The sequence below is a fragment of the Thalassophryne amazonica genome, chromosome 3, assembly GCF_902500255.1.
Source record: "Thalassophryne amazonica chromosome 3, fThaAma1.1, whole genome shotgun sequence".
Lineage (NCBI taxonomy): Eukaryota > Metazoa > Chordata > Actinopteri > Batrachoidiformes > Batrachoididae > Thalassophryne > Thalassophryne amazonica.
Genome location: NC_047105.1, coordinates 32,121,006 through 32,193,094, shown reverse-complemented (window position 1 = coordinate 32,193,094; position 72,089 = coordinate 32,121,006). Strand labels below are relative to the sequence as shown.

Sequence of the window (72,089 nt, the reverse complement as noted above, 5' to 3'; positions counted from 1 at the left end):
GGAGGAATTGAGTGTAAAGGTTGCTGGGTGTGAGGACTCACACTCACCGCCTTCTGTTTCTTGTCTGCCAGCAGTACCAGGGCCAACAACGGAGGACAGAGACCACCTGGGGACTCAGGGCTTGGCGGCTTCGGTGTTCTTCAGGCCGTTGGTGGTGGAAGCGGTGTGGGCCCCGGCTCTTCGTTCATCCGAGGTCTCCTATCTTCGAGCCTGCCCACAGTCCTCCTGTGTACAATTGGCATCATTATTCCTGTTTGTATTCCGTTGTGTTTTTTCACAACATTAAATTGTTACTCCTTTTCTTATCCATTGTCCGTTCATTTGCGCCCCCTGTTGTGGGTCCGTGTTACGACACCTTCCCAACAGGATTTCTCGGCCATTCGTCATGGATCCCGAGGGGCGTCAACCACAGCTTGAACAGCCAATGGGAGAACAAGGAGCGCAGGCGTCAGCAGGAGGCGTGGTAAGTGATCTGCAGCAAATCCTTACCGCTTTCACTGCTCAGTTACAGCTGGTAACCGAGCAAAATGCAATCCTCAATCAGAGGATGGAGGCTCTCACCGCCAGAGTGGAAGCACGCGAGTCGAGCGTCGCTGCAGTGTCTCCTCCTGCTGGCCCGGGGCCTAATACAGACGTTCCACTGGCCGTTCAACTACCCCCCCCACCGTCCCCTGAAGCTTACATAAGTCCTCCCGAACCGTACGGAGGCTGTGTGGAAACGTGCGCAGACTTCCTAATGCAGTGTTCGCTCGTTTTTGCACAGCGTCCAGTTATGTACGCATCAGACGCCACCCGGGTGGCTTATGTAATTAATCTGCTTCGAGGTGAGGCACGCGCTTGGGCTACAGCGCTCTGGGAACAGCAGTCATGGCTTCTGACGTCATACGCTGGGTTTATACGGGAATTCAAACATGTGTTTGATCATCCCAACAGAGGCGAGACCGCCTCGACCGTGCTGCTGTCACTGAGACAGGGGCGTCGGAGCGCAGCTGATTACGCTGTCGACTTCCGCATCGCGGCTGCGAGGTCTGGTTGGAATGACGTTGCGCTCCGCGCTGCCTTCATAAGCGGACTGTCTCCAGTACTGAAGGAGCATTTACTGGCTAAGGACGAACCGCAGGATTTCGACGGGCTTGTCACTCTGGTTATACGCTTAGACAACCGCTTGAATGAACACCGTCGGGAGCAGGCCGGGGGGCGTGGCCGGGCACAAGCCGTCCCTCTCTCTTCCGGGTCGGAAAGGGTGACGTCGTCCCCACGCTCCATTGCCAGTGGGCTCCGTGTGGCAACAGCTCCCCCTGCTGACGAAGCCATGGACACGAGCAGGGCCAAAGTGAGATCTGATATCAGACAAAGGAGGCTGGCCCGTGGGGAGTGTTTTTACTGTGGCTCAGGTGAACACATGTTAAAAGACTGCCCCAAACGGTCAAACACCAACGCCCGTCCTTAGAAACTGGGCTAAGGGTGGGCCATAACATGTACACGGGGAAACCCCGCAAATCAGCACGAATCCCAGTGATAATCCTGAGTGGGGATTTAACGCTTCACGCCCCAGCACTGGTGGACACGGGGTCCGAAGGGAATCTGTTGGATAGCAGATGGGCAAAGGAAGTGGGGCTCCCTCTAGTGGCTCTGCCTTCGCCTTTGAAGGTACGGGCACTAGATGGCACTCTACTCCCATTAATCACACACCGGACCCAGCCCGTGACCCTGGTTGTGTCTGGGAATCACAGGGAGGAGATCGTGTTTTACGTGACACCTTCTACCTCCCGAGTGATTTTGGGTTTTCCTTGGATGGTGAAGCACAATCCCCGGATCGATTGGCCGTCTGGGGCAGTGGTGCAGTGGAGCGAAACCTGCCACCGGGAGTGTTTAGGATCCTCGGTTCCTCCCGGGATCACGGCTAAGGAGGAGGTTAAAGTCCCTCCCAATCTGACGGCGGTGCCCGTGGAGTACCATGATCTGGCTGACGTCTTCAGCAAAGATCTGGCACTCACTCTTCCACCGCACCGACCGTACGATTGTGCCATTGATTTGATTCCGGACGTTGAGTACCCGTCCAGTAGACTGTACAACCTCTCACGTCCGGAACGCGAATCAATGGAGACCTACATCCGGGACTCCTTGGCCGCCGGGTTGATCCGGAACTCCACCTCCCCGATGGGTGCTGGTTTCTTTTTTGTGGGCAAGAAAGACGGCGGACTCCGTCCATGCATCAATTACAGGGGGTTGAACGAGATCACGGTTCGCAATCGATACCCATTGCCCCTCTTGGATTCGGTGTTCACACCCCTGCATGGAGCCCAAATATTCACCAAACTTGATCTTAGGAATGCGTACCACCTAGTTCGGATCCGGAAGGGAGACGAATGGAAGACGGCATTTAACACCCCGTTAGGTCATTTTGAGTACCTGGTCATGCCGTTTGGTCTCACCAATGCGCCCGCGACGTTCCAAGCATTGGTTAACGACGTCTTGCGGGACTTCCTGCATCGGTTTGTCTTCGTATATCTGGATGATATACTCATCTTTTCCCCGGACCCTGAGACCCATGTCCGGCATGTACGTCAGGTCCTACAGCGGTTGTTAGAAAACCGGTTGTTTGTGAAGGGCGAGAAGTGTGAGTTTCACCGTGCTTCTTTGTCCTTCCTGGGGTTTATCATCTCCTCCAACTCCGTCGCCCCGGATCCGGCCAAGGTTGCGGCGGTGAGGGATTGGCCCCAACCAAAAAGCCGTAGGAAGCTGCAACAGTTCCTCGGCTTTGCAAACTTCTACAGGAGGTTCATTAAGGGTTACAGTCAGGTTGTTAGCCCCCTGACCGCCCTGACCTCCACTAAAGTCCCCTTCACCTGGTCGGACCAGTGCGAGGCCGCGTTTAGGAAGTTGAAACGCCGGTTTTCGTCTGCGCCAGTTCTGGTGCAGCCTGATCCTACTCGCCAGTTTGTAGTGGAGGTGGACGCCTCAGACTCAGGAATAGGAGCCGTGCTGTCCCAGAGCGGGGAGTCCGATAAGGTTCTCCATCCTTGTGCCTACTATTCCCGCAGGTTGACCCCCGCTGAGTGGAATTATGACGTGGGCAATCAAGAACTCCTCGCGGTGAAGGAGGCTCTGGAAGAGTGGAGACACCTGTTGGAGGGAGCTACGGAGCCTTTCACGGTTTTTACGGACCACCGGAACCTGGAGTACATCCGGACCGCCAAGCGGCTGAACCCCAGGCAAGCCCGCTGGTCCCTGTTCTTCGCACGCTTTGACTTCCGGATCACCTACCGCCCCGGGACTAGGAATCAACGATCCGATGCACTGTCCCGGGTGCACGAAGAGGAAGCCAAGGCTGAGTTGTCGGACCCCATCGACACCATCCTTCCTGAGTCCACTGTCGTGGCCACCCTCACCTGGGACGTGGAGGAAACCGTCCGGGAGGCCCAGGCAAGGAACCCGGACCCGGGAGACGGTCCGAAGAACAAACTTTACGTCCCACCAGAGGCTAGGGCTGCCGTCTTGGACTTCTGCCACGGATCCAAGCTCTCCTGTCATCCCGGAGTGCGTAGGACCGTGGCAGTAGTCCAGCAGCGCTTCTGGTGGGCGTCGCTGGAAGCCGACGTCCGGGACTATGTCCAGGCCTGTACCACCTGTGCCAGGGGCAAGGCAGACCACCACAAGACCAGGGGTCTCCTCCAACCCCTGCCTGTGCCTCATCGCCCCTGGTCCCACATCGGCCTGGACTTCGTCACGGGTCTCCCGCCGTCCCAGGGCAACACCGCCATACTGACGATAGTGGACCGGTTCTCCAAGGCGGCCCACTTCGTGGCCCTCCCGAAGCTCCCGACGGCCCAGGAGACGGCAGACCTCCTGGTCCACCACGTCGTGCGTCTGCATGGGATACCGTCGGACATCGTCTCGGATCGTGGTCCCCAGTTCTCCTCGCAGGTCTGGAGGAGTTTTTGTAAGGAGCTGGGGGCCACCGTATGTCTCTCGTCCGGGTATCACCCACAGACGAACGGCCAGGCAGAGCGGGCGAACCAGGACCTAGAACAGGCCCTTCGCTGTGTCACCTCCGCGCATCCGGCGGCCTGGAGTAACCATCTGGCCTGGATCGAGTACGTTCACAACAGCCAAGTATCATCTGCCACCGGCCTCTCCCCTTTTGAAGCGTGTCTGGGCTACCAGCCCCCATTATTCCCACTTGTGGAGGGAGAGGTCGGGGTACCCTCGGTCCAGGCCCACCTGCGGAGGTGCCGCCGGGTGTGGCGGACCGCCCGTTCTGCCCTGTTGCGGGCCCGGACGAGGGCTAAGACCCATGCAGATCGCCGGCGTTCCCCGGCCCCTGCATACCAACCGGGGCAGGAGGTGTGGTTATCCACCAAGGACATCCCGCTCCAGGTGACATCCCAGAAACTAAAGTACCGTTTCATTGGGCCATTCCCCATCGCCAAAATCCTCAGTCCGGCCGCAGTGAAGCTGACACTCCCAGCTTCACTGCGGATCCATCCGGTTTTTCATGTCTCTAAACTCAAGCCATACCACGCCTCACCACTCTGCACCCCTGGACCCGAACCACCTCCTGCCCGAATCATCGACGGGGAGCCGGCATGGACTGTTCGTCGGCTCCTGGACATCCGTCGGAAGGGCCGGGGTTTTCAGTATTTGGTGGACTGGGAGGGTTACGGACCCGAAGAACACTCCTGGGTGAAGAGGAGCTTCATCCTGGACCCGGCCCTTCTGGTCGATTTCCACCACCGACACCCGGACAAGCCTGGTCGGGCGCCAGGAGGCGCCCGTTGAGGGGGGGGTCCTGTTGTGTGGGCCGCTGAAGAGGAGGTACTGCTGGCCCACCACCACCAGATGGCGCCCTGCTTGGAGTGCGGGCTTCAAGCACAAGAGGGCGCCAGAGCCACTGGGAGTGACAGCTGTCACTCATCCTCAGCAACAGCTGTCACTCATTCATCTCATCACCATCACCATAAAGGCCGGACTGCAACTCCACCTCCTCGCCGAGAAATCTTCTACTACTAGAGGTAACGTTCTCTGCTGAATTATTGATTATCTAACATTGTTCTGTGTGCAGTCGCATTCCCGTGAAGACCCAGAAGAGGGACAAACGGGAGCTGCACGAGTGAAGACGTACCTGGAGGTGGAGGTTATCCCTCCCGGAGGAATTGAGTGTAAAGGTTGCTGGGTGTGAGGACTCACACTCACCGCCTTCTGTTTCTTGTCTGCCAGCAGTACCAGGGCCGACAACGGAGGACAGAGACCACCTGGGGACTCAGGGCTTGGCGGCTTCGGTGTTCTTCAGGCCGTTGGTGGTGGAAGCGGTGTGGGCCCCGGCTCTTCGTTCATCCGAGGTCTCCTATCTTCGAGCCTGCCCACAGTCCTCCTGTGTACAATTGGCATCATTATTCCTGTTTGTATTCCGTTGTGTTTTTTCACAACATTAAATTGTTACTCCTTTTCTTATCCATTGTCCGTTCATTTGCGCCCCCTGTTGTGGGTCCGTGTTACGACACCTTCCCAACATTTCTGGCTTTAAGAAACACTATAAGAAATCAGGAAAAAAAAATTGTGGCAGTCAGTAACGGTTGCTTTTTTAGACCAAGCAGAGGGAAAAAAATATGGAATCACTCAATTCTGAGGAAAAAATTATGGAATCATGAAAAACAAAAGAACGCTCCAACACATCACTAGTATTTTGTTGCACCACCTCTGGCTTTTATAAAAGCTTGCAGTCTCTGAGGCATGGACTTAATGAGTGACAAACAGTACTCTTCATCAATCTGGCTCCAACTTTCTCTGATTGCTGTTGCCAGATCAGCTTTGCAGGTTGGAGCCTTGTCATGGACCATTTTCTTCAACTTCCACCAAAGATTTTCAATTGGATTAAGATCTGGACTTTTGCAGGCCATGACATTGACCCTATGTGTCTTTTTGCAAGGAATGTTTTCACAGTTTTTGCTCTATGGCAAGATGCATTATCATCTTGAAAAATGATTTCATCATCCCCAAACATCCTTTCAATTGATGGGATAAGAAAAGTGTCCAAAATATCAACGTAAACTTGTACATTTATTGATGATGTAATGACAGCCATCTCCCCAGTGCCTTTACCTGACATGCAGCCCCATATCATCAATGACTGTGGAAATTTACATGTTCTCTTCAGGCAGTCATCTTTATAAATCTCATTGGAACGGCACCAAACAAAAGTTCCAGCATCATCACCTTGCCCAATGCAGATTCGAGATTCATCACTGAATATGACTTTCATCCAGTCATCCACAGTCCACGATTGCTTTTCCTTAGCCCATTGTAACCTTTTTTTTTTCTGTTTAGATGTTAACGATGGCTTTCGTTTAGCTTTTCTGTATGTAAATCCCATTTCCTTTAGGCGGTTTCTTACAGTTCGGTCACAGACGTTGACTCCAGTTTCCTCCCATTCGTTCCTCATTTGTCATCCATCAAAACCTGATGGATTTGAATCACGTGTGCTTGCATGAGCCAACCTTGAACCTTCGTGCAAATTTTTTCATGCCTGTTGGTTGCGTCATTTGCTTGTAAGCAGCCTTTGTGTGAGGATGGGTGGAGTCTCTCGTCGTTTTTTCTTTGCAAGGAAAATGGCGGAACGACTGGAGCAGCGCGACTGCATCAAATTTTCCCAGAAACTAGGCGACAGCCAGGTGGAAACCATTCGGATTAATCAGACGGCTTTTGGTGACGATCCTCTGGGCATCACACAGATTAAGGAGCGGTACAACTGGTTTAAAGATGTCCGCACAACGGTGGAGAGCAAGCCGCGCTCTGGTCGGCCATCGACACGCTGAAATGACCAGATCATTTCCAAAGTGAACACTGTGGTGATGCGGGACCGTCATGTGACTATCCGAGAAATTGCGGAAGAGGTGAACATCAGCACTTTTTCAGCACATTCCATTATGACAGAAGATTTGGCCATGAAAAGAGTTGCAGCGAAATTCATGCCGATGGCTTCGGCACAAAGCTGATGGCGCAGCAAAAGCACCTTCATGTTGAAGCCTCACAGGACATGCTGTGACATGCTCATCTCTTCCACCATTCGGAAGATTCAGACAGCTTTCGGTGGCTTTTCAGTCGTGTGACTATCCGAGAAATTGTGGACGAGGTGAGCCCAGCATGTCCTGTGAGGCTTCAACACGGAGGCACTTTTGCTGCGCCATCAGCTTCGTGCCGATGAATTTCAATAACAGGTTCACTAACATATTTCTACTCAGATAACTTACAATGTAGTTTCACTATATTTTAATCAGATTTTTGCAGTAAATTGCATGACAGCAGTCAAACATTTTTCTTTTTTGATTCACATGTTTGGATTAAAACCTGAAGTCATGTTCAAGTCGGCATGATCACTGACTCATATCCTTCCACAAATTTCCACACATTCTGTTATGTGTCGGACGCAGCCCGGAGAACCGACCAGCGTTTGAAGGACCCAGTATAAAATAAGCAGAGCACGGTACAAAGGATAACAGAGTTTAATGAACATAACAGTGCTGTGAAAAATATAAAAGTGCACGGTCTGGCGTGGTGGATTGCGGTGCGCTCCCAGCAGCACTAACGGTCTGGAGCCAGAACTGGTTCGGACCCAAGGACCCCGCCAACACCCCCCAGGTGGCCGCGACAAACCGAGTCTGTGAAAGAAGGAATCATTATGTGAGTCCACACTCAACACACAGAGAGAACGCTCAAAGGTGTACAAACAGCAAACACTTCCTGGCTTAATTACTAATCAGCTTCCCACCCTGCAGGCATGGAACACCCTGTTCACAAAACTCCACAGCAGTGGAAGCTGATTAAACGACTACATACAGCTCAATATAATAAAGGTGTGAGGGACACCACATTTACTGACTGTATAAATGTTAGTCACAAAATCTAACGTACCTCAGGAAGTGTGCTGACGAGCGTGAGACCTCACCCCCTCCTCTTTCACAGACCATGCATCAAACCTGGACGTTCTCTGCATCCACTGATGATGAGATGGCTCTCGAGACGACGATCTCACCCGTCTGGTCACAAGGTCGAGTCTCTGGCAAATACACACTGTGTACTCCAGTCTTAAATGCCACCATGTTCCAATCCATGTAGATGTACCACAGCTGTGAGTCCTGACGAGCCGCAGGTGATCAGGGTGAGGTCCTGATAAACTCAGCTACACAGCCACTCAGTCCCAAATGCAAGCCACCTGGAAGGAAAAACAAAAGACAGAAACAAAAAGGCAGCCAGGCCCCCCAGCCATACAACACATTCTTCTCCATCTTTAAGGGCCCCTTCACACATAGTACAACCAAGGTCAAATCTGGGCAAAGCACGACGGAACAGCTCATATGAGCAAACCACGAAAACATTGAGCCTATGGGCAGGCGTGAACGATGTAAATTCTTTTTTTTTTTTGCCCCCTTTATTTCTCCCTTTTGATTTATTGTCCTGTGGAAGAGATGACCATTGTTTTTCAAAATCATCAGTCATCCTACTACTGTTTTATTGGACTTATTGGACAAACCAGTAAATCACTGCTTTATTAGTTTGTACGTGACTGTATATTGTGATGTTATTGTGACAATAATACAGGTGGAGTGGCTTTTAATCGTATGTAGCTAGCTTAAAAGTTCTGGTGGCTAAGCTAACTCCAGTCCCACTAATTCCTTTAGTCCTCCTGTAGGGGAGGAGCTGGCCCAGACAGTCCTGGTGTGTGCAAACCAATCCTTCACACAACGCAACGTAGACACCACCTCCAGTTACACCCTGTTTACACAAAGTCCACGACCAAGTTGCGATTAAAAAACGGCCTCTGCTCACCATCACTCTCACTGAGAGACTCCCGCTGAGGTTTGCAGGCTGGTCGCAATGGGATCTCCATGAACGGAAAAAATATCCCCCTTGGATTATCCCCCATCACTCTCCATCACTTCCCATCGGTGTCCAACAGGTGTGCGAGTGTATTGAACTGTTGAAGCAGTCAACAGATACATGGGTCTCATAATCGGTTTTGATAAACTCTCACATCTCATCTCATTCTCAACTTGATCCTATGGGTTGTAATAGACTCTCACTTTACTCTGTATGGGGCTGCATCAATGATTGTGAATATTAACATATTTTTCACTCACACAATTCAGTCGCAATGCAAGCTTGGACCCACCGTACCAGTGGATTGTTTGCTGTTGTGACGTTCTTCCGAACTTTACATGGTTGTATACGTTTCTTTTATTTCTGTTTAGCACTCTTCTGGTTGTTAAGTGTATCTACTCTGAATCTTATTTAACTACAGTCCTGCTGTAAATCGCTAGCGGTTAGCATTTGCTAGCAGTTAGCTTTCGCTAGCTAGGTCGACTCCCCCCAGTTCCTTTTATAGCTTTTTTTGCCTGCTTAATACTTCTGTTAGTTTTTCAGTGCAACTGCTGTGAATTTTAGGTCATTGTTTTACTCCTGTGTAAATCTCAGGAGTGGCTAACATTTTTGCAACCGGTTAGCTTGCATTAGCTAGTTCGACCCCCCTGCCCCCCGTTTCCTTAATACTTCTGTTCGTTTTTTATTGTAACTGTTGTGAATTTTAGCTTAGTACTTTACTCTTGTGTTAATCTTAAGAGTGGTCTACTCGTAGGAGGGTTTTTTTGTTTGTTTATTTTCTTACAAGTCTAATACTTCTGCTACTTTTTCAGTGTAACTGCTGTGAATTCAAACTAATTTATTTACTTCTGTGTGAATCCTGTGCTTATTCATTATTGGTTAGCTTGTGCTTACTTGGCTTGACTCTTGAATTTGCCAGTGCACAAAGTGCACTACTTTACACCCTCCGTAAATCCTGCGTGATGTTGGAAGATAGGGTGGCTGTCTTAGAGAGCCATGTCTGTAAGTTAGAACAGCTAATTAGCTCAGTGGAGTTAGATGTTATGGACACTCTAGATGAGGTTAGTGTTGTGCCAGCTAACATGCTCATTAGCATCAGCCTAGAAAGGCCGGCTGTGGAGGACGGCTTTCGGACTGTGGCTAGGTGGAGGAAGCCCGTAGGGCTTGGTCAACATCGATTAATAGTCTCTGGTCCCCTCCCAGGGTAATGATGAGACTTTTAGCAGGCTAACATCATTAAATAGGTGGCTGATGCAGTTTTGTAGACAGCAAGGCTTTAGCTTTAGTGATAACTGGCCTTCGTTCTGTGGCCGCGGTGGCTTGCTGATGCCAGATGGCCTCCACCCTACCGGGGAAGGCGCTGCCATCTTGTCTGCGAACATAGATAGTGCTCTACAGGGAGGGTAACATTCGAAATTTACAGCAGGCCATGGAGTAGGTGATTAGAGACCCTGCAAGGCTTATTATGACAAATGTGAGTGTGGAATCCATTAGCTTAGTGGGGAAATTAATGCAGAAAATCCACTATGGTGATAGTGCAGTTTATCTGCCAGGGAGGGAAATTCAACAAGTTGAGAGAGCTGCAGAGTTGTAGTCTTACACACCTCTCTGCAGCTTCTCTCCCCCTGCCATCCCCTCATTACCCCATCCCCGTAGAGACGGTGTCTGCTCCCAGACCACCAATAACCAGCAAAAATCTATTTAAACATAAAAATTCAAAAAGAAAAAATAATATAGCACCTTCAACTGCACCACAGACTAAAACAGTTAAATGTGGTCTATTAAACATTAGGTCTCTCTCTTCTAAGTCCCTGTTGGTAAATGATATAATAATTGATCAACATATTGATTTATTCTGCCTTACAGAAACCTGGTTACAGCAGGATGAATATGTTAGTTTAAATGAGTCAACACCCCCGAGTCACACTAACTGTCAGAATGCTCGTAGCATGGGCCGGGGCGGAGGATTAGCATCAATCTTCCATTCCAGCTTATTAATTAATCAAAAACCCAGACAGAGCTTTAATTCATTTGAAAGCTTGACTCTTAGTCTTGTCCATCCAAATTGGAAGTCCCAAAAACCAGTTTTATTTGTTATTGTCTATCGTCCACCTGGTCATTACTGTGAGTTTCTCTGTGAATTTTCAGACCTTTTGTCTGACTTAGTGCTTAGCTCAGATAAGATAATTATAGTGGGCGATTTTAACATCCACACAGATGCTGAGAATGACAGCCTCAACACTGCATTTAATCTATTATTAGACTCTATTGGCTTTGCTCAAAAAGTAAATGAGTCCACCCACCACTTTAATCATATCTTAGATCTTGTTCTGACTTATGGTATGGAAATAGAAGACTTAACAGTATTCCCTGAAAACTCCCTTCTGTCTGATCATTTCTTAATAACATTTACATTTACTCTGATGGACTACCCAGCAGTGGGGAATAACTTTCATTACACTAGAAGTCTTTCAGAAAGCGCTGTAACTAGGTTTAAGGATATGATTCCTTCTTTATGTTCTCTAATGCCATATACCAACACAGTGCAGAGTAGCTACCTAAACTCTGTAAGTGAGATAGAGTATCTCATCAATAGTTTTACATCCTCATTGAAGACAACTTGGATGCTGTAGCTCCTCTGAAAAAAGAGAGCTTTAAATCAGAAGTACCTGACTCCGTGGTATAACTCACAAACTCGTAGCTTAAAGCAGATAACCCGTAAGTTGGAGAGGAAATGGCATCTCACTAATTTAGAAGATCTTCACTTAGCCTGGAAAAAGAGTCTGTTGCTCTATAAAAAAGCCCTCCGTAAAGCTAGGACATCTTTCTACTCATCACTAATTGAAGAAAATAAGAACAACCCCAGGTTTCTTTTCAGCACTGTAGCCAGGCTGACAAAGAGTCAGAGCTCTATTGAGCTGAGTATTCCATTAACTTTAACTAGTAATGACTTCATGACTTTCTTTGCTAACAAAATTTTAACTATTAGAGAAAAAATTACTCATAACCATCCCAAAGACGTATCGTTGTCTTTGGCTGCTTTCAGTGATGCCGGTGTTTGGTTGGACTCTTTCTCTCCGATTGTTCTGTCTGAGTTGTTTTCATTAGTTACTTCATCCAAACCATCAACATGTTTATTAGACCCCATTCCTACCAGGCTGCTCAAGGAAGCCCTACCATTATTTAATGCTTCGATCTTAAATATGATCAATCTATCTTTGTTAGTTGGCTATGTACCACAGGCTTTTAAGGTGGCAGTAATTAAACCATTACTTAAAAAGCCATCACTTGACCCAGCTATCTTAGCTAATTATAGGCCAATCTCCAACCTTCCTTTTCTCTCAAAAATTCTTGAAAGGGTAGTTGTAAAACAGCTAACTGATCATTTGCATTGGAATGGTCTATTTGAAGAGTTTCAGTCAGGTTTTAGAATTCATCATAGCACAGAAACAGCATTAGTGAAGGTTACAAATGATCTTCTTATGGCCTCGGACAGTGGACTCATCTCTGTGCTTGTTCTGTTAGACCTCAGTGCTGCTTTTGATACTGTTGACCATAAAATTTTATTACAGAGATTAGAGCATGCCATAGGTATTAAAGGCACTGCACTGCAGTGGTTTGAATCTTTTGAATTCTTCTTCTTACTTATAAGGTTTTGAATAATCAGGTCCCATCTTATCTTAGGGACCTCGTAGTACCATATCACCCCAATAGAGCGCTTCGCTCTCAGACTGCAGGCTTACTTGTAGTTCCTAGGGTTTGTAAGAGTAGAATGGGAGGCAGAGCCTTCAGCTTTCAGGCTCCTCTCCTGTGGAACCAGCTCCCAATTCAGATCAGGGAGACAGACACCCTCTCTACTTTTAAGATTAGGCTTAAAACTTTCCTTTTTGCTAAAGCTTATAGTTAGGGCTGGATCAGGTGACCCTGAAAAATCCCTTAGTTATGCTGCTATAGACGTAGACTGCTGGGGGGTTCCCATGATGCACTGTTTCTTTCTCTTTTTGCTCTGTATGCACCACTCTGCATTTAATCATTAGTGATCGATCTCTGCTCCCCTCCACAGCATGTCTTTTTCCTGGTTCTCTCCCTCAGCCCCAACCAGTCCTAGCAGAAGACTGCCCCTCCCTGAGCCTGGTTCTGCTGGAGGTTTCTTCCTGTTAAAACTGAGTTTTTCCTTCCCACTGTAGCCAAGTGCTTGCTCACAGGGGGTCGTTTTGACCGTTGGGGTTTTACATAATTATTGTATGGCCTTGCCTTACAATATAAAGCGCCTTGGGGCAACTGTTTGTTGTGATTTGGCGCTATATAAAAAATTGATTGATTGATTGATTGATTGATTGAGACTGTGGCCTGCTTCCGTAGACATGTTCATAAAAATCATACAGGGATATGCTTTGCTAACTTAATACCCATTACTACATTGGATGATGTTGAAATTGAGGATGGCCCAATGGTTGTTCCAGCAATATCAAAGATTTCGTGTCTGCTACCTACAACACGCGTGGAATGTCTCAAATCTAAACCTACTTCTAGGCATCTTATATATGCTACTCTGGAACCACCCCTAAACCCAAACAGTTCAACTATCAACCCCACTGAGGTCCTTAGTCTGGGTCTCATTAACATAAGATCACTATCCTCAAAATTACTGTTGATTAATGATCTAATTATTGATGATGACTTAGATATGATTGGGTTATGTGAAACCTGGCTTAAACCTACAGCTGTCTTTCCCTTAAATGAGGCCTGCCCACAAGCATATACATTTAGTCACGTCCCTTGTGATGCGAAGCAAGGCGGGGGTGTTGCTCTTATTTATAAATCTAAGTTTAGCTTATTAGCTCTTGGGGGTCACAAATATAACTCGTTTGAGCATCTGATTCTCCGCTCTGCTCAGGACTGCCAAGGTCAGAAGAATAAAAATCACCAATATTACTTTGTCACTGTATATAGGCCCCCTGGCCCATATTCTGAATTCTTAGATGAATTTGGTGCGTTCATCTCTAACTTGTCAACTAGTGCAGATAACATTCTGATCATTGGTAACGTTAACGTTCATATAAATAAGCCTTCTGATCCCCTCTGCAAATCATTTATGGAAATTGTGGATGCATTAGGATTTCGGCAATGCATTCAGGACTCGATGCACATTAGTGGAAATACCCTGGATTCTCACATGTGGTGTTGCTGTCACGAATATTGACATCATGCCTCTTACATCAGTGGTGTCTGATCACTCACTTATTAAGTTTACAGTTTCGCTGCCATGTTTAGTGGAACAACAACCTTATATATCACTACGGTGATGCATTAACTCCTCAACTAAGACTGAACTCGAAGCTAGACTGCCTGTTGTCTTAGCTTCACATCTGGCAAATACCCAATCAGTAGACAGTCTTGTGGATAGTTTAAACTCAGTACTCAAAACTACACCCGACATGATTACGCCACCTTTGTTAAAACCGTGCCCCCCCAAACACAGTCACCTTGGTTCAGTGATTGCCTGCGTGGCCTCAAGCATAAGGCTAGAGGTCTAGAATGGAAATGGTTTAGTTCAAAATTAGAAGTATTCCACCTTTCGTGGCGTGATGCTATCTTGGACTGTAAGTATGCACTATTGGCTATAAAGCGGACCTATTACTCTGATTTGATAAAAAAAACAAACAAGTATAACTCAAAGTTCTTGTTTGACACAGTGACAACATTTATTCATGGACAACCACCTGTAGTTCGCTCTCCTTTTACAGCACAAGATTTCCTGGATTGCTTTGAGAAGAAAATAGAAGACATTAGGTTAAACATATCCCAGCATGCCTTAACCCAGCCACTACACCCTACTATTGAGGTGGGTGCCATTACTGAGGTATTACCTGGATTTACATAATTGGATAGTATCTCACTAGGTGTGCTGATGAAACTCGTAATGTCAACAAAAAGTACAACCTGTTTATTTGATCCTATACCAACAAAACTGTTTAAGGACCTGTGGCCCACTCTTGGGCTGACTGTGCTGGAAATAATGAATGTTTCTTTAACTTCTGGATCTGTTCTTAAATGTTTCAAATCTGCAGTGATTCAACCATTAGTTAAAAACCTAATCTTGACCCTAGTGTATTGAAAAACTATTGGCCAATATCAAATCTATCACTTTGCTCAAAAGTTCTGGAAAAAGTGGTTTCACGGCAGCTCGTGGACTATCTTACTGAGAATAATCTCTTTGAGCCACTGCAGTCTGTTTTTAGAAAATATAATTCTACAGAGACAGCTCTCACTAAAGTGGTAAATGATCTTCTGCTTGCAATGGATTCGGACACCACTACAGTTCTGGTGCTGTTAGATCTCGGTGCTGCATTTGATACCGTGGATCATCATATTCTACTTGATAGGCTCGAAAATCATTTTGGGATTACTGGGAGTGCCCTTGCATGGTTGACGTCATACTTGACCAGTAGTTCTCACTGTGTTTTCTACAGTAACACTTAGTGACATGAAATTTGTGGTTCCACAGGGGTCTGTCTTCAGCCCCATGTTTTTCTCCCTTTATATAGCACCCCTTGGGCACATAGCATGGCGTTTTGGGATTACCCTTCATTGCTATGCTGATGATACTCAGTTATACATGCTGATAACTGCTGGCAATCTCATTCACATAAAATCCTTAGAAGATTGCCTTGCATCAGTGAGAAGCTGGATGTCTAGAAGCGTCCTACTTTTAAACTCTGATAATACTGAAATGATGGTTCTTGGTCAGTGAGACATCAGCATCAATTTGGCCATTTAACGCTTAGCCTAGGCTCGTGTGTCATACATCACACTGACAAAGTGAAGAACCTTGGGGTAATTTTTGATCCTTCATTGTCCTTTGACCTCCACAATAGAAATATTATGAGGACTGCTTTCTTCCACCTGCGAAATATAGCAAAGATTTGTTCCATCCTGTCTATTTTGTGAATTGTTCTGTAAATTATGTCTGTAGCATGGCCCAAGCAGAGGGTCACCCCTTTGAGTCTGGTCTGCTTTAGGTTTCTTTCTCAGAGGGAGTTTTTGCTTACCACTGTTATTAGGGGTTGGTATAAGGTTAGACCTTACTTGTGTGAAGTGCCTTGAGGCAACTCTGTTATGATTTTGCCCTATATAAATTAAAATAAATTCATTCATTCATTCATCTTCTACCGCTTAGTCCAATTAAGGGTGGCGGGGAGCGTGAGCCTATCCCAGCAGTCATACTGCGCTAGGCACGGTACACCCAGGACAGGACGCCAGTCTGTCACAGGGCTACAAATAGACAAACAAACACAGACACACCCACACACACACCTACGGACAATTTGTTAAAGATTCCAATCCACCTAACCCACATGTCTTTGGATGTGGGAGGAAACAGGAGCACCTTGAGGAAACCCACGCAAACACGGGGAGAACATGCAAACTCCACACAGAAAGGCCACGGGAATTTAACCCACGACCTTCTCGCTGTGAGGCAACAGTGCTAACCACTAAGCCATTGTGCTGCCCTGAAAATAAATTGAAAATTGAAATTGAAAAATGCAAATAACAGATCACAACGGACACCAGCCAAGACTTGTGAGAGTTGACAAAATGTCATGATCTTGTATGTCTTGTATAGGTCTCATTCGGGCGTAAACGGGGCATTAGTGTGATGTGCACAATGCAGTGTGTTGCTGATTCTTCCATTCTCATGGTGCCGCTTTGGGTTACTACTGGTGATCACAGAGGTAGACCAGCGGCCCATCCTGACCATCCCAAACTAACCATCTGTGGCAGTCATCCCGTTGGCTTTGTTCAGTCATGGGAGTCCTCAATAATGAGGCACCTGCTAATTGGTTCATGCACAGAAAAACATACCTCACCATCGTCGTGTTGCAGGTGACACTCCCTCATGATGTATGTAATCAGCTTCATCAGGGACTCCCCAAGCATCTGCTCTAGGCCATTTTTGATTACGGCTGCTCCAGCAGATCTTCTGGCCAATGCTGAGTGCTTAATTAGTACTGCCGAGGCTTTTCCTCCACACTTTTAACATGACATCATCTTTTGCCTGTTGCAGCACCATTTATACAGCTTCATGGTGAAGTGGCACAGTGAGGGATTGAAATTTTAGCTGCAATTTGTCAGAAGACACATGAGATACTCGAGCTGAAATTTGATGTTTTCTTCTATTATAATGTTTTTCTTTCAATACACCATGAAGCTGTGTGACTGGTGGTGTGACAAATGTAGCACAATGGACGGTTTTTGGAAGTCACATTGCTCCTTCAGCCTTTGTCATTGGTGGCTTCCCTCACTAGTCTTTTTGCACTCTCCAGCTGCCTACTCCATATAGATTGAACTGAATTGAATTGAACTGAATTGATTTTATTAGGCACATAAATGCTTTACAAAAATACCTTGTGCACAAACAAACAAAACTCATAGACAAAGTAGTTGACCATACATTTCTAATATCATGTGTATTTCTTAATGACTGGTGTCAATGAAGCCCAAGACATATTCAGTGACTTGGGAATGTTCACGTATCCACCTCCTGACTTGCCAAATAAACAACAAAAAACCACCAACACACACAAACAAAAAAAAGTAGCTGTAAAAGTGATTATTTGTGTGAATAATTCATTTAATTTATTTTCATGTATATAGTGCCAAATCACAACAAAGTTGCCTCAAGGATCTTCACACAAATAAGGTCTAACCTTACCAACCCCTAGAGCAAGCACACACATGACAGTGGTAAGGAAAAACTCCCTCTGATGATTTGAGGAAGAAACCTCAAGCAGACCAGACTCAAAGGGGTGACCCTCTTCTTGGGCCATGCTACCAACATAACTGACAAAACAATTTACAAACGAATGTACAGGAAACTTTGCTGGTGCACAGGACAGGACGGTTGCAGAAGTAGACACCACTCCCATCCCTGGATGGAGCCGCACCTCAAACAGAGAGAAAAACAGAATCAGGCATCAGAAAGACAACAGACACAGTATAATTAGTCAGCATTAAGCAACAAGAAAAATAGAAGAAATACAAAGGGGATCACTGGCCACTAGCCCTAACCTTCACTAAAAGACCCAGACGTTAGATAAAGTTGAGGCCGCGGCCCGCTCTGTTTTCTAATAAAATGAATTTAAAAGGGTAAAAAGCATAGTTCCATACTATGCCACTATGTGTAGCCATACGAAAATGAAAATAATGTGTCTTAAGTCTGGACTTGAAAATCTAATCTGACTGTTTTATTGATGCAGGGAGATCATATACAGGGAGAAAAGCAAGGGGGCCTAAGACAGACCCCTTGTCACTAAGGTTAAAGGTAGTGTTATTGTACAAAACACAGTGAGAACGACTGGTCAGGTATGATGTCAACAACCTGGTCTCACGGCAAGTCATTGTTCAGCAGCACGAAATATTCATTAAACTCAAGTTCGATTTATAAATAAGAGCAACACCCCTGCCTTGCTTCACATCACGAGGAACATGACTAAATGTGTGAATAATAATTTATATACTTAGTTTGTCCATTGACTTATGGCCCCTGAAAATGAAGAGATGATCTATAAATATAGCTGTAATGTAGGGTACGTGTTATGTTTCGGACGCGGTCGGAGCACCGACCCAGCGTTTGAAAGAACCCAGCATAAAATAAGCAGAGCACGGTTCAAAAGATAACAGAATTTAATAAACATAACAGTGGGTGTGGTGCTAAACAACTAAAAGGTCCGTGGTCTGGTGAGGTGGAAACACGGCGCGCTCTCAACAGCGCAAACGGTCCGGAGCCACAGCAATTCGGACCCAGGGACCCCGCCGACACCCCCCAGGTGGCCGCGACAAACCGAATCTGTGAAGAAAGAAAACATGAGGTGAGTCCAACTTCACACAGAGAGACACAACTCAAAGGTGCACGCAATCAGCAAACACTTCCTGGCTTAAATCTATACATCAGCTTCTTACCCTGCAGGCACGGAACAACTCAGTTCAAATCTCCACTGCAGCAGAAGCTGATTAGACAATTAGCATAACGTGACAGCTCACTAACACAAGGTGTGAGGGACACCAAATCCACTGCCATTACTTCATAAAAGTCACCAAAACCAAATTACCTCAGGAAGTGTGCTGAAGAGCGTGAGACCTCACCCAATCCTCCTTCACAGACTGTGGCGTCAAACCTGGAGCGGTCTCTGCGTCCGTGATGGTGAGATTGTTCTCCTGACGTCGATCTCACACGTCTGCTCACAAGGTCGAGTCTCTGGCAATCACACACTGTGCATTCAAGGTTTAAATGCAGCAATCTCTGATCAAGACAAAATACACCACAGCTGTGCGTCCTGATGACCTGCACGTGAAAACAAGCCTCAGGTGTTCAGGGTGAGGTCCTAATGCTCAGCCACTCAGTCCTGAATGCATACCACCTGGTGGGAGAAACAGAAAACAAAAACCAAGCCAGCCAAACACCCCAGCCCACAACAGTACGCCCTGGACAGGCCACCAATCTATCTCCGGGCTGACTGGTTAACATGATATTTTTGTTAAACCTCTTGAATTAAGTGGTCAGGCTTCAGTCAAGGAAAGACTAAATTACATTTTGAGGCAAGTGCAGATGAAGGATCATTTTAAATTAATATTTGTTATAATGCCAGCCATTCATTTCTAGACCAGTCTATTAACAGAGTAGTGCTCTCTGAGTGGCCTCCAGATTTAATTTATGTATTGATTCTGTAGTTGTTTTATTCTGAAAAAAGTTCATTAATTATTTAATGCTGCATCTTTTATGTTTTCCTGTATTTTGATTTATGGTTTCATTATTCTTGTTTACTCACATTACATTCTGACATCATCATCATCATCATTATTATTATTATTATTATTATTATTATTATTATTATTATTATTATTATGTATTTTCAGCAGGTTTGTTTTACTGTGGGCATGCTATTCTGTAGCCACTAGAGGGCAGTGCAGTATTTTTCTTGAGGTTGAGACTTTGGCTAAACAAGCTGTCTTGGAATAAATTGCCTTACTGACAGATCTTTCACCCTGATGGGAAACATTACCCATAAACGTTTATTACTTAAAGAAATATCATTCAGTTTAACTCCAAACTGCCACATCAGAGTGTCAAACAGTGACTCAACGTTGATCTGTGGCGATGAAACTTTACTCATGAATGCACTTGATGTGTGTTTTACTCCAAACACTGGTGTTCTTTTACCAAAATGTAAAGCACACGGTAAGCCATGATATTAGAAACTCTAACTGCAACACTGAATTACAGCTTTTATGTTGATCTTGTTTTCGTGCCTACTGTGGAAAGGCCAATAAAAGCGAAACCCAAAGAAAAACCCAAATACCAAATTCCTCAAAGTAAAACGGAGCCATGTGTGTTTTCTCTTCGTTTTCCCATCTTGTTCTAATTGCACAATTTCTTCTTAGGTCACAGCGTTACTCATTGTTAGCTGAAGAAACAACAAGCTTACTGTTAATACAGTAAATCTAATAGAACACACACGATACAGGGATTTGTATGTGTTTAATAAATAACAATATCATCAACAACGACATCTTAAGAGAAAGGTTTGCTTATATCAGACAGACCTGGGTCAAAATTCCAAAATCCTTGTGTGGGTCGTGTCATTGGGTCATGTCAAGACAATAAAATGTATCACGTGGTTTTGTTTTTTGTGCTGAACGCTGGCATGTGTTACTTCCAAGAAGTAAAAGCTGAAAGTATCTGACCTTGGTCTGGTGTACATGCATGCAGTCGTGATAGTTTGACATATAACAATAATTTACTTTGTGCAGAGGGTCTTTGGTGATAAATTATACAGCAAAAGTCACAACTCTGCGCATTATGTGTATATGTTTGCCTGCTTGTTTATGTTCGTAAGTCATCACTGCCTCCATGATTTGCGGCTGAGCACACAAACGCAGGCTACGTTGATGCGTATGAGCCTCCACGCCACCAGATTGTTAAACGATGTCAGCGCTCGGACAAAAGTGTGAGAGTTGGTACAGTAGGAGTTCCAGTGTCTTGCGTCGATTCCCAAGCAGCTGGAGCTGTCCGAGCGGGTACTGTGACACGTCGTCTCAAAGAAGTACTGCTTCTTATTGACATTGTTGATATTGACATTCGGTAGTACTGTCACCTCATTGCCTGTGATGTCCGTAGCCTTGGTCTTGTTGCCCACCCACACGCTGATGCTCTCACACACCGAGTATACCCCTCGGTGCTGTGGCTGCCTCGCTATCCTACGAGTCCGGCTACTGGTCACCTGTGACCCTGTCGGGTCTGCATCAGGGGGTTGATCGCTGAAGAGCACCCTGGGAGAGAGGTAGCGACGCTTGGTGAAGAGTTTAGGGTTCACTGTGGGGATGGAACTGGGGTTCCTGGCTGGATCCTGCTGTTGTGCTGTAGTGGTGGTGCTCGAGTCACCTCCGATAGTTGCCACAGCCTGGGCACTGAAGAAGAGGAGGAGGGCCAACATGGACGACCTCATGGGCATGCAACCTGTGCGTCAAGAATCACAAAAACACTCTGGTTACTGCAGATACTGCATTCCGGTGTTGTCAAAGATGATCACACCATGTAACGACTGGTGAGTAGAGTAAGGCCTTGTGTCTATATAGCTTTTTTTTTTCTCGGCGCAAGCGTCTTTTTTCAATTGCTTTAAATGAGAACAGTGTGTATGCAGCCTGTCTAGCTGCAAATCGTGAATTATCCACAAAATGTGAATATTGACAAATATCTCTCAAAACAAGAATGCAGGTCTCACAAAACGTGAATATCATTCATTATATATATTTATACCATGGTCAGTGAGAATTCTATGTCTAACTGGCGTGCATTATTTTCGTGTATACGCACACGTAGTTCGGCGAGTTAAGTCACTGTAATATCACTCCGCTCTGGTCGTCACCATAGCAACGTGCAGATCAGCTGTGTTTTGACAGGTGAATGACAGAAACATGGATTTCCAAGTGAATATTAATATTTTTGGGCAAAATAAAACGTTTGAAGAATGGGAAGAGGAAGAGAGCAAATGAGAAGAACAGCAAAAGCAACGGCATAAAGATTTAACATTGGACGGGAAAGAAGAAGAGAACGGTTGCCAAGGATGAAAATATCTTGAGACTGGCATAAAATAGTTCCAAATACGCATTTTTATGAAGTTCTTTTAACTTAAATAAATATTTGTGTGTTAGCTGACGGTGTGGGACCATGGTATAAGCGGATTAAACAATGAGAAGCCGTGCATTATACAGTTTGAATGCACTTAATGCAATTAATTAACTGCATGTGCAATTACTACTCATTTTATTACTTATTTTAATGATTAAAAAATGTACTAAAATTCAGTTTTTGCACAGTTTTCCAAACTGAGTGCAGAAAATTTTGTGTCACTACACCGACATAACATTGACGCTATTGAAAATTTAAACAATGTAAAATTCTCCAATGTTTTTCTGGGCACGATAAAATCTCATAAAGAACTATGTACTATTTGGTGTTTCTGAGTAATTATCTCCAAACATTTGCTCTCTTGCCTCAGTAGTTATTTGGATCTGAGCAGTGCAAGTGAAGTAGTGGTGATCTTTTTTATTTGTTTTGTTTTTAGCTGTTGCCATGGTAACACTTCAGCTTCTGAAAGCATTTTCCATTGGGACCTACAGAAACTTGTATCTTACAAATAAATTGATAGGAAAATTCAGACTGTATGACCAGTAGGTGCTGAGATATATTGTTTCCAGAAATACACACATTATCCATCTTTTTTTTTTCTTTCTCAAATTTACACTTAACTAAAATAAAGAGGAAATTTGCATCTGTCGCATCCTTTGTATTTTTTTTTTTTTTTTTTTTTTTTAGAATAACTTGTGCACCCCACTGACATCACAGTTTTGATGTTTTTGGTTAATCTGAAATTAAAAGTCATCTTTAAACAAACAATCAAACAAACAAAAAGAAATTGCCCATATAATTAACTTTTGTCAGCAGAGAACAAAAAGGCTCAAAGAGAACTGGGAGCTCTCTTTGTAGACCTGAAGAAAATAGAAAGCACGGGATTATAATTAGTGACAAAGTTGTGATATCTCACTGGCTTTATAATTGATTCTCTAACTATCGTGGCATGACATGGTGCAGCAGAACACACAGGCAGCGCTGCGTTTCATCTCGCTGTAATGCAGAAATTGGTGGCGTACATACTGTATTTAAGTCAGTGCTGCGGGAATCGCAAACATGTTGACGCCTGCGACGGCGCGGCAAGCAGGCTCGGTCAGGTAGCTTTTATTATATGCTGTGATTGCCTCGGGACTCGGGGTGATGACTCCTGGATTGAAATTGTTGGCACAACAAATCAACAGAAAAATCATAGCCTGTTCAAAAGTACATCATGTGAGCGATGATTACACCACTAAATGCTTTTGAGGTCTGTCCAATTCAGTTTTGTGTCTTTCCTCAAAGGACAGCTATCTGGTTTTTCTTTTTTTCCTTCCTTAAATATGGTGCAGGTGCCACATGCAGTGTGGCATTTTGGTATTAAAAAAGAGAATATTACTGCATCAATTTGAAGTTTGTTTATTAAGTCTTAGAAACAAGTACGTACAGTGCTGGCATCTCGCCTGAATTTTAAAATTACGTTCCATTTAGTCAAACTTTGGAACAAGGTCACATCAAATCATGCTAAACACTAAATCTTCCCATATGTTTGTCTTAACCCTCCATTTAGAGTGTTAAATTGGCACAATTTCTATGCTGGATGCCCTTCCTGGTGCAAGTCCAATTGTATAAGGAGAAGAGGGCACGGGTGGCCTTAAACCGGCGACCTTCTGCTTTGGAGAGAAGAGTGCACCCATACCTGCCACAAATACAATATAAAATATGTTGGTGAACTATTCATGGCACAAGCGAAATTTTATTTAACAATGAGCAACAAAGCTGGAAGTTGAAACTTCAGTGGAAATTTGAGTACCACCAGCAGGTATACGTATACAGTGACCTCCAAAAGCATTGGGCCCCTTGGTATTTCACACATTTTAATTTGTTTATGTCTTTTCAAATACAAAAAGTAAGTCAAGCTTCTCAGTATTAAAAAAAAAATTCTAAAATTATCTTCCTTAAATGTCAACAACTTGATATAAATTAATTCAGGTAAAAATATAAAAGTCAAAATGATGGGTTGCATAAATAATGGGCCCTTTTGGTATACACACTCACTCACTTATCTTCAGCCGGTTCTCCAACATCAGGTCATGGGGGGTCTGGAGCCTATCCCAGCAGTCATATGGCATAAGACAGGGTACACCCTGGACATGACGTTAGTCTATCACAGAGCCACATAGAGACACACAAGCACAGTCACACCTGCACACAGACACATCTGAACGTTTTAAAGTTTCCAATTCACCTAACCTGCATGTCTTTGGATGTGGGAGGAAGCCGGAGCACCTGGAGAGAACCCATGCAAACACGGGGAGAACATGCATAGTCCACACAGAAAGGCCAAGGTGGGAATCGATCCCATGACCTTCTCGCTGTGAGGCAACAGTGCTAACAGGATGGATACATGAGCATTTCCAAGTCACTGAATATGTCTTGGACTTTATTTACGTCAATTATGAAGAAATACAAACAGTATGACACTCTATGGTCAATCTGTATGGAGCAGACAGTTCTCAAAAACTGAGTGACTGTGCAAGAAGGAGAAGAGTGAGGAAAGCCACCAAGACACCCAGACAAACATTACTTACAACCCCTGGCAAAAATTGTGGAATCACCGGCCTCAGAGGATGTTCATTCAGTTGTTTAATTTTGTAGAAAAAAAGCAGATCACAGACATAACACAAAACTAAAGTCATTTCAAATGGCAACTTTCTGGCTTTAAGAAACACTATAAGAAATCAGGAAAAAAAATTGTGGCAGTCAGTAACGGTTACTTTTTTAGACCAAGCAGAGGGAAAAAAATATGGAATCACTCAATTCTGAGGAAAAAATTATGGAATCATGAAAAACAAAAGAACGCTCCAACACATCATTAGTATTTTGTTGCACCACCTCTGGCTTTTATAACAGCTTGCAGTCTCTGAGGCATGGACTTAATGAGTGACAAACAGTACTCTTCATCAATCTGGCTCCAACTTTCTCTGATTGCTGTTGCCAGATCAGCTTTGCAGGTTGGAGCCTCGTCATGGACCATTTTCTTCAACTTCCACCAAAGATTTTCAATTGGATTAAGATCCGGACTATTTGCAGGCCATGACATTGACCCTATGTGTCTTTTTACAAGGAATGATTTCACAGTTTTTGCTCTATGGCAAGATGCATTATCATCTTGAAAAATGATTTCATCATCCCCAAACATCCTTTCAATTGATGGGATAAGAAAAGTGTCCAAAATATCAACGCAAACTTGTGCATTTATTGATGATGTAATGACAGCCATCTCCCCAGTGCCTTTACCTGACATGCAGCCCCATATCATCAATGACTGTGGAAATTTACATGTTCTCTTCAGGCAGTCATCTTTATAAATCTCATTGGAACGGCACCAAACAAAAGTTCCAGCATCATCACCTTGCCCAATGCAGATTCGAGATTCATCACTGAATATGACTTTCATCCAGTCATCCACAGTCCACGATTGCTTTTCCTTAGCCCATTGTAACCTTGTTTTTTTCTGTTTAGGTGTTAATGATGGCTTTCATTTAGCTTTTCTGTATGTAAATCCCATTTCCTTTAGGCGGTTTCTTACAGTTCGGTCACAGACGTTGACTCCATTTCCTCCCATTCATTCCTCATTTGTTTTGTTGTGCATTTTCAGTTTTTGAGACATATTGCTTTAAGTTTTCTGTCTTGACGCTTTGATGTCTTCCTTGGTCTACCAGTATGTTTGCCTTTAACAACCTTCCCATGTGGTTTGTATTTGGTCCAGAGTTTAGACACAGCTGACTGTGAACAACCAACATCTTTTGCAACATTGCGTGATGATTTACCCTCTTTTAAGAGTTTGATAATCCTCTCCTTTGTTTCAATTGACATCTCTCGTGTTGGAGCCATGATTCATGTCAGTCCACTTGGTGCAACAGCTCTCCAAGGTGTGATCACTCCTTTTTAGATGCAGACTAACGAGCAGATCTGATTTGATGCAGGTGTTAGTTTTGGGGATGAAAATTTACAGGGTGATTCCATAATTTATTCCTCAGAATTGAGTGAGTCCATATTTTTTTCCCTCTGCTTGGTCTAAAAAAGTAACCGTTACTGACTGCCACAATTATTTTTCCTGATTTCTTATAGTGTTTCTTAAAGCCAGAAAGTTGCCATTTGAAATGACTTTAGTTTTGTGTCATGTCTGTGATCTGCTTTTTTTCTACAAAATTAAACAACTGAATGAACATCCTCCGAGGACGGTGATTCCATAATTATTGCCAGGGGTTGTACTTATGCAACCCATCGTCTTGGCTTTATATTTTTAATTAATTTATGTCAAGTTGTAGAGCTTTCATTTGAGTTTAAGGAAGATAATTTTAGGAATTTTTATATTGAGAAGCCTGATTTACTTTTTGTATTTGAAATGGCATAAATAATTAAAATGTGTGAAATATCAAGGGTCCCTTGATCCTTTATTGGAGTAAGCAGTTGAAGATGAGTGAGTGAGTGAGTGAGTGAGTGAGTGAGTGAGTGAGTGAGTGAGTGAGTGAGTGAGTGAGTGAGTGAGTGAGTGAGTGAGTGAGTGAGAGGCCTAGTACTTTTGGAGGGCATTGTTGTCCCTGTAGAATTTCAACAGTGGCGATGATAGCTACCTGAACCTGTGTCACCAAGATCAACCTTGAACCTGTGCAAGGTGTTAGTGGGGTATAATCTCCAGAACTACATCTGATAACAACCCTTGACGGCTTTGAGTTCTAATAGACTAGACTTTGCCCCCGGTGGCGAAAATTAGAATTAAAATACGCTCAAACTCCAACATGTCTGTTGGTTTAACTGAGGTGATCTTGTGTACCAAATTTAACCTTAATTCATGAAATCTTTGTCAAGATATTGCTGCCATAGTTATATAAGGTTTCTACCATACTTGAGTAGGGTAAAATTTTATAAAGTTTATTATATGGCAAGGTAGCTAATATGATCCTATAAAAAGTCAACATTAGCAGGACAGTTAATAACTGGACAAATTTGTACTGTTGGTCAAAGTGTTCAAATTTTGAACGTGAACTCAGCACAAACTATTTGCTCATTGAATCTGTGAATCTGCAGATTATGACATGTTAAAATTAAATTTACTGTTAATTTCTGTGGCCAAACTGTGACTCTGTGAGTTAAGATTAATATTGACTTACAGTAAATGAAACAACACCTCTTCATAGTTTGGATTATATTGTTCTCCATAGTGCTGCACCAGTCAAAGGACATGTAGCTGTCTGGGGCATGAAAACTGTCACAACTTTAGTTTTTTTTTGAGAATATCATCCATCCATCCCCGTACAACTTCACAGCAGCCGTACCTTTACAGTGTTTCCGCATGAACTGTAGCACGTCAGTGGGTACTAGAGGATGTGATTAGAACGCACCGTGTTCTGGGCTCCTGCCATTTGGCCCGACTGTGGCTCCACATCCAGTACACCCCCACCCTCCTCCTCCCCCTGTGGAGAGACCGCAGAAAAAAAAGTCTCAACAGCTCATAAAAGCCACTATAAACACATTCTTCACAAGACCAGTACAGGAAGAGAACATTAATTTGTTTAGTACGGCAAACCAGATACATATTTACATACATACTGAAGAAACCCAAATAAAACGGGGAGACCTGCATAATGTAGACTATCAACAGTGAAAATCAGCGGTTTAATTTTACCTTGTAAATTTGCTCTGCTTTCTTGGCTATATGAGGTTTAACAGTTTTGCTTGTTGATGCTTAAACTGTGTACCCACATAGATGTGTCATGTATAAATACTATTTCTGAAAAACAGACGTTAGTGTTGTTTTGTTGGAAGCTCCACATCAGAAGAATACAATACTTTCATTCATCACGGGAACCTTTCAGTTCTGTAATTCACTGTAGAGTAGATAATCTGACTGAATTTTACTTGGTATTTTTTTTTGACTGTGACATTTACCAAATCAAATCTGCAGGAGATAAGACAGTTAATCCCAGAAAGCACAGTGCCTTGTAAAAGATTTTTCTTTAATGTGTAAATTGCATGCAATTACTTTCACATTTAGCTGACTAAAAATTTATGAAGATATGAAATGCTTGCAAAATGACCGAAATGTAAGAGTTCACAGAAGAAACTACCAACTGTGTGATACTGGCACGTTTCCGTGAAGAATGTGAACTCTGATATTGCGTCTGTGCAGGATCTTCCAGTAAGCCAGACAGTGGTGCTTATTTATCTTTCATGTCAGCAATTTACACTGGCACAGCCATGTTGTGTGTTTCTTTAATGGCCCTTTGACAAAGAAGGATCACGGCTTTCATGAACATTCAACTTGGACTCTCTGACTATAGGGTGGGTTGTCTAACAAAGAGGCCACCCTGCTTTTGGGACTCGTAATCTGCGTTCTGACTCTGCGGTGGTAAGTCAACACTGACTGGAAAGATGAGCAACATTAATATACTATTACCGTTCTCAGAAGACCTACAGCGTGCAGGAGTAAATACCAGTCCAGGATATTCCAGTTAGCCAGTCAGTGGTGCTTATGTACAGTGCAGCCAAACAGTTTTCACAGCGCTTCATCCTTTCCACATGTTGCTATGTTACAGCCTTATTCCAAAATGGAATAAATTCTTCTTTCCCCTAAAAATTCTACTCACAAATCCCCTTAGGACCCCTTCACACATAACACGATTGAAACCAACTAGCGCATGAAGGAGGAACTGCATGCCATTTGTGAAAAACTGGAGCTGCCTCCAATGCCTCGTACACCTGTTGCCACAACCATTTGGGCACATCAGCAGCTGAAAGACCGTTCGTGTGTGACACCTGGAATTTGGTCGACACCTGCCGAGAGAGGGGTTGAATGAACACGTGCAGGGCAGTCGCTGGCTAATGCCGCTCGCTGGAGACTTAGAAAATACGGGACTACTCGTGCTGCTGGTACAAGAGTAGACAGCAGGTAACCACATTCAAGCTGTCTATGAAAATTGTCAAAGTGCCCCACGATTGTGGCGTAACCGGGCAACACACATATGGTGTGCCAGAGTGTTGGCTGTCCTCTCAACACATGTGGCCTGCGTGTATCGCACGTGTATCACACCACCCGCAACACATGTGGCATGTGTGTCTGTTGCGCCCCCCCATAACACATGTGGCGTGCATGTCTTTTGTCTCATACATGTACAGACATGATCACATGGAGACCGGCCAGCCACGACTGAGCGCACACAACCAGGCAGGGCGCCGCTCAGCTGATCGCTGACCAGTGACTCACTGACAGTTGGAAATGACGGCTCAGTGCACGCGACGTGTTACATTACAAACACACACATCAGACAGATGCAGGACAAACACATAATAATAGATACATAGAATAAAAATCACAGCTGGGGAACACCTGCTGTGGCTTGTAGGGTACGACCTTACATAACTGTACTGTGAGGCACGGTTGTGGGCATGCAGTCCTCACGTAGAAATAAATCAAAACAGCTGACCGCAGCGTCAGCGCACCGCAACACTGGTGAATATTGTGCCAAGCAGGATATTACCCCATGGGAAACCCCCATGAGGCATGGGTCACTGCGGGATTTCCTCACATTATAATAATTAAAGCACTCTGCTGCTGTGTGCATGACTTTCCACTTGCATACACAGTGTCTGTGCACGTGAACACAAGCATGCACGAAACTGTCACCGCGGTATCGTGCACGCCTGGCCGATCGTGTGGCCCTCCCGACAGCAGGTGGAATGTTTTGTGGTTTCTCATTTGTTTTTGGTTTGTGGATTTTCTTTCGTTTTCTGCATCTTTTGTGTTATGTGTGAAGGGGTTCTTAATGACAACATGAATTTATTTTTTAATTTTTGAAAATTTATTAAAAACAAAAAACTAAGAAATCACATGAAGATAAGTATTCACACCCTTTTCTCAATACTTTGTTGATGCACTGTTTTCTCCAGTCCTCTTTGTAGCACCTCTCAAGCTCCATCAGGATGGATGGGGAGTGTCAGTGCACAGACATTTTCAGATCTCTCCAGAGATGTTCAATCAGATTCAGGTCTGGGTTCTGGCTGGGTCACTCAAGGACATTCACAGAGTTATCCTGAAGCCACTCCTTTGATATCTTGGTTGTGCTTAGGGTCACTGTCTGAAAGAAGATGCTTCACCCCAATCCGAGGTCAAGAGTGCTCTGGAGCAGGTTTTCATTCAGGATGTCTCTGTACATTGCTGCATTCATCTTTCCCTCAATCCTGACTAATCTCCCAGTTCCTGCTGCTGAAAAACATCCCCACAGCATGATGCTGCCACCACCATGCTTCACTGTAGGGATGGTGCCTGTTTTCCTCCAAACAAGACGCCTGACATTCACGCCATAGTGTTCAATCTTTGTCTCACTAGACCAGAGAATGTTGTTTATGATGGTCTGAGAGTCCTTCAGGTGCTTTTTGGCAAACTCCAGGCAGGCTGCCATGTGCCTTTTACTAAGGAGCGGCCACTCTACCATAAAGGCCTGATTGGTGGATTCCTGCAGAGGTGGTTGTCCTTCTGGAAGGTTCTCCAATTGGTTCAAAATGCTGCTGCCAGACTTTTGACAGGAAACAGAAAGTTTGACCACATATCATCCATTTTGGCATCTCTTCACTGGCTTCCTGTCCCTGTGAGATCAGAGTTTAAGGTTCTGCTACTAACCTATAAAACTGTTCACGGACTGGCACCTCCCTACTTAGCTGACCTAATTAAGTTCACCACTAACAGTTCCCAACAGTTCATCACTGTTGTCAGTTTGTGAGATGTTGCCTCAGCCCAGAGAGGACAGTTCCAGTGATGCTGAGGGACGACTCAAGATGGAAAAGTATAATCATGTGGTTAAAGCTGCAGTGAGCTTAAGCAGGATGAGAATGGTAAGGTGGTAGAATCTGGAGAGGAGGAGGTCATTGGTGACTTTAAAGAAGGCTGATTCTGGGTGGAAACCAGATTGAAATGATTCAGATTCAGATGACAAGACCTTCCAGTATATTTGACCCCCCTCCCACCCCAAAAAAGGCGTCCAGCCAGAAATTACTCACGTCATCCTGAAATAACATAAACACCATTAAGAAGAGCTAGACCTGAAATGAACAAGCAGTGCTATTTGAAATTGGAAGTACACTGGTGGAGTTAAACCCTAAAATCCAGAACTCAGTAACTCAACAAATTGGTAGTATTTGAGTGTAAATGAAATAAGACCAAGTATAAGATTTTATTAAACCAAAATAATAAGTAAAATACAACAAAAGCAGAAGATTGCTTCTGGATTAAACCTTTATCACACTTTCATGATGCAACTTCATTGATACAGATTTTAAATTCCTTCTCTGTCCTAAGAAGCTAGACCAGTGAAGAATTAGACTGGCAGATCAGTGGCCCTGTGAACGTTTGTTGATCCATGGCAACAGGCATGTGCCATGTGTTTCTGGTCTTTCCTCTGCTTCAGGGCCATTACAGCGGATCCAGTACAAATCTGCCTTGGGATTAGTACACAGTTTACACCGGATGCCCTTCCTGATGTATGTTCAGTTATACATGGAAAAACACACACAGCTCCTGGTGTTCCCAAGAGGCCTCCCAGCCAAGTACTAATCAGGATCTGCTTCTGTATAATAAGCATGTGCAACTGATCTCACTGTGCTGCACATGTTGGACCCCAGAGTTGAAAAACAAACAAACAAACAAAACAAAAAAATCATTTTATATGGTTGATGAAGCACCTTATTTTGACTTGAGTGGCCCGATTTTCACAGACACGTTTTTTTTTTTTTTTTTTTAAACACATTTGTGGATCTGGTTACACACATACAATTTTTTTTTACACATTTGTGGATCGAAATACACATTTGCAAATACTTTTGCTACAATAATGGCCCCATAGAGGTGAATGAATATGTTTGCTTCATTAAAATGAGCTGTAATTTTGCAGGTTACAAAAATAAAGTTATAATGCTTGGATTTCAGTAGAAAATAAACTTTGTCCGTTTTGTAAAATTTGAAAGACCGTGCAGCTTTAACTGAAGGCAGCGTAACTCCTTGTGGTGGCTGATCTCATGAGCTTGAAGGAAGTTGACTTTTTTTTTTTTAATAATGTCCATCTGATTTCTGTGCTTTGATAAGACATAAGATTTTTATGTGCTGCCAACACACACATCAAGTTACTACCTTCAAAGAACACAGAGCATGGCCTTCAAATATCAACTTTATATTCATATAATAAATCAGTCCCATGTGTGCTGGCTGGCTTGTTGGATATAGTGAGTCTCTCAATGGTTCAGATATGCAGAGGAAGCAGACAAAGCAGTTCTTCCCTTGTCTCTGAGAATTGTCTAAATCATCAAGCCAATGAGTTATGAGTCCAGAATACAGAGGCCACCCACAACCACTGACCTACAATGTATGAGCTCTAATGGAGCCAGGTTAATGATCCCTGTCTGAGTTGACTGACAAGCAGCCTGAGGGCACACACAAGCCACAGTCTGCAGCCCGGGAACAATCTCCTTCCCTCTGATGCAAAAAAAACAAAACAAAAAAAAACAATCTCACCAGCTTCATTCATATGTAACCTGATCCAAGGGGCAGGATCTCATTCAGCGAGAAAGCGAGCTGCAGGTGACTTTATCTGAAGTCTACTGATGGGTTTGAATGACATGCTGCATGCTCAGTGCTCAGTGAGTTGGTGTGGGCTTTCACGACGAGGCTGAGGCGTGGATTTGTGTTGAATCAAAACCCTGAAGCTAAAGTTTCTTAAAATGACAACCAGAACAGCAACAGGAGCTACATTCTATGTAAAATATGCCCAACATACAATAAATAATATTCTGTAGGTCACATTGGAAATAATAGCAATCAGAGATTTCTGATGTCCACCAATTCAGATCCGGGTCACCTCCAAAATTCAGTGGACTCTTCCATGCCTTAATATCTATCCGTGGTGAAAATTTGGTGAGTATCCTTGAAGTAGTTCTGACATAATCCTTCCAAGCCATATGTAAAATGAATCTTGATCCAGAATCCGGATCCAGATCACCTCCACAATCCAGAGAAGTCTTCCATGGCCTAATATGTATCTGTGTAGAAAATTTCATCAAAATCTGTGCAGTAGTTTTCACATAATTCTGCTAAAATTAATCCTTCAAAGTCTATATAAAGTGAAACTTGATCCAGAATCCGATCCAGATCTGGATCACCTCCAAAATGTAATGGTTTCTTCCATGGCCTAATATGTATCTGTGGTGAAAAATTCATCAAAATCTGTGCAGTAGTTTTGAAGTAATTCTGTTAACAGACAAATAAATAAACGCCGATGATTTTATTACATCCTTGGCGGACGTAATTAATTCTTTCTTCTAGAGGAACACTCAGTAGAGCACATTCTTCCATCTCCACCTAAAAGAACTTTCCACAACCTTGTTACGGAACCAGCTGAGGTGGTTTAGGCATCTGGTGAGGATGCCCCCGGTCGTCTCCATAGGGAGGTCTTCCAGGCATATTGAGCTGGAAGTAATTCCTAGGGAATACTCAGGACATTCTGGAAGTATTATATTTCCTAGTTGGCTTAGGAATGCCTCATGATCCCCCTGGAAAAGTTACAGAACTTGATCGAGGATGGGGAAGTATGGGAGGAGCTGCTCAGTCTGCTGCCACTGCGAACTGGTGTCACAGTTTATCTTCCCCCCTGGATACCTTCCCCCCTAGGGTTAAGATATCCTAGCATATCTTACCCTGGGGGGAGTTGTCCTAGGATATCTTACCCCCCCTCCCCCGGATATCTTACCCCCCACCCACCCCAAATATCTTACCTTTGTTTTGGCAGGATATGTTTGTCAGTATGTATGTTTGTTTGTTTGTAATCATTGCATTTTTCACCTTTAACGCTGTGCAGCACACAGTTTACATCGCCGGCTCTTGTAACTTCACATTGTACCTAGTAAGGTACCTTTCAGTACACAAAAGGATCAAGCTCAAGGTCACAGGAAGGTCAAACACTAAATTCAACTAAACAACTTTCCTTGTCACAATTTTTGAAATCTTGTCATGAACATAGTCATAGGCCTTGCCCATTACCTGGTATTGCGATTGACCTTGACCTTCAGGGTTTCCTTTGAGGTCAAATGTCACCTAAATTAGGTCAAACGTCAGATTACAGTAAAACATGCCGTGTAATACGCCAAATTAATAATATTTTATGATTACATTAGTACTAGCAGAATATAGTTATATGATTATAAATAGATAAAACTTTAATTATAGGTAAAGTGTTCATTACAGCAAACTATTGTTATCATACTGGGTGTTGAAAAAGTAACATCAATGTGTTGTTTTCTTATTATCATACTGTCAGTATAATAAGAAGCAAACCGATTTTTGCAGGGTAGAGAAGGGTCTGTTCCAGGGACTTCGATCTTTTGAATACATTTGCTCTTCACTTATTGTGGGGTCATTTGCCGTGTAGTTCGACACCAGTTGGGACTCTAAAGTTTGACTCATTCTTCATGCTATTAAAACTTGACACCACTTTGCTGTAATATTTAGTGGATAAAATGATTTGAACACATCTTTATTCATTCTTTCCCGTCAAGCTGCTCATCCAGTGAGAATCACAGTGTTTCAAATAATCATATTTGTCAATTTCATGCTACGTTTATATATTCTGTTGATTCCCATCTGCCACTCTTTATATTTATGACCTAGTTTGTACAGAAGAGATTTGAGAAAGGTGGCAGACATTATAGGGCCCTCATTTTCATTATGTTTCTTAAACATATGTTTCTTTGCATGCTATTTTGTGTGTTTATGAGTTTGTGTGTGTGGGCACTATATTTATTTATTAATTTGTTTGAAATTCCATAGTTTTTAAAGATAGATGCAAAACACATTTCCTTTCTAAAATGTGCAACAACTAAACAAATGTGGTGTAGTTTGTTAGTGTACGTATAGTGCTACGGTTTTCCTGTTTTGTGGAGTTGGACCAGATCAGGTCAAGTCAGGGAACATGCGTTGGTGACATGCACATGCCATATTCACCATACTACAGAACTGGCTTAGGTCCTGAATCATAACCACCGAGGCAAAAACTTAGTCCATTCCCCATCTCTCAGAAGTAAGCATCTATATGCCACAGCCAGGTGGAATGTAGAAAATGTTGCTGCTCGTGTTCCCTCACAATTCAAGTCACAGTCCAGCAGTATTCAAGGATCATCTAGTTGTCACCTTAGGTCACTGGTTAACATCCAAATCTCATAAACATTCAGTAAGACAGGAAGCAGCAAGACCTTAAAGACGTGGACCTTCATTCTCATACAGAAGTATTGGCGTCATCAAACACCTCTGTCCAGCTATTTCATGACTTCTTAAACTTTTTCCAGGCGTCTCTCGATCTTAAAGTCAGTGGACCCAGACACATGAATGTCACTGTCGATGTAAGTGAAGATGTAAGTTTGACGCTTCTACCACACTGCTGATGACCAAGTTGAGGAAGTCATTGAAAGCCTGGATCCTAGTCCTTAAGTCTACCTTAACTTTATCAATTAAATCCAACGTTTTATTTCTTAGAGTGCACCAGAATGACAAGATTTTTAATGTTCCAACTGATAAACTTTTTTGGTTTTGTGCAAATATTTGTTCATTTTGAAATGGACGCCTGCAACATGTTTCAAAAAAGCTGGGACAGTGGTATGTTTACCACTGTGTTACATCACCTTTCCTTCTAACAACACTCAATAAGCTTTTGGGAACTGAGGACACTAATTGTGAGTGTCATGACTGGGTATAAAAGGAGCATCTCCAAAACTCTTAGCCCTTCACAAGCAAAGATGGGGCGAGGATCACCACTTTGTGAACAATTGCATGAAAAATAGTCCAACAGTTTAAGAACTGTTAACTGACAAAGGTTTTTTGAAGTGTTCCTGAGCCCACGCGGTAAGATCCTTTACACAATCATGTTGGTTTTTTAATGCAGTGCCGCCTGAGGGATCAAAGGTCACAGGCATTCAATGTTGGCTTTCGGCCTTGCCGCTTACGTGTAGAAGGTTCTCCAGATTCTCTGAATCTTCTGATTATATTATGGACTGTAGATGATGGAATCCCTAAATTCCTTGCAATTGAACGTTGAGAAACATTGTTCTTAAACTGTTGGACTATTTTTTCATTCACAAAGTGGTGACCATCACCCCATGTTTGCTTGTGAATAGCTGAGCCTTTTGGGGATACTCCTTTTATACCCAATCATGACACTCATGTGTTTCCAATTAGGTGTTCTTTGAGCATTCATCAACTTTCCCAGTCTTTTGTTGCCCCGTCCCAACTTTTTTGAAATGTGTTGCAGGCATCCATTTCATAATGACCAAATATTTGCACAAAAACAAAAAAGTCTATCAGTTTGAACATTAAATATCTTGTCTTTGTGGTGTATTCAATTGATTATAGGTTGAAGAGGATTTGCAAATCGTATTCTGTTTTTAATTTACATTTTACACAACGTCCCAACTTCAGTGAAATTGGGGTTGTAATCTCTGATCTTGTGTCCCATCCAAGGGGAGAATGAGGCTCTAATGCTAGCAGTCTGTGGGGATAAGAACCAGCCCAATGGGCATTAGGGCCAATACAGGACTCCTACTCCTCTCCAGCTACTTCTGGATAGTAATATGATGGGGTTGGAGAACCTGATAATCCTTCAAGTGACTTTGAGACTTTGACACTTGTAATTCAAAAGATGTGATATATTCAGGTAAGCTATTAACACTTTAGAAACTACAATGGGCACTGAGAGAGCACAACACCTGTGCATTACATATTTGACACTGATTCATTGCAAATTATTCATATGACTCAGTGTTACCATAATATTTGGTTGGTTCTGATTGACACTGACATTTTATCATTTCTGTCTAACACTGTACAACTTCATCCTTGACCAACACATAACTTCTCCACCACGCTTAACCCATTTTGGCTTCAAACTGTTTCATTTAAACAGTTGTGACCTTGACTCTGACCTTTCAAGATCACCCAAGATCAAAGCTCACGTGACCAAGAGAACATTGGCATATATCATCATGTTAGTAACGTAGCTGTATCTTTAATAACGATGTAACAATACAAATCGAACATTGATTTTAAATAGATATGACTACAACAATACTACTTCTGCATCATGAAACTCTCTTAAAAGTTCAAAGTTACTATACTATAACTGTACACTCTAAAAAATAGTTCAGTGGCTTTGTATATATCACAGTAACAAATAGCTATACTGACTTAATAAAATCTCTGAAACATATTCAACTGATTGTTGAATTCACTGCTTGGGACTCCGGTGAGGGCGATCGCATCTCCTCCTCTCTCCTCTATTTCTGCTCTAACTTTCAAAGTCCCTACTTCAAAGGTCTGTGAATTCTTCAAACTATATTGGATTAACCATGGAATTGATCAGCTGGTCTCTGAACGCTATTGACACCATTTTTTTCAACATGAAAATCAGGACTGGGGGACCCTGCCTGCCCAGATGGAACTTACCCTACGGGCTATGTTCTCGACGCCTGGGAGAAATGGCGTGTCACATGTTTGGTACCACACTCTGTGGAGGACGTCGAAGATTTATTTATATATGGTTTTATTGTAGGAGGGCTGGTACTTATTGGTTTATGTGCTGCCCTGACCTACCGGAGAATTGACAAGACGGCTGCCACCAGAACCACGACCCCTCACCTGTCCATCATGATTAATGAGTTGGGCAAGGCAATACAGTCTCTGACTGCATTAACCCTTGAACTCATACACAAGTTGGATAACATCTCAGAGCAAATGCATGCCTTGCAAAGGGCCTTGCAAAGGAAGATGTAGGAGACCAGGGAATACTCATAAATTCGATCTGGTTGTTCATGAAAGCTGTAAATGTGTTTTCACTGCTCAACCATAAACATGGCAGGCTTATCAGCCTCTGAAGGACAAAATGCCCCGTTGTTTTCCTCCAGAAGAATTTCTACAGCCTTGGTAAACCATTTGGCTACCTTCTTATCTTTCTGCAACTCCAGCACACACGGACAGAAACTGACAGAAACTTAACTCATTTGCCATTCACACATGGACAGAGACTGATACGCATGCTCCCACCCCCTACCCCCTCCTTTGTGTTCTGTCCCCATCCCCCACCCCATCCCGGCCCCCGTTCATTCCACTCCCTTCCCCCTCCGGGGAAGCAGCGCAGCTTTTACTGCTGCAGCTACCCATTCTCCCCAAGCTGGCTACGCAACCACGTGTTGCTGCGGCCCCCCCCACACTCACATTTCCTCATTTCGGATAACGGACTGTTTCAAAGTTTAGCATACATCAACAATCAAGTGCATATGTATAGTTGTTTTAATTCTGATGTGTGCCATTATTACGTTCAACGAGTAATAATTGTGGATTAAATGCTGTATATTTGTCTGAGGAAATTGGGTGTGAAATGAATTGCTCTTTTAGGGATCAATAAAGTTGTCTGAAGTCTGAAGTTGAAGTTGTTTGAGTTGGATATACCAAATGAAATGCCCAAAAATTTAACAGTTAATTTTATTTTAAATTTACATTCATGATTTGCATTTGTTGCATTTTATGAAATATACTTAATTTGTTTGGTAAATTTCATTCAAAATATTTGGAAAGAACTAATATACTTAATATTTTTACTTAGATTTACCAAAATCATCAAGTATATTTAAATGATTTCACAGCCTTTTTAATTTACTCAATATTTTTGAGTGTAAAATGTTTCACCAAAAAAAAAAAAAAGTCTCTGGCTTTTCGTGAAATACTTCTTTGAAGGTAAGCAATGATCCTTTAATTAATCATGGGAACAACGTTTGCATTAACATTAAACAAAGAGTGAGATCAGATTGCATAGCCCATGCTACGTATTATATCCTTTTGTAAAAGAGAGATGGACACCCCTACCCTTAAACCTATTCCTCAGAATAGCCATTCAAAATGAGTTTGACTTTTCAAGGTCCCCCAGTGACCAAAAGAAACCTGCTGTATGACTTCTTACTAGCTTTTAAAAGTAACCGTAGCTGTATTGTTAAGCAATTACTTGAACTGGCCATTCTAAATAGCATTTGATTCAGTATTTGACCTTGGCCTGCGTGTGACCTTCACTTTTCAGCAGTTTTTCTAAAAAAGAATTGCTGGTATTTGACTGACCCTCAGTGATTTCATGAGGTTTGGACACCATTCCAATAAAAATTGGATGAGTTTTTCTTTTTTCTTTTTTTTTTTAAACACACAGCGACACACAGGAACAAAGAAACACCCCCACATGCGATACTACACACGGGTATAATAAACAGCATGGGATCATATTTTCTCCTGTGAAACACAGGGGGCCAGTTCATTGTTTTGTAACGTATGATTTAGAAATTACAAATTTATTCACACAGTTAGTCCACCAGTCAACCATCATCATTGTCCAAAACTAACAGATTTGATTTGCATAACATTAAAACATGATGCACTTATTTTGAAAAATAAAAGCTTGAATTTGAAGAGATGCAAATACATGAACGTGAGCTTCAAAGGTCAATTCCAAATACAAGGAATTTGAAAATAGGAACTCTGTCTTTGAAGCATGAACTGCATTTTCACCAGATCCAGATGAATTATGACAATGACTAACAATGGTAATTAATCCCAGTGATTTCATAATGATGGTATGTCCTCTGTTGGCTAACATTTCTGGAATGACCATATTAAACAGTTACAGAAGCCATGGAAATTGTTAGGTGTGTTAAAGAATCCTTAAAAAAGTTGTTGAATTTGGATCAGACGTGGATCTGGCTGATGCTGAAGAATGACAGACCCATAGTGACACACGAAGCTTTCAAATGAATCAGAGTTGCAGACACGCTACTCACAGTCTTCCTGGAAGTTACAAATATATGACCGTGTTTCCTTGAAAGACATAGGTAAGTTTCCACATTTTTACTTTTATTTTTGTCGGGAACATTCAATTCAAGTCATATCAACTCTTGGATAAGTACTCACCTTCCTACATTCCTTTATTGTTGTTGACGAGAGGTGGAGGTGGAATCTCCACCCTCCGTGTTGCTGGGTGCAGCCGCACCCACACCTGACTGTTTCTGTTCCTTGCCAGCAGTACCGGATCCGACGAGCGGAGGCAGTGGCCACCTGGGAGTTCGGGACTTGGCGGCTCCAGCATTCCCGGGGTTCGGTGGCAGAGGAAATCGGGTTGGTTCCGGTTCGACTTGGACAGACGTCTCCTATCGTCGAGCCTGCCCACACGACACCATTGTAATTGGACTCAATTTCAATATTGTAATCGGCTGTGTTTGTTGTGCCTGTTTCACAACAGTAAAAACAGTGTTATTTGACTCCTCTATTGTCCGTTCATTTGCGCCCCCTGTTGTGGGTCCGTGTTCCAACACTTACACAACAGGATATCTCGGCCAGCGTCATGGATCCCGAGGGGCGTCAACCGGCTGTTGAACGGCCAATGGAAGAACAGGGCACGCAGGCGTCCTCGGGAGGGGTGATCGGTGAGTTGCAGCGGATCCTCACCGCTTTCACGACTCGGTTGGATTTAATGACCGAGCAAAACGTCCTCCTGAACCGCAGGGTGGAGGCTCTCGCCGCACAAGTGGAAGCGCGCCCCCCGGGCGCCGCTGTGGCTCTCCCTCCCGTCGACCCTGTGCGTAACAGCGACATTCCACTGGTCGTTCAACGACCCCTCCCACCTTCCCCTGAAGCTTACATAAGCCCCCCAGAGCCGTACGGAGGCTGTGTGGAGACGTGCGCAGATTTTCTTATGCAGTGTTCGCTCGTCTTCGCACAGCGTCCAGTCATGTACGCGACCGATGCTAGCAAGGTAGCTTATGTAATAAACCTGCTTCGCGGCGAGGCACGCGCTTGGGCTACAGCGCTCTGGGAGCAGAATTCACGGACTGTCATTTGTTCTTAAGGAGCACCTGGTGGCTAAGGACGAACCGCGGGATTTAGATGGGCTCATCGATCTTGTCATACGGTTAGACAACCGGTTAGAAGAACGTCGGCGGGAACGAGACGAAGGGCGTGGCCGGGCACGCACCGTCCCTCTCCCTTCCGGTTCCGACCGCGCTCCGCCTTCCCCACGCTCCACGGCCCCTGCGCTCCGTGGGGCCACAGCTCCCCCTGCTGACGAAGCTATGGACACGAGTAGGGCAACATTTAGGGCACCAGATGCACAGAGGAGGCGGGCCCACGGTCCTTGTTTTGTTTGTGGCTCGATAGAGCACCACGTAAGAGACTGCCCCGAGCGGTTAAACACCAACGCCCGCCCCTAGAGACTGGGCTAGGGGTGGGCCGAGACATTCACGTGGGACACACCCACATTGCTACATGACTCCCAGTTACGATCCTTTATGAGGAATCAACCCTGAAGGCCCCAGCACTGGTGGACACGGGCTCTGAGGGGAATCTGTTGGACAGCACATGGGCCAGGGAGATAGGGCTCCCTCTGGTGGCGCTTACCTCGCCTGTGCAGGTTCGAGCACTAGATGGCTCCCTACTCCCTCCAATCATGCATAAGACACCACCTGTAACTCTGGTGGTGTCAGGAAATCACCGGGAGGTGATCGAGTTTTTTGTGACTCCGGCCACCTCCCGTGTGATTTTAGGATTTCCCTGGATGTTGAAGCACAATCCCCGGATTGATTGGCCGTCCAGGGTAGTGGTTCAGTGGAGCGAAACCTGCCATCGGGTGTGTCTAGGTTCCTCGGTTCCTCCCGGCTCCCAGGCTAGGGAGGAGGTCAGAGTCCCGCCCAATCTGGGGACGGTGCCGGTGGAGTACCACGACCTTGTCGACGTGTTCAGCAAGGATCTGGCTCTCACTCTTCCCCCCCACCGCCCGTATGATTGTGCCATTGATTTGGTTCCGGGCAGTGAGTTCACGTCCAGTAGGCTGTACAACCTCTCACGGCCTGAGCGCGAATCAATGGAGACCTACATCCGGGACTCGTTAGCTGCCGGGTTGATCCGGAATTCCACCTCCCCGATGGGTGCAGGTTTCTTTTTTGTGGGTAAAAAAGACGGCGGACTTCGTCCATGCATTGATTATAGGGGACTGAACGAAATCACGGTTCGCAATCGATACCCGTTGCCCCTGTTGGATTCGGTGTTCACACCCCTGCATGGAGCCCGAATTTTCACCAAGCTCGATCTTAGAAATGCGTATCACCTGGTTTGGATCCGGAAGGGAGACGAGTGGAAGACGGCATTCAACACCCCATTAGGTCACTTTGAGTACCTGGTCATGCCGTTCGGTCTCACAAACGCTCCCGCGACTTTCCAAGCGTTGGTTAACGATGTCTTGCGGGATTTCCTGCACCGGTTCGTCTTCGTATACCTAGACGATATACTCATCTTTTCTCCGGACCCTGAGACCCATGTTAAGCATGTACGTCAGGTCCTGCAGCGATTGGTGGAGAAACGGCTGTTTGTGAAGGGCGAGAAGTGTGAATTCCACCGCACGTCTTTGTCCTTCTTGGGGTTCATCATCTCCTCCAACTCCGTCGCTCCTGATCCGGCCAAGGTTGCGGCGGTGAGAGACTGGCCCCAACCCACAAGCCGTAGGAAGTTGCAACAGTTCCTAGGCTTTGCTAATTTCTACAGGAGGTTCATTAAGGGCTATAGTCAGGTAGTTAGCCCCCTGACAGCCCTGACCTCACCAAAAGTTCCCTTCACCTGGTCGGATCGTTGCGATGCCGCGTTCAAGGAGTTGAAACGGCGCTTCTCGTCTGCACCCGTTCTGGTGCAGCCCGATCCTAGTCGCCAGTTAGTGGTTGAAGTGGACGCCTCGGACTCAGGGATAGGAGCCGTGCTGTCCCAGAGCGGGAAGACCGATAAGGTCCTTCACCCGTGTGCCTATTTTTCCCGCAGGTTGAGCCCAGCTGAACGGAACTATGACGTCGGCAATCGAGAGCTCCTTGCGGTGAAAGAGGCTCTTGAGGAGTGGAGACATCTGTTGGAGGGAACGTCCGTGCCATTCACGGTTTTCACTGACCACCGGAACCTGGAGTATATCAGGACCGCCAAGCGGCTGAATCCCAGGCAAGCCCGCTGGTCACTGTTCTTCGGCCGTTTTGACTTCCGGATCACCTACCGTCCCGGGACCAAAAATCAAAGATCAGATGCTTTGTCCCGGGTACATGAAGATGAAGTCAGAATGGAGTCGTCGGATCCCCCGGATCCCATCATCCCGGAGTCCACTATCGTGGCCGCCCTCACCTGGGACCTGGAGAAGACCGTCCGGGAGGCCCTGACACGAGACCCGGACCCCGGAACCGGACCGAAGAACAAACTCTACGTCCCACCAGAAGCTAGGGCTGCAGTCCTGGACTTCTGTCACGGTTCTAAGCTCTCCTGTCATCCTGGGGTGCGAAGAACCGTGGCAGTCGTCCGGCAGCGCTTCTGGTGGGCGTCCCTGGAGGCCGACGTCCGGGGTTACATCCAGGCCTGTACCACCTGCGCCAGGGGCAAGGCTGACCACCGCAAGACCTCGGGTTTGCTACAGCCGCTGCCCGTGCCTCGTCGCCCCAGGTCTCACATCGGCCTGGATTTTGTCACGGGTCTTCCGCCGTCCCAGGGAAACACCGTCATTCTCACGATAGTGGACCGATTCTCCAAGGCGGCCCACTTCGTGGCCCTCCCGAAGCTACCAACGGCCCAGGAGACAGCGGACCTCCTAGTCCACCACGTCGTCCGTCTGCATGGGATACCATCAGGCATCGTCTCCGATCGCGGCCCCCAGTTCTCCTCGCACGTTTGGAGGAGCTTCTGCCGGGAACTGGGGGCCACGGTCAGTCTCTCGTCCGGGTATCACCCCCAGACCAACGGGCAAGCAGAACGGGCCAACCAAGAGATGGAGCAGACCCTACGTTGTGTGACAGCCGCGCACCCGACGGCCTGGAGTACCCACCTGGCCTGGATCGAGTATGCCCACAACAGTCAAGTATCATCAGCCACCGGCCTCTCCCCTTTTGAGGTGTGCTTGGGGTATCAGCCCCCGTTGTTTCCGGTGGTTGAGGGAGAGGTCGGTGTGCCCTCCGTCCAGGCCCACCTACGGAAGTGCCGTCGGGTGTGGCTTGCCGCCCGTTCTGCTTTGTTGAAGGCCCGGACGAGGGCGAAGAACCATGCAGACCGGCGGCGGACCCCGGCTCCCACGTATCGTCCTGGGCAGGAAGTGTGGTTGTCCACCAAGGACATTCCCCTACAAGTGGACTCCCCAAAACTACAAGAACGATACATTGGTCCGTACAAGATTCTCAAGGTCATCAATCCCGCCGCAGTGAGGCTTCAGCTTCCGGCCTCACTGCGGATTCATCCAGTGTTCCACGTCTCCAGGATCAAACCTCATCACACCTCACCCCTCTGCACTCCAGGTCCGGCACCACCTCCTGCCCGGATCATCGACGGCGAGCCGGCTTGGACTGTGCGCCGGCTCCTCGACGTCCGACGGATGGGCCGGGGTTTTCAGTATCTGGTGGATTGGGAGGGGTACGGCCCCGAAGAATGCTCCTGGGTGAAGAGGAGCTTCATCCTGGACCCGGCCCTCCTGGCCGACTTCTACCGGCGCCACCCGGACAAGCCTGGTCGTGCGCCAGGAGGCGCCCGTTGAGGGGGGGGTCCTGTTGTGTGGGCCGCTGAAGAGGAGGTACTGCTGGCCCACCACCACCAGAGGGCGCCCTGCCTGGAGTGCGGGCTCCAGGCACCGGAGGGCGCTGCCGCCTCACAGAAGCAGCCAGGGTGACAGCTGTCACCCATCACCTGAGACAGCTGATTCCAATCAACAGGGAGGTATATCAGCAGGACGGCATCTCCACCTCATTGCCGAGATATCGCCCTATCAAAGAGGTAACAGTCTCCGCCCAAACGTGCTATTAATTACAGTTGTAATTCTTGTTGATTGTTTGTAGGATAGCTGACTACTGGACAACTCTTGGATAAGTACTCACCTTCCTACATTCCTTTATTGTTGTTGACGAGAGGTGGAGGTGGAATCTCCACCCTCCGTGTTGCTGGGTGCAGCCGCACCCACACCTGACTGTTTCTGTTCCTTGCCAGCAGTACCGGATCCGACGAGCGGAGGCAGTGGCCACCTGGGAGTTCGGGACTTGGCGGCTCCAGCATTCCCGGGGTTCGGTGGCAGAGGAAATCGGGTTGGTTCCGGTTCGACTTGGACAGACGTCTCCTATCGTCGAGCCTGCCCACACGACACTGTTGTAATTGGACTCAATTTCAATATTGTAATCGGCTGTGTTTGTTGTGCCTGTTTCACAACAGTAAAAACAGTGTTATTTGACTCCTCCATTGTCCGTTCATTTGCGCCCCCTGTTGTGGGTCCGTGTTCCAACACTTACACAACACATGGCTCATTTCTAACAAACTGTTAAATGTCTAGTAGAGTGCTTTAATTGACAGAGTGTTGACATGACGAGTCCAAAAAAACTGGTCATGTGACTCATGGTGCCATCTTGGTCTTGTCTCAGAGTGATGCTGAAAAACTAATTCATGCATTTATTTCCTCTAGGCTGGACTATTGTAATTCATTATTATCAGGTTGTCCTAAAAGTTCCCTAAAAAGCCTTCAGTTGGTTCAGAATGCTGCAGCTAGAGTACTGACGGGGACTAGCAGGAGAGAGCATATCTCACCCGTGTTGGCCTCTCTTCATTGGCTTCCTGTTAATTCTAGAATAGAATTTAAAATTCTTCTTCTTACTTATAAGGTTTTGAATAATCAGGTCCCATCTTATCTTAGGGACCTCGTAGTACCATATTACCCCATTAGAGCGCTTCGCTCTCAGACTGCGGGCTTACTTGTAGTTCCTAGGGTTTGTAAGAGTAGAATGGGAGGCAGAGCCTTCAGCTTTCAGGCTCCTCTCCTGTGGAACCAGCTCCCAATTCAGATCAGGGAGACAGATACCCTCTCTACTTTTAAGATTAGGCTTAAAACTTTCCTTTTCGCTAAGGCTTATAGTTAGGGCTGGATCGGGTGACCCTGGACCATCCCTTGGTTATGTTGCTTTAGACGTAGACTGTGGGGGGGTTCCCATGATGCACTGTTTCTTTCTTTTTTTGCTCTGTATGCATCACTCTGCATTTAATCATTAGTGATCGATCTCTGCCCCCCTTCTCGGCATGTCTTTCTCCTGGTTCTTTCCCTCAGCCCCAACCAGTCTCAGCAGAAGACTGCCCCTCCCTGAGCCTGGTTCTGCTGGAGGTTTCTTCCTGTTAAAAGGGAGTTTTTCCTTCCCACTGTGGCCAAGTGCTTGCTCATAGGGGGTCGTTTTGACCGTTGGGGTTTTTCATGGTTATTGTATGGCCTTGCCTTGCAATATGGAGCGCCTTGGGGCAACTGTTTGTTGTGATTTGGCGCTATATAAGAAAAAAGTTGATTGATTGATTGATTGGTTCCAAGATAGCGTTTGTTGTTGATCTGTCTGCATGGAAATCCAGCCCTTTTATTTATTTATTCACTGAAAATGCCGGGTTGTTGTGCATTTGGAGGCAAAACAAGACACAACAAAGGCTACAAGATGTACAGATTCCCTTCAGATCTGAACAGAAGAAACATTTTGGAAAATAAAGTCAGCCGTGTGGGATGGAAGCTGCCATCATACTCAAAGTTTTGAGAGGTAAATTTATTGTTCAGTCCCATGTACAGTAAAACTCACCTAAACCGTCATTTTATAAATCAGACATTTGCAATCACTGGACAAAAAAAAAAAAAGCCCCAATGTTTTTGTATTCACCCTACTGATGTATCCCATAATCCTTTGCGTGCCAGAGAGTCACTGCAGTCAAACAACATATAGAGAATCAACACGATGACAGTTATAAATGAACATTATACTACAAAAATGTAATTTTTTTTTATGCTTTTCGTCACGTTAATAAGAGACTGCTGCATGATATCCTGAAAACTTGCCAAAACAATTATAACAAATAATCAGTGTCTGTTACGTTTAATCTGCGTGGAATTTAATAAACACAAACCGATTTTCAGACATATTATATATATTAGTCTCGAACAAAGAGGACAAACAGTGTTGTAAAGAACAATAATCAAGACGTTAAAGAGCAAACTTCACTTTCCCCCAGAACGACATGATCAGGAAGTGAGTGTAGCTCACAGTAGCTTTCATTGAAAATAACGGAGAGACAGCCTGTGATTCTCACATGTTTACATAAAATAAACACAATAACAACAACTAAAAACCCAGAAAATATATTCATGAGAGTTTTAGGCACAATATAAAAATAGTTTTATGTTGCGATCTTAATGGTGTTGTCCATGTGCAGCGGTTAAAGTGCGGCATGATCAGAGTGTCTCAATGCAGTTCTCAATGTTACTGAGATCTCACAGCGTGGCAACCTCTTTGAGGCTTTGCGGGATTTGAAACGTCAATAGGGCAAATTGGTTTCCATGTAAAAAAAACACCATATATAAAGGATTTTGTACAATGGATTTTCGCTTACATATGATAAAATGTATTTCCATTAAAAACCCTAAGCAGTCTGGATGTGCACAGTAACAGAAGTACAAATTAAACTTCAGTTCTGACACTTGCCGATTTGAGGAAAGTGGGACCGGAGTCATTTCTGTGATTAAAAGTCCGACCGTTGATTTTTTTTTTTTTTCACACCGTGCTCAGACACAGATCCGCAGCCTGGACATGCACCTGTTAAATCAGACAAAAAAGACTGTGATTTGACACTTTTCTTCTTTTACTCCTTCATCTGTCATCCTATTTTAATAGTTTTTGCAGTGCGCACACTGATTACAAATGAATCAGAAAAGTCTTCACATTTACAGCACAAAGTCAGAAAAAGATGAAATTGTACAGCTTACCTTTAATTTCGAGGTGATGATTGTAGAAAGAAAAGCTTGTTGAGGGTCAAATTAATCGAGAATAAAGCATAATCCAGAGACGGAGAACTTTAAAACTGTCACGCATGTCATTGTATGACACGGAGTTACAGCTGTGCAGCTGCGTCAATCAGGCTTTAAATTAATTAAATAAGTCATCATAAATTGTATATTTATGTAAATGTGATAGCTTAACTATTTTTATATTTATTTTGATAGTACTTGTACGTGTGTATGTTGCTGTATGTGGTTAAATGAATTTTAAAAATGTTGAAAACATTAAAGGTTCATTCAGTAGTTCAGCGCAGTTGGAACAAAAATGGCGCCGTATTCTGAGTTGATGCCACTATCTCAATTAAGGTACTCTTGTGTCTAGGTTTGAGAGAGGCTCTGTTTTTTGAGGAATCTCATGTTTTAAAGGGCTATAAAAAAGTCCGAGTGGCAATGAGTATTTGGCCAAGAGCACTAATGCCAATTATTGCCAAAACACGTTAACAATCTATTCTACCAATTCAAGTATTTTGTCTCCTCCAGACAGATTTACCCAATGATACCACACTGTTTGTATCTCTTAAAGATTGATGTAAATGATGTACAAGACATATTTAGTGACTTAAAAATGTTCATGTGCCCATTCCCTGACTTGTCTAAAGAAAACAGGCTGGAAAAATGATTTAGTTGTGTTATACTTAGCACTAGTGTTCACATGTTACTGTTAGTTTCCAGTTATGTTCCAGATATAAATCGGGAAATAAACAGCATTCGAAGCAAAAAGGGGCAAAACTGAATTTGGCAGTGACCTTGTAGTAGAGCAGATAACGGTAACAATTGTTCATTTCCTGAAACAAGCACCAAAAATGGCACACGTACCCCTTAAACATTACTCTTTTGAAAAAATTGTGTATCCACTTGAATTTTCAATAGGTGGCCAGGTGGCCGCCTGCAAATTCAAATGGATACTCAGTTTTTTCAAAAGCGTAATGGAGCATTTGCCTCGGAGCATGATGCTTGTATCACCATTTGAAGAATTCCTCTGTAAATATTCTGTTATCTGCTGCACTATTGCCAATGGTGACACCTATTCACGGGATGGAAAATTTTGCCGCCTGCTTGCTGCCCTGCTGCAGTGAGCTTATGGATAACAGATCAGGTACAGATCTGCATCAGTTTGAAGCAGGTAAGCAGGATGTTGCAGATGGCCTGGATAAGTTGCGCAAGCTCACCGACGACCAGGCTCAGTTCCCGATGACTTTGATTGGCGTCAGAATATTAGACAGTCCAAAATTTTGTTCTCGATTGTCCCCCTAATTCCAATAGTCCAGCTAGTGTCCGGCACAGTCGAGGATGACCATGTATGCTTGCAGATGGGTTGCGGTGGGATTCACAATTATCCCTTGAGTTTTCCAGTTGGGAACCCAACTCAACTGGAGGCGTGTGGACAGGGGTATTAAAAGCTGTACAGCCTTTCATATTTCACAAAACGGAGAAAATTTAATGTCAACCAAAATCCAAGCATTATAATGTGCGGTTATTTTTATAACATGTTGCAGAATTATAGCTCATTTTAATGAAGACAACATTTTTGGGGGGTGGGTGGATTCCACAGCAAATATTTTCTTTTCCTTCTCACGCCGTCATGCAGACTAACTACAGGAGGAAGTGCATGTGCACATGCGTGAGGTTTTGAGATTATGCACTTGCTTGATGTGCGTTCCCAGAGCATGCACGCTAATATCCATAAGATGTCTTGTAAATCAGTTCAGAGGTGCGTTTTTAGATTTAGAAGTGTTTATTTCTTGCTACCTTTTACAAAATATACGAGAAACATATTAGATTTATACAGAAATAAGCTGTTTTGCAGCGTTTCCCGCCATCTTGGTTTATTTTGTTTGAGCATGCAGCCAGCTGATGTCACATGCTCCTGCAACACTCCCCAGAGGACATCTTGAGGAACCGGGTTGTATGCCTTTCCCAAGTCCCCAAAACACATGTGGACTGGTTGATCATCCTCCCAAGCCCCTTCTAATATCCTTGCAAGGGTAAAGAGCTGCTCCACTGTTCTATGACCAGGACGTCACCTGCATTGCTGGCCCTGAATCTGTTGTTCAATTAACAGGCTACGTCTCCTCTCTAGTAAAAACCTATTGCTATTTGGGACATTTTGTATACTTCATTATTTTAATTTAATAAATGTACTTAAATACAGAATTTAAGTGTTTTTATTTTGGGGAATTTTGGCTAGGGTGGATTTATCCATGGTGTGTGTGCGTGTGTGTGTGTGTATAGCAATAAAGACATTTGTGTTTCAAGACCTGAGACTGTCATTCAAAGGACTCTGGGTCAGCGTCCCTACAGTTAAAAGGCTGGTTTTCTGCTACTAGACGGTTTGTGTGTGTGTGGGGGGGGGAGGGCTATTCTCCCCAAAACAAGTAATTTAGCAATTATAATTACTCCCAAACTTATGGGAGTTTGGGAGTAATTTTAAGTTGTTTTTTTTTTAACTATAAATAAGCAAATGTTGCATAGTTCCTCTTTAATTTACAGTTTAACTAACATTAGTTAGCAAAAGCTAACATTTCCCTAACCAAACATTAAGTCATATTTAATACAGCAACCATTCTCCCCAAAACAAATCATTTAGCAATTATAATTACTCCCAAACTCTACAATTATGGTAAAAAATGTTGCATAGTTCCTCTTTAATTTACAGTTTAACTAACATTAGTTAGCTAAAGCTAACATTTCCCTAACCAAACATTAAGTCATATTTAATACAGCAACCATTCTCCCCAAAACAAATCATTTAGTGATTATAATTACTCCCAAACTCTACAATTATGGTAAGAATGTTGCATAGTACCTCTTTAATTTACAGTTTAACTAACATTAGTTAGCTAAAGCTAACATTTACCGAAACAAACATTAAGTAATATTCGATAAAGACCATAGAGATGGAAAAAACAAAGAAAAACAAAAATGAGAGCAGTTAGTATGACTGGCTCAAGCAGCCAGTAACAAGCTCATACTCTTGTCTTGTTAAGGATATTAAAATTACACCGTGTAAACAAAACAAACCACTTACTGCTTAAACCACAAAAGTTCAGAGAAGAGGTCAGCCCGTCATCCAGTTAATGGGCTGTTGAATCCTTCAGAATCATAACAACACCACAGCCATTAAAACTGAAAGTCTGAAGCACTCATGGCAAGAAATATTCATTTTCTATACATAAAAATGCAGTTATCAAATCACTTAGCTTATGTAGTTATTACAAGAGAAGGCTAATCGATTACATTTATAATAATCTATTTTCACCCCAAAACAAGTTTGACAAGTTTTTTTGACAAGTTTGACAAAGTTTTAATTCCGCACACAAAATATTCAAATAGAAAAAAAAGAACAATTCCACAAACAAACACAGACAAAACTAGTGAGTCCGAAAGGGTGTGGGCTGAAGCAAAGCTTATTAGCACCCACCCCTGCTAGTACAAGTCCAACAATTCTAATCAGTCCTATTTACATAAATATAAATTCACTACTACATGTCGACACACAGACATACACATCAATATACTATTCACTTATAATTATATTTATATAGTACCAGATCATAAGAAAGTCAAATCAAGGCACTTTACGCCAGTAAGGACTAACCTTACCAACCCCCCAGAGCAAGCACTAGGCAACTGTGGTGAGGAAAAACTCCCTATAAGGAAGAAACCTCAAGCAGACCAGGCTCTTGGGGGTGACCCTCTGCTTGGGCTGTGCCATATATACCTATATACATACGTATATACTTTACAAACATAAATATATACATACATATACACAGTCACTTATATACATATACACCTACCCATATCTATATATCTACATACGCATATACATACCCACACATTCAAATATACAATAAGTCCCACTTATAAATTGAACATTCCATATAAATCAAATTATATTTGCTTCTTTATGATACTTAGACATAATGTTCTTTTTGAGTAGTTTCTTAAATCTCACTAAGGTACTACTCATTCTAACCTCTGTTGAACATTTGTTCCATTTCCTCACCCCAACCACAGACACACAAAAACCCTTTACATTTGTTCTTACTGGTGGTTTCATAAAAATTGCACAACCTCTTAAACTATATCTGGATTCCCTCAATCGGAACAGACTCTGGACATGTCTCAGTAAGGCTTGGTTTTTCGCTCGAAATAAAGTTTGAATTGTAATGTAATCGACCAAATCAATGAATTTTAATAAATTTAAAGACACAAATAGAGAATGAGTTGGTTCACGATATTGTTTATTGCAGATGATTCGTATGGCTCGTTTTTGCAAAAGGAATATTGGATTGGTATTTGATTTGTAAGTGTTTCCCCATGACTCAACACAATATGTCATATATGGTACCATCAGAGAATGATATAAAGTAAGTAACCCTTCTTGCGGCAGTAGGTCTTTGGCTTTATACAAAATGGCTATAGTTTTTGACAATTTTGATTTCACATAATTTATATGTGGTTTCCAGCTAAGTTTATTATCAATTATAACACCTAAAAATTTATTCTCTGTTACTAACTCAATTTCCTTATTGTTTATAGTTAAATTTTTACATTTGGGTGCCTGTTTATTTCCAAATATAATACATTTAGTTTTCCCAAGGTTGAGTGACAACTTATTAGCGTCAAACCAAACCTTAAATTTTTCCAGTTCTTTCTCCACTATGTCCAGAAGCTGTTCAAGATTTTCACCGCTACAGAACACAGTTGTATCATCCGCAAAAAGGACACATCTCAGTGAACTCGACACCCAACTTATATCATTTATATAGATTATAAACAACAAAGGACCCAGCACTGAGCCCTGCGGCACCCCACATGTGACATCCCTGAGTTCAGAATTTGTATAATTGAATTGAACATACTGAAATCTGCCTTGTAAATAACTAGCTATCCATTCATATGCCAGACCTCTGATTCCATATTTCTGCAGTTTACTTAATAGTATTCCATGGTTAATTGTGTCAAACGCTTTCTGTAAATCAAAAAAAAAAAAAAAAAAAACACCTATTGTGTATTGTTTATTATCAATTGCAGTTGCTATACTTTCCACAAAGTCCATCAAAGCATGTGATGTAGTTCGAGACCTTCTAAATCCATATTGTTCTTCACAAATGATGTTATGCTTCAGTAAATAATCATTTAATCTTTTAGCAAATATTTTTTCCAAAATTTTGGAAAATTGTGGCAGGAGTGATATAGGTCTATAATTAGAAAATGTGTGTTTGTCACCAGTTTTAAACAGAGGAATTACTTTGGCTATTTTCATTTGAGAAGGAAATTTACCAGTATTTAGTGACATATTGCAAATATAATTGAACGGTTTTACTATACAATCAATAACTTTTTTTAATAAAGCCATATCCAAATTATTAAAATCAGTCGATTTCTTACTTTTTGAACCATGAACCAGATCAAGTATTTCCCTTTCATGAGTACCACCAATGAACATTGAAACAGATTTGTTAAACGTTGAATTATTTACCCAGAAGTTATTAGTTGATGAGTCAATCTTACTGGCAAGATTTTTACCCACATTAACGAAGTATTCATTAAAGTGTTCAGCAATAGACTCGTCGTTATCAATCATGTAGTAGATGTAGTTGTTACTCTGAAAAAATGAAGGATAATCTCTAGTTACTCTATTCTTTTTTACTATTTCATTTAATATGTTCCATGTGTTTTTGATGTTATTTCTATTTTTGACAAGTAACTCATTATAATATGTTTTTTTACTGAGTCTCATGATATTGATGAACTTATTCTTATATGTTTTATACTTACTTTCAGCTTCCTTAGTTCGTAGTTTTATGAATTGTTTATATAGTACGTTTTTCTTTTTACATGCCCTCTGAAGTCCCTTAGTTATCCATGGTTTGTTGCTATATTGATTTCTATATATTTTGTCAACAAATGGACAGTGTCTATTATACAAACTGGAAAAAATGGAAATGAAAGCATCATATGACCTGTCAACATCATCAACAAAAACATCTGACCAATTCTGACTTGATAAATCCTCCCTTAAATTATCAATTATTTCAGGTGTTACTTTTCTACTCATGAATTTGATATTGCTTTGATACATACAACAACCCTCCAATGCAAAGACTGAGAAAACTGGCAAGTGATCACTGATATCACTGACCAGTAGTCCCCCACTAAGATTACCGGATATAACGTTAGTTAAAATATTGTCAATGAGAGTTGTTGAGTCCATAGTTATTCTGCTAGGATGAATGATGGTTGGAAACAGTCCTAAACAGTACAAGGTGTTTATAAATGAGGTAATTTGTGGATGATTGTGAGGGTTTAAAAAATCTATATTGAAATCTCCACAGACAAATAAATGCTTATTTCTGTTGATTTTGTTGTACATTCCTAAGATAATGTCTTCAAAGGTGTCAATATTTGTCCCAGGAGCTCTGTAAATGCAACTAACAACTATGTTTTTGGAGTTTATAGATGTCATTTCTATGGTAACACATTCCATGATGTTGTCCACTGTAAATGACATGTTGTTAATGAGTTTACAGTTATAATCTGACCTTACAAACAATGCAACGCCTCCACCTCTTCTCGTCTGCCTATTAACCAGGAACAATTCATAACCATCAAGATATACGAGATCTTTATTATCCTCATTTAACCATGTTTCTGAAATTGCAATAACTGAAAAACGTTTTTTGGATGTTTTCAAACAATCATTAATAGTGGACAGATTACGAGAAAGACTTCTGCTGTTGAAATGTATAATTGAAAAATTTTCATCATTGATTTTATAATTTTTGAATTGTTCTTCTGTAAAATATTTGCACTGTCTCACAATATTCTCACTGAAAAAGGTATCAGGATCATTTTCAGATTCGAAGGGGTGGCTAGCAGAGTTATTATAATTAAATGTATCTAGACAGAGCTCCTGGGCAGAAATAAACGGATCATTATCCTTAGTCATTATGTCTCTCTTGTCTCCGGGTGTAGATGATGTGGATGAGTGGGTTGCTCCAGTCTGCATCATGGTGCTGTGATGTGTTTGAGTTCTCATACCTATTGTTCATATTTGTCCAGCTCCTCGATGTTCCTTATTGCCATGACTTTTGCTTGTTCTGGTGATCCGTTCAGTTTGATGAATATTTTACAGTTTGAAGTCCATGTGTGCTGGATTTTTCCCTGTTTCTTTAAGAAGCGTGCTTTCCTGGCGATGTCGGCATTCCGTTTGGTGAGATGTTCATTGATGAATACGTTTGTCCCTTTCAGTTTTCTTCCTTGTTTTAACAGTGCTGTTTTGTGTTTTCTGTTGATGAATCTCATGATGACGGTTCGTTTATCACCGTCATTTCTCCGGGGCAGAGGGTGGCACGCTTCAATATTATTTAAATCCATTTCTATACCTTTAGATAGGAGGAAATCAGCAACCTGTTTTTCCACAGAGCTGACCTCCTGTTCACTGGGCTCCCCTCCGCTCTCATCTGTTACCGCCCGTGCGTAGGACCGTGGTTTGATGTGAAGACCTGTGATGATGACGTCGTTGATTCTGGTGTACTGCTCCAATTCAGCCACTCTATTTTCCAGCTGCACCAGATGCCGGTCTTTCTCGGCATTCTGGAGCCGTAATGCCTTCACCTCCTCCACCAGATCCATGATTGATTTCTGTTGCTGCTTCACAACAGAAATCTCCTCTGATAGAAAGTCCAGAGATTTTTTAATATCGTCACCTTCCTCCGCTGTCAGAACCTTCTTAGGCCCCATGGTCGGCTTATGAGCAGCTTGTCGATCGCCGATGTTAACAGCCTGCGTTGTTTGTCACCGGGATGGATCTGCACTGCGCTGGTGCCGCGCGGCCTCGGTGTTTCCGCGCTGATGGATCCGCGGTGGCTGCACGAGGCCTAATGACGCGCGGCTCTAATGACGCAGCGCGCGGCCTCAGTGAATTCACCACGTTGGGCGGGCCTCGGACGTTGTTGCTGTCCAGTCGCGGGGCTAAGTTGCCGGTTGAGGTGGTATTCCCACTGTCCGGGTTGGCAAACACCGGCGTGGCAGATGGCAACTACAAACACCACCTCTGAAAACTCAGGTACAAACTTTTTGCAGCTCGCTCTGACGACACGCAGCTCTGACTGACTGTGACTGACGCAGCTCCGATGACTGACGCAGCTCATCTGACATTCCGAAAAACACACAAGGGAAGTGAAGAAAATGTAGAAACAAACTCAGCGTCGACACTAGCTAGTTTCTTTTTTTCCATCTCTACAGTCAGGAACACCTGACCTACATTTGATAGCGACGTCGACCCCATGATTGTTCTTGTATGAATTGAACTCTGGTAAATGTTTGGAGAAAAAGAAAGGATGAGAGGGAGAGAGAGAGACAGAGAGAAGCAACCATATCTCACAGCATTTCGTGATGCCATCACAAAAACTGATATAATCAATTAGTTCATGACATCATCACAGATTTGTTCAGCTGCTCCTTGACCACCTCTCCTCAGCATCTGATTGGAAATAAGGGTGTGGTATTCCTAATCAGACCAACGTGATTGATTACATGACACGACCGTCACCATCACCTGGTGATGTTAATAATGGAAATAATGGTGGTAACAATGTTATTTTTGTATCTTTTTATTGCAGTAGCAAAGCTTTTAGGCCTCTGCAGATGTAACATCTGTTTTTTGAGATTGTCACATCCTAAATTCTGCATCCATCAACAGGGAGGCAGGAATGTGAGTGTCTGCAGCTTTTCGCCGTCTTTTTAGCCAGTGGTAATTATGGCATAATTTTGTTGCTATAGCAGCTGTGCAGTATATTCCTTCCTGAGGCTATTTTGCAGAAGCCACATATGTACACAGGAGCAGGTAATACTCAAGTGGAAAAAACCACAAAGCGCGGTTTGAGACAGCCATAACCATTAAAAAGTTCCCTTTATCCTTAAGGTGCCCACACAGCATGTGCACGTCCATGTATTTGCTTTACATTAAATAAGTTCCACAGACACGCAGTGGGGACTGTTTTTCATTTGAAAAATTTCTTCTTGATTCTGTGATCATCAAGGTTATTTTCCAGAGATTACACCCAACGGATAAAACGAAAAAAAAAAAACAACAACAACCCCAAAACAAAAAGGTTTTCTCTCAGAAAACTACATCAGGCAGCTTCACGGTATTTAAACAGTCTGACAAAGAATGAAGCACGCTCATACACCAGCAGCAGGTGATAGTCCGCAACAGACATAGAAAAACATGGTAATGAAAGCGTGTGAAAGATAAACCGCTGAGACGGAAAAACACTTAGGGCTCTTCAGCTGAAACTGTAGGATTACGAGTTGGCCCTGTTCACAGGCTCCATGTGAAACATCAAAATACTGAAGCGCCTCTAGAAAACACTTAGGGCCCTATTTTGACAGCCTGTGGCACATGGTCTATAACACATGGCCCCAGTGTGTTTTTAGGACATGGTGAAATTTGAGTGCACAGAAGAGCACTGGGTTCAAAGGTGCTGGTGTGGGCATAAAATGAAATAAACCCATCAGTGCCACTTTTCATTTTCTTTTAACTCGTGTACACAGCGCTGTCTTAATGAGAAAGCAGCTGTCTGTGAAAGGTTTCCTGGTGAGATTAGATCAGAATGGATTAACACCAACCTGTCAGAGTGCAGCAGTGTTAAAGCAACTTGATCAACTCTAACAGAGTTCATTTATACGATGATAGAGATGACTTTAACATTAATTGGAATGGGATCATGTGCTCTCACTGCAGTCAACTTGCATAACCCTACAAAAAACAAACATGTAAACCAGTTGGATAGTTGGCAGCCAAAAAAAACAAAAACAAAAACAAAACCGAATACAAGCCCAAAAAACTCTGAGCGCACACAAGGCTTATCACTGCAGCTGTTCTGCTTCATGCTCACCTGATTCTCTTAGATCTTAAGGCCCGGTCACACGGCTCTAATGAAGGACGATGAAGCCCAAAGAAAACAAGAAATCTGAACTTTCACTGACTTTCTGAGGCATCGTTTAACCTTCGTTCAGCTTCCTTCCTGGCAGTTTCATCAGAATTTTGTAACTGTTGAATAAATTTGAATGAATACCGACAACCTCAATTCGTCTGTATTTTGTTTTGCTTTCATCCTTTACGGTTTCTTAATGTTTGCCTAGTTTTCGTAATGTTATCATTTTGTTTGACTTTCGTCCAACTTCGTTCAACCTCCCAAGTCCAAACTAAGGTGCCTTAATTGAGAGAGTGGCGTCAGTTCAGAACATGGCACCATTTTGGTTCCAACTGCGCTGAACTACTGAATGAACCTTTAATGTTTTAAACATTTTTAAAAATCGTTTAATAACATACAGCAACACATCCAGGTACAGGTACTATCAAAATAAATATAAAAAATAGTTAAGCTATCAAATTTACATAATTTACAATTTATGATGATTTATTTCATTAATTTATAGCCTGATTTATGCAGCTGCAGCTCTGTAATTCCATGTCAAACAATGTAGTGCGTGACAGTTTTAAAGTTCTCTGTCACTGGATTATGCTTTATTCTGGATTAATTTGATAAACGGTTGGACTTTTAATCACAGAAATGACTCCGGTCCCACTTTACTCAAATTGGCGAGTGTCAGAGCTGAACTTTAATTTGTTCCTCTGTTACTGTGCACATCCAGACTGCTTGGGGTTTTTAATGTGAAATACATTGCAATCGGACAGGAAATTTTATCTGATGTGAGCGAAAATCCGTGATACAAAATCTGTTATATACGGTGGTTATTACACAGAAAACAATACAAAAACTTTGGGACTTTTTTTTTTGTCTGGTGACTGCGAATATGGGCAGCACGGTGGCTTAGTGGTTAGCACTGTTGCCTCACAGCAAGAAGGTCATGGGTTCTATTCCCGTGGCCTTTCTGTGTGGAGTTTGCATGTTCTCCCCGTGTGTGCGTGGGTTTCCTCCGGGTGCTCCGGTTTCCTCCCACATCCAAAGACATGCGGGTTAGGTGGATTGGAATCTTTGAAATTGTCCGTAGGTGTGTGTGTGGGTGTGTCTGTGTTTGTTTGTCTGTTTGTGGCCCTGCGACAAACTGGCGTCCTGTCCTGGGTGTACCCCGCCTTGCGCCCTATGACTGCTGGGATAGGCTCTAACCCCCCGCGACCCTTAATTGGACTAAGTGGTAGAAGGTGAATGAATGAATGAATGACTGCGAATATCTGGTTTATACAATGATGGTATAGGTGAGTTTTACTGTAAATGGGACTGAACAATAAATTTACCTCTCAAAACTTTGATGATGATGTTGGCTTCCATTCCACATGTCTGACTTTATTTTCCCAAATTTTTCTTCTGTTTGGATCTGAAGGGAATCTGTACATCGTGAAGCCCTTGTGCTTATTTGTGCATCCAAATGCACAACAACCCATCATTTTGAGCAAATAAAAAAAAAATAAATAGCTAGCTTTCCTTGCAGACAGATTAACAGCGGATGCTATTTTGAACCCAAGATGGCACCATGAGTCACATGACCGTTTTTTTCCACTCATCATGTCACCACTCTCTCAATTAAGGCACACTAATCCGACCTATTGAATGAAGGCTGACAAACCCAACAATATCTGAATGAAACAATAACTAAAGCTTCGACAAGCTGAACAAAACATCCTTGTATCACTAATGAAATGTTCGTTTTTGGGATGAAACATCAATGTTTTCATACAGAGACAACAGCGTTAAGAACATTTTATCAACTACTTTAACTATTTACGCACATTTCAACCGTTTGTGTCTGGCCTGCGTGTGCCTGCATCTGCATGTCTTCGGGAGTAGCCTTCATCTGACACGGACAGCCCCCCGTGGCTGATGCCATGGACTCGTTAGAGGTACTCGTGAGGACAAGTACTATCAAAGATAAAGTGTACAACAAGGTACAGAAACACCATGTAGACTAGAGATGCATCAGGAAGGGCATCCAATGTAAAACCTCTGCCAAATCCCAAATGACTTCCCCTGGATGGGACCCCATTTTGACTCAGGTTACTTACGCAGTCAAGGCTGATACCCGTTTACAGCTGGGTGGACTAAGACAATTCAGATTGAAATGTCAAGGACACAGACAGGTAGTGTGAACAGGAGTGGAACCCAGTTCTATATATTGGCCGCTCAACTCCTGATCTTACTGAGCAACCAACTCTACAGGTATTTTACTGTGTACTAACAAAACTCTGTGTTGGATTGGAGTCACCACTGTTAATAGAATAGAATTATGTCATATTGTACGTTTTTATATATATATATATATAATAGATGAAATTATCTGTAACATTTGTTGTTTTTGTGATTGGCTCACAAACTAAATTAATCAAAAGGATAAAACAAACTAAATGCTGTAAAAGCTTTAGTAATGCTGTAGCAGTGAAGTTCTACAGCAGACTCTTGATGTACTTTGAATGATTACATTATGATTTTTTAACTTATTTTTTACTACTATTATTTACTGCTGTTGACCATTTTATGATCCTAAGAAGACATCTGAAGGCATATTTTAGATTGCGACAGAGCAGTTAACACATGGAATGAATACAGAATATGTTTTTTTTTCCTAACCAAATAGCACTTGGTTGTGTTGGAATAGTGTAAGATTATGCTTAGTATCATATCTCTGTTTATGCGTGTTTTACTGAGTTCAAGTGCAGATTGGGCAATTCTTCCACCAATGTAGAAACACTATTGCAATCAATGAGTGACATCGTAAAATTCAAATAACATTTGGTTGAGTTCATGTATCTGCCAAGTCCAGTCAGCCTCCTTTACTTTAACACTACCTGTGTTCAAATTATTGCACATTATTACCACCACAGAACTATTGGTGTCACGAGCCATCATTTCTTCAACTTGGCTTCAATCCTCATTAGCTTGGTATCTGCTGGATTTATGCTGGACTTCAAGCTTTCTCCATCCACCCAGCAGGAAATAGGGATCTCATTCATTGACTGGAGAAAAGACAGGCTCATATGCTGTGAGAGCCATAGGATATGATGCATGATATTCTCATATAAAAAGCTCAAACAAGCAATGTCCGTGCTACTGCACCTCCAGACCCTGCAATGACTGTAACCTTTAAATATGAAATTCATAATTTGATATAGATGCATATTTCTGAAACAACAAGCAGGTGCCAGTGTTTGCCACATGGCAGCACAGCACATGGTGACTTCTATTTCATATTGATTCCAGAACAATGATTGAAACAATGTTTCAAAGGTCTTGAAACATTTCAAAGTGTGTTTCAAGACCGTTATCACTACTTTGCAGTTACAATGAAAGATTTGGCCCCATCCCCAGCCACACATTCTATCCATTCTTTATTTCCAGTTTCAATTCCCTATTCCGTTGTATACTCATGTTTTTTCTGCAGTTACTATCTTAACTCATGCTGACATGAAGCGCGGACCACACTGAGGGACACACGACTTGCTCAGTGTTTCATCAGATGGCAGACAAACTGCATGTACCACATTTGTTTGTAATTTTCAATAATCCATCCAGCATCCACTAAGCATCCAGCAGGTGGCAGACACCTCTATGGGATATTACACAAAGCAAAGCTGTGTTTGGGATTAATGTGGTGCATCAAAGTTCACCAAAAACTAGTATTCTTCTTGCTATGTGCAGTTTTACATTTTGTGAGTTACAGGATGATGTCATTTTTGAGCTATTGTCTGCCCAAACTAGCTGGGATAAACAAATACACCCACCCACTTGTCTACATTTTTGCTGTCCAAAAGCGTTACAGTCCAGAGTCCAGATTCCAGATATGACGTGCTAAACTGTGTGTGAAAGCCAAACTTTTTCACCTTGGGTTGAGACATTTGATTTGCTAAGAGGAAATGTACAACTGATAGTGGACTGACAGAGTAGACAGCAATATGTAAATAAGGATTTTGCACGTGTTAATCGCTGTTCTCGCAAAATCAAATGAAATCAGCAACTTAAGTGAAGTTAAATTACTGGTTGCAGATCCACAGTACCTCTTTATCCAGATTTAATATACATGGATCACAACTCAGTATTTGCATAGCAGTATACTTTAGTGCTTTATCGAATGGTGGCCATATTACATTTAATATCATTATTTCTCCAAAGTTTGTCTAACTAAAAAAACTGATTACAGTCAGTGCTGTTTCTCATCGTAAATGAGAATTTCCTCTAAAGGCCCCTTCACACATAGTGCGAATATGTACAACTCCAGGGCGACACCTGTCGGAGCAGCTGGTATGAGGGCACCACGAAACATCTCGCCGGTGGGCACGCGTGCACAATACTGGTGCGACGGCTTGTGCACGTGGGAACACAGTGCCACCAGCTGCACGATATGGTTACATATCATGCCGCCGATGTGAAGAAAATAATAAATAACAAATAAAAAATACATACTGCGATGGTTCTGTGCACGTGGAAACACAACAGCTTTTGCCCAGCAGCTGAAGAAAAAAAAAAAATATATAGCAACCACGGGATTCAAACCGGCACCTTCCAAAAGTTCTGATTGCTAGTCAGAAACTTTACCAAGCAAGCTACCATCACTATCCTGTAAAAGGTGCAGAAAATTGCCTCATATCATGAAGCAAATGAACATATAAAAAATAAAAATGATGTACCATATAAAAATATTGCATTGTATTAAATCCCTCTCATCAAGCGGGCAATACAAATATGATCCATCTGTTCCTCTGTGGATGACCCATGGTCACTGACATACAGTCATGAAATGACATGAATGAGAAGCAGTTTGGTCGTCTCATTCATGTCCACATCTGCTGGTGTGTCTCTAGCCGGTCAGACACGTGTGTCCTGCCAACACGCATGTCTTGTGGATGGTGCACTGCAGGACACAGCGCCATGTGGAACAGAGCTCACATGGGTGATGTGGGTACAGTCAGATCGCCTGCTGCGTGCCATGAAGGTCTGTTTCAACCTGCGGGCAACCTGTCCCCATGTGCACGCGCACTTGCTTGCTACAGCCCGTTGCCACAATGATATATGTTTTTATTTATGTCCACTTGATGGCAGCAAAAAGACACATGCGCATCACAATGGTCAGTTGTTAGTCCATGTCCGTCCAAACACAGTACTGTCCAGCTGGGATGTCCAGAATGACAGATCCCCACAGCAGCCTCTGTCATAGCCACACCTCCTGTCAGTTCAGCGCACACACCAAAGCCACACTCGTGACAAATTCCACTGTAAGTACGACAGTGATTTCTGCAGTCTGTTTTCATGCCAAAAGTGTGAATGGCATGAATTTTTTAAGTGCCATGCGAGCGATGTTAGATGTTCGTGTGTGACAGCTGGAATTTGGCCGACACCTGCTGCCACAGGGATCAATGGGTTTGCACAGCACACACTCTGTCTTTCAGTGGCTGGTGTGCGCAAATACTTGTAGCAACAGCTGTATGAGGTGTTGGAAGCAGGTATGAAATTACGATTTGCATACGATTCCTGCTTCATGCGAAATTCATGTGTGATTTGACCAAATTCACACTATGTGTGAAGGGGGAAACTTTTTAAATAATTTCTTGCTGTGACCCCCTTCTGTTGTCTTCTGATGGGAGATCAGGACTACATTCACTTGCACTATGCTCCTAAAGCCTGGTTCACATGGCAAGATAATTAGGCCGATATCGGACCTGATCTTCCCCTTCCGACAATCTTAAGGACGGCCAGACAATTGTGACGTTGCTAAAGATAATCTTATCAGATATTCCTGCCATGTGGTGTGGTAAGAGTGCTCTGATCTGCTCGGAAGGATGTCAGGAGCACTCAGATCGCAAATCAGGGATATTCAACATGTTGGATTGTCTTGGCCCGATATCACAGTGTGTGTTGTGTGCTCCGACCACAGACAAGCACGCAGCCTGCTGAATGTGGTGACGTGTAGCCAATCAGAAAGTGAGGTGACGGACGCACAGAGTAAAATCTAAAATCAAAACAGCTTTTCTGACTTACAAGAAAGTCCTGTGGTCGCGCTGTCTCCAATCCTTTAAAGAATGCCTTTTCATTTTCTTTTTGTATCATTTTTTACATCCACCATCCATTTTCTTCCACTTCATCCGAGGTCGGGTTGCGGGGGCAGCAGCTCAAGCAAAGCCACCTAGACCTCCCGATCCACACACACCTCCCCCAGCTCCTCTGGGGGAACCCGGAGGTGTTCCCAAGCCAGCTGCGAGACGTAATCCCTCATGTCCTGGATCTTCCCCGGGGCCTCCTCCCGATGGGACGTGCCCGGAACACCTCTCCAGCGAGGCATCCAGGGGGCATCCGAAAAAGATGCCCAACCCACCTCAGCTGGCTCCTTTCGACATGGAGTTGCAGCGGCTCGACTCCGGGCTCCTCCCGAGTGACTGAGCTCCTCACCCTATTTCTAAGGGAGTAGCCAGCCAGCCTGCGGAGGAAACTCATCTCGGCAGCTTGTACTCGCGATCTTGTTCTTTCGGTCATGACCATAGATGAGGGACGGAACATAGATTGATTGGTAAATCAGAGCTTTGCCCCCCTGCTCAGCTCTCTCTTCACCATGACGGTTTGATACAGCAGGTTTTGATACACAATTTGATCACTGCAGATCCTGCACCGATCCATCTGTCGATCTCACGCTCCGACCCTCTCTCGTGAACAAGACCCTGAGATACTTAAACTCTTCCACTTGAGGCAAGGACATTCCACCGACCTGAAGAGGGCAAAGCACCTTTTTCCGGTTGAGAACCATGGCCTCGGATTTGGAGGTGCTGATTTTCATCCCGGACGCTTCACACTCGGCTGCAAACCACTCCAGTGCACGTTGAAGGTCCTGATTTGACGATGCCAACAGAACCACATTGTCCACAAACAGCAGTAACAAGATTCTGAGGTTCCCAAACCGGACCCCCTCTACACCCTGACTGCGCCTAGAAATTTTGTCCATAAAGGTAACGAACCGAACCGGTGACAAAGGGCAGTCCTGGCGGAGGCCGACGTGCAGTGGAAACAAGCTTGACTTACTATCGGCAATGCGAACCAAGCTCCTGCTGTGGTTGTGCAGGGACCGGATAGCCCTTAACAAAGGACCACGGTCCCTGTACTCCCGGAGCACCCACCACAGGGGGCCTCGAGGGACATGGTCGAATGCCTTCTCCAGATCCACAAAACACACGTTGACTGGTTGGGCGAACTCCCATGAACCCTTGAGCATCCGATGGAGGGTGTAGAGCTGGTCCAGTGTGCCGCGACCAGGACGAAAACCACACTGCTTCTCCTGAATCCGGGGTTCAACTATCAGTCAAATTCTCCTCTCCAGTACTCTGGAATAGACCTTACCGGGAAGGCTGAGGAGTGTGATCCCCCTGTAGTTGGAAAACAACCTCCGGAAAATAAATTGAAAATTGAAAAATTGCTTCCACCTCCGGAGGCGCGGGACGGTTTGCCAGAATTTCTTCGAGTCCAACTGATAGTCCTCCTCCATCGCCTCCCAAACACCTCCAAGACCTGGGTTTTGCCTCTGCGACCGCACAGGCTGCAGCACGCTTGGCCTGCCGGTACCTGTCAGCTGCCTCCAGAGTCCCACCTGCCAACAAAGACAAGTAGGACTCCTTCTTCAGCTTGACGGCATCCCTTAATTCCAGCATCCACCACCGGGTTCGGGGATTGCTGGCGCGACAGGCACCAGAGACCTTGCGACCACAGCTGCGAGCAGCTGCATCAACAATGGAGTTGGAGAACATGGTCCACTGGGACTCCATGTCTCCAACCTCCCCCGGGATCTGGGAGAAGCTCTCCCGGAGGTAGGAGTTGAAGACCTTGCTGACAGAGGGTTCCACCAGTCATTCCCAGCAGACCCTCATGATACGTTTGGGCCTGCCAGGTCTGACCAGCTTCCTCCCCTCCCAGCGGATCCAACTCACCACCAGGTGGTGATCGGTTGACAGCTCAGCCCCTCTCTTCACCTGAGTGTCCGAGACCCGTGGCCGAAGGTCAGATGATATGACTACAAAGTCGATCATCGACCTCTGGCTCAGGGTGTCCTGGTGCCATGTGCACTTATGACACCCTTGTGCTCGAACATGGTGTTCGTGATGGACAGACTGTGGCTAGCACAGAAGTCCAACCACTGAACACCACTCAGGTTCAGATTGGGGAGGCCGTGCTTCCTGATCACCCCCTCCAGGTCTCACTGTCACCGCCCACATGGGCGTTGAATTCCCCCAGGAGAACAATGGAGTCCCCAGTCGGAGCACTATGTAGTACCCCTCCCAGGGACTCCAAGAAAGTTGCCACCCAGTCCTCTCTGCACCCGACCCCCATGGCCCCCTCTGCAGATGGTAAACCCACAGGAGGGTGGGCCCACGTCGCTCTTTCGGGCTGAGCCCGGCCGGGCACCGTGGGCTAAGGCTCGACCACAAACCATTTTTTGCATGTATATCTGTCTGTTTACTCTGAAGTCACGTTTAATCTCGAGAGATTTTGTGAGATTTCCTGTCTGAGCTGGGAATGTTCGTGTGTGAAATCTGTTCGTGTGTGGTGTGTTGTTTTTGCCATGTGGCTGCACACCACACTCTGTATGATCAAACCTGTTAGATCTATGATTTTTTTTATCGCCACGTGTGTGGTCTCTCAGGTTTTGGAAACCTACAGATAATTTTAAAATCCTGCCGTGTGAACCAGGCTTTATGCTTTGTTATGCACGAACTCTTACACATAACTGTGTTCACATGCTGCCAATAAACATCAAAACTTCAACTCCTGCTCCATCCATGCCACTCCAGCAAACCAGTGAACAGTCACAATGCACTAAGCGCCTTGAGGCAACCTTGTTGTGATTTGGCGCTATATAAAAAAAATTAAATGAAATGAATGAAATGAAACTTCAACCATGGAATGTATAGAGAACCGTGCACGCAGTTCAGATTGCAGTGGAAATATGGAACTGGAATCTGGCTATCAAATGCAATCGGTTAACGCCAAGGTTTGAAACTTGCAAAATCCAGATGCTATCAGCACCTGCTAAATTTCCTTTTGACCATGATAAATTGTGTTGCATGTGCAAACCTCACCTGTTGGCATGTTCCCCCCAACAATTTTGTGCTCTCGGATGGACAAACCCCAAAATGCATATTTACGAAGGCAAATGTGCAAAACCTACAATACAAGCTATTTTGCACATTTGACAGATGCAATCCTCATTGCGTACTGTTCATAACTCAGCATGCAGGTGTGTTCATGTTTGCAATGGCATTTCAGCATGCTATCACACATACAAATTTTTAGTAAATGAAGCCCTATGTGTTTTTAAAGAACATTGAGGATTTTGCTGTGCATTCAGTCAAACTAGTGCTGCCTCATCAGTAAATTTTTCAAACTTTCCATTTTTTTTTCTTTTTTTTTTTAAATGTTGGTGTGCACACACAAGTGCACACATGGGCTTGTTTAACCATACACTCTTTCTGCCCTTAGGTCGGGGTGAGGGTAATAAAGTGATCATCTGTGCAGCAGACTGTAAATTTAGTTTGAGGTCAGACAAAGTTAAATCCCCCACCTTCACCGCACATCGTCTCCATCTTAACAAAGAAATTATTTAATTGCCAGTTTAATATAATTTTTTAGAAAATATTGCCTTTATCACATCACAAAAAAAACCATTAATTGATGCAAAACCTAAATATTGGTATAAAGGAGCAGCCTTTTAACTGGTGCTACCTCACACATGCAGACATATGTAATTTGCTTCAAACTGAAAGAATATAATTATTAACATTGTGCTGCTAAGGGACACACATGCAGCACATCTTTTTGGATACTTTAAAAGTTTGCATCTTTGCATACCTGCCTCAGCTTGCCCATGAGTTGCAGGGAAGTGAAATCTCCTCGTTTTGTCTTTTGGCAACTCATCAAAGGAGTCATATTCAAGAACGGTAATCGTGTGCCATTGAAGCACATAATTTTCCGTTTTCTTCTGAGTGCTGTCCTGTTGGTTCTAGTTGAGGCAATTTTCTGTGTCACTGTTATCAGACAACTATGTAGAAAATCATTTCAAACTAAATATGACCTTTGGTGAAGAAATGGGGGCCTCTGCTGACAGTCGACTGTGATTTAAGGCAGATGTGTGAAAGCCTGCCTGGCGCTGATACCTAAAAGACAACATCAGGTCCAAACTCAGACCAGCAGAGCGGTACAGAAAAAAAAAATTGAATTATCACTGGGAATGCTGTAATCGCAACATCTGGATGACCACAGTAGCTTGTTGTTTATCATCACGAGATGTGCAGTTTTCTCCAGAAATTACAATGCTGCTTTGTGATCGACTGTTTTGGACGTTCTCGAGTGAGAAAAAGTGCGTGCGACCAAACATCTGCGACTGTAACAGAATCAGTTGTATGTTTTGACTCAAAGATAAGTGAAAACAGCTTTGGAGAGCACGTGTCATAAAGCGGAGTGTGTCTTTACGTTGTCCCGCCCCCTATAAAAACAACGGTGACAGAATGTCCGTCTCACTGGCACAACACCGTTAAATGGTGAAGTTAACAGGGACAGTTTGATGACTCACTGATGACTGTGTTTGGTCTTACTGCACTGAGGAAACCCAGCTGAGCCCAGTCTCCATACACAGCCTCAGCCAAGAAACAGGCTCCACTCAGGCACTCTGAATTACCTAAATAAACTCCTTCAACAATGACTCAAGGATCCGTGAATGGGCTTTTGTTGTTCTGTGTTCATCACCAAGTGGCTCACGCTCAACTATGCAGACCTCAGCAGCTTGAGATGAACTGTACATTATGGTGACAAATTTCTAAATGATTTTTGCCACCATTAGGAGTCAAAATCAGTTAAAGGGGCAGTTGAGTTTAGTGAAGCTTAGGGCTAGTGGCCGACGATCACCTTAGTATTTCTTCTGTTTTTCTTGTTGCTTAATGCTGATAAATTCTATTGTATCTGTTGTCTTTCTGATGCCTGATTCTGTTTTTTTTCTCTCTCTCTCTCCGTTTGAGGTGCGGATCCATCCAGAGATGTGAGTGGTGTCTACTTCTGCAATCCTTCCATCCTGTGCACCAGCAAATTTCCTGTATATTCGTTTTGTAAATTCTTTGGCCAATTGTGTCTTAGCATGCCCCAAGCAGAGGGTCACCCCTTTGAGTCTGATCTGCTTGAAGTTTCTTCCTCAAATCATCAGAGGGAGTTTTTCCTTCCCACTGTTTCCTGTGTGCTTGCTCTGGGGGTTGTTAAGGTTTGACCTTACTTGTGTGAAGCGCCTTGAGGCAACTTTGTTGTGATTTGGTGCTACATAAATGAAATAAATTAAATTAAATTAATTGATAGTCCTGAACATGTGTTTGTTGGGTTTTTTTTTACTTCTCTTAAACACTGAATTAACACATTTTTAAAATCACTCTTTTGCATTTGAATGATTACATAAGTACCCGTAAAGTCACATTTTTACAATCTTTTTTTTTGCTTCATCATCTTTTACCTGCTCATATCAGGGGTCACCACAGCAGGTCACCTGCCTCTACCTCATTCACTGGCAAACTGACCACTGACATCACTACATCTAGTGCAAGAGCATGACGTAAAAAAATGCTCAAATGATGGAAATTTTGCAGAACAAGCTGAAATTTTCAGGATAGGATCAGAAAAATGTGGAGAGTCACATACCAAAGGTTCCAGAAATCTTTCCTTGTTGCTTTTTCAAAATCCAAGATGGCATCCAAAATGGCTACCACTTCACTTGTTTGTTTTTTTTTTAAATATATTTTTGCTTTTGGAAAGGTTGGAAACAGATGCAAACATGATAAATGCAACAACATCAGCTGTAATTGCCAAAAAATCTGGCCTATTTCATACCTCAGTGTGCAGTAAATGCAGTAGTCAGTTTTGCAACAACAGTACTAGATGTCACTGACAAAGACTGCAAGAAAGATAACGCAAGTGTTGAAGAAACAAAGCGTGTATGATTAAGTGCAAGACTCGTGGTGCAAACTTACGAGGATGCACTAGATTTATTTGCACGAGTTCAAGGTGAAGAGTAAGAGGAAACTTAGTATGTGGAGTGTATCAAAGAAATGTATCCTCATGGCCTTGTTTCTGACATATCCACAAGCAAAAAATTAAAATAAAAACGTTGCAGCCATTTGGATTCCAATATGGCTACCATATTATTTTCCAACATTTCCAATACTCAGCACCTCTAGATAATCACTAAAAAGTGGTTCCTGTGCCTTAATACATACATTAAGACACATAAATTAGGTTTTAACTTTTACCGATGCAAAGATATGTAAAAGTGAAATGGTGGCCATTTTGGATGCCATCTTGGAATTTGAAAAATCCACAATGGGGATTTTTGACTACTTATAGTATGTGATTCTATACTATTTTATGGACCTATCTTGAAAATATCAGCCTGTTAGATACAATTTCACTTTTTTATGTTACAGCTCTTGGACTAACCCAATCTCACGCCATTTTGTGATGCAACCATGACAAGTAAATGAAGCTATTAGTGCGTGATAATGTCATGAAAAGCACCGCATTTTCCTGCACAAATTCATTTTGTGGCATTATCATGAAATGCGGGTTGATGGGGGGGGAGGTGTCTGTGGGGGTTACATTTAAGGGAAGGGAGAGGGTTAGGTGTGATTAGGGGAAGGGGACGGAAGCAACAACAACAAAAGACAAACCCCACATCACGAAAATGTGACTCATTTTGTGACGGGATCACAAAAAGTGTGAGACTGGGCTGCATTTAAACCTCATCTTCTCCACTGCTTGGCAACTCCATCCTCAGGATGCTTCTCTTGATATGCCTCCCTCCTCTGCAGGTACCCAAATGATTTCAGCCTTACCTCTGGATTGGAGCAGAGAAGAATTTTCATGCAACAAAACAGATCAATTCCAGGTTTGCATATCCCATGCACCCTTGGGAAAACTGTTGCTGAAGTTCCACTTCTTTAAAAAAAATTCCTCCTCTTTGTCACTTAATCATGAAGATGTATAACTGGTGATGCAAAATGCAAAACTTGCACTATGCATTCTCCATTCACAGCCACATAAGCCTACAACTTCTCCAGGGTTGTAGGCTGCATGCCTTGGTGGCTTTCCTCACTAGTCTCCTTCTTGCATGGTTACTCAGGTTTTGGGTGTCTCATCCAGACAGATTTACCACATAATACCAGGTTGTTTGTATTTTTTTAATAATAAATGTGTTATGTGTCGACGCGGGTTGAGGAGCGGACCTGCGTCAGACGGAACCCAGCGCTACAAACAACCAGAAAAGCGGTTGCAAAAACAATATATTTATTTCACCCACTGGTGCATAAAAAGTGTTAAAACAGAAATAGCGTCCTTCTGGTGGAGTGAAGGCTGGCACGCTCTCCAGCGCCCAAAAGGATCGAAGCCCGGCACTCCTGGACCCACTACCACCGCCAAACACCCCCCAGGTGGACACGACAAACCGACTCTCTGCGAAGCATAGAAGAGGTGAGGTAAGTTAGCAGTTACAACTAATATCCTTCAAAAGACACACACTATCAGCAACACATACAGGTCTATATTTTAAGCTTTATGCAAATAAGCAGCTTCTCACAACAGGTGGAGGACCACTTGTCCGCATGCCACAGCAGTGAGAAGCGAGCTGCACAATCCTCATCACAATTCAAGTATACTGCGTAACAAAATACCAAGTTACTATCAACAATTAGTCAAACACTTAATCACCTTTGATGTGTGCCGACAGCATGTGTCCCTCACCCTTCCTTGCTTCACGGGCTCAATGTGTCAAACCCAGGCGCGGTCCTCAGCGTCTCACAAACGAACATCACAAGGTCGAGTTCCCGGCAGTTCTGCTTGAATCACACATGACTTAAATGCAGAACGCCATTCAATTATCTGCTTCAGCTGAAAGTCTTTAAGGTTGCATGTGAGCACCATTCACAGGTGCTACACATGATGTTGATGAGGGTGAAGGATTCTTCAGCCAGCACCTTCTCCACAGACAAATCAGTTCTCATGCCACCTGGAGAGCAAAGAAAAGAAAAGAACACCAAA

At 43.6% G+C, this 72,089-nt stretch overlaps 1 protein-coding gene across 1 annotated transcript; it reads right to left on the bottom strand.

Moving 5' to 3' along the window:
- Positions 1-20,403: 20,403 nt before the first annotated feature.
- ngfb (nerve growth factor b (beta polypeptide)) lies at positions 20,404-68,210 on the bottom strand. Its single transcript, XM_034166005.1, has 4 exons — positions 67,872-68,210; positions 42,750-42,753; positions 27,388-27,519; positions 20,404-21,394 (listed from the first exon to the last, which is right to left on the bottom strand). Exons 3-4 carry the CDS (start codon positions 27,404-27,406, stop codon positions 20,778-20,780), a joined length of 636 nt encoding a protein of 211 aa, XP_034021896.1. The 5' UTR covers positions 27,407-27,519; positions 42,750-42,753; positions 67,872-68,210; the 3' UTR covers positions 20,404-20,777.
- Between the last annotated feature and the right edge of the window lie 3,879 nt (positions 68,211-72,089).